This window comes from Cannabis sativa, chromosome 2, assembly GCF_029168945.1.
Source record: "Cannabis sativa cultivar Pink pepper isolate KNU-18-1 chromosome 2, ASM2916894v1, whole genome shotgun sequence".
Taxonomy (NCBI): Eukaryota; Viridiplantae; Streptophyta; class Magnoliopsida; order Rosales; family Cannabaceae; genus Cannabis; species Cannabis sativa.
The window spans coordinates 90,405,914-90,476,197 of NC_083602.1; the positions used below are offsets into that span (position 1 = coordinate 90,405,914).

At 29.7% G+C, this 70,284-nt stretch overlaps 5 protein-coding genes and 2 long non-coding RNA genes across 8 annotated transcripts in view; 4 read left to right on the forward strand and 3 right to left on the reverse strand.

Moving 5' to 3' along the window:
- Nucleotides 1–19,756: 19,756 nt before the first annotated feature.
- LOC115718599 (alpha carbonic anhydrase 7) lies at nt 19,757–22,944 on the reverse strand. Its single transcript, XM_030647409.2, has 6 exons — nt 22,748–22,944; nt 22,047–22,264; nt 21,222–21,434; nt 20,966–21,136; nt 20,786–20,839; nt 19,757–20,080 (listed from the first exon to the last, which is right to left on the reverse strand). Exons 1-6 carry the CDS (start codon nt 22,836–22,838, stop codon nt 19,988–19,990), a joined length of 840 nt encoding a protein of 279 aa, XP_030503269.2. The 5' UTR covers nt 22,839–22,944; the 3' UTR covers nt 19,757–19,987.
- Nucleotides 22,945–33,206: 10,262 nt separating this feature from the next.
- LOC133034584 (uncharacterized) lies at nt 33,207–34,516 on the reverse strand. The gene is made up of 4 exons (XM_061109696.1): nt 34,512–34,516; nt 34,344–34,425; nt 33,665–34,189; nt 33,207–33,572 (listed from the first exon to the last, which is right to left on the reverse strand). Exons 1-4 carry the CDS (start codon nt 34,514–34,516, stop codon nt 33,207–33,209), a joined length of 978 nt encoding a protein of 325 aa, XP_060965679.1.
- A 194-nt stretch (nt 34,517–34,710) lies between these two features.
- On the forward strand, nt 34,711–37,796 carry LOC115719761 (small ribosomal subunit protein uS9m). The gene is made up of 4 exons (XM_030648945.2): nt 34,711–35,421; nt 36,238–36,678; nt 37,010–37,090; nt 37,462–37,796. Exons 1-4 carry the CDS (start codon nt 34,914–34,916, stop codon nt 37,551–37,553), a joined length of 1,122 nt encoding a protein of 373 aa, XP_030504805.1. The 5' UTR covers nt 34,711–34,913; the 3' UTR covers nt 37,554–37,796.
- Nucleotides 37,797–39,487: 1,691 nt separating this feature from the next.
- On the forward strand, nt 39,488–41,562 carry LOC115720528 (lysM domain receptor-like kinase 4). The gene has a single exon (XM_030649673.2). The coding sequence runs from the start codon at nt 39,590–39,592 to the stop codon at nt 41,468–41,470; it is 1,881 nt and encodes a 626-aa protein (XP_030505533.2). The 5' UTR covers nt 39,488–39,589; the 3' UTR covers nt 41,471–41,562.
- Nucleotides 41,563–46,097: 4,535 nt separating this feature from the next.
- On the forward strand, nt 46,098–47,678 carry LOC133035167 (uncharacterized). Its single transcript, XR_009686449.1, has 2 exons — nt 46,098–46,875; nt 47,504–47,678. It is a non-coding gene; the product is annotated as an uncharacterized LOC133035167 (long non-coding RNA).
- Nucleotides 47,679–59,563: 11,885 nt separating this feature from the next.
- On the forward strand, nt 59,564–60,510 carry LOC133035168 (uncharacterized). Its single transcript, XR_009686450.1, has 2 exons — nt 59,564–59,904; nt 60,008–60,510. It is a non-coding gene; the product is annotated as an uncharacterized LOC133035168 (long non-coding RNA).
- A 4,138-nt stretch (nt 60,511–64,648) lies between these two features.
- The window catches only part of LOC115720529 (BEL1-like homeodomain protein 9), a 7,569-nt gene continuing 1,933 nt past the window's right edge, over nt 64,649–70,284 (reverse strand). For both annotated transcript variants that reach the window (XM_061111006.1, XM_061111005.1), the window contains exons 3-5: nt 66,820–67,322; nt 66,667–66,727; nt 64,649–65,276 (exon numbers count right to left, since the gene is read on the reverse strand). In XM_061111006.1, the coding sequence (XP_060966989.1) occupies nt 64,809–65,276; nt 66,667–66,727; nt 66,820–67,322 (1,032 nt within the window). In that variant the 3' untranslated portion in view covers nt 64,649–64,808. The remainder of the gene's footprint in view (nt 65,277–66,666; nt 66,728–66,819; nt 67,323–70,284) is intronic.

Here is a 70,284-nt window from a genome sequence, read left to right on the forward strand (position 1 = left end):
AATAAACATCTTTAAGTGAATGAGAAAATCTCTCAACTACCTCGAGAAATATCTCAAATATATCAAGCATAAAATATTTATAATCATATCTTAAATTTAAATTTAAACTTAACCAATTTTTTTATAAATATTTATTTTAAACTCATATTTAAATAAATATATTTAACTAAATGAGAAAATATTTCAACCATTTAGAGAAAATATCTCAACTACTTAAAGAAAATATCTTAACACTTAGACGAAATATCTTAACCACTTTGAGAAAATATCTCAACCACTAAAAGAGGGAATATCTCAATTACTTTGAGAAAATATTTTAACCACTTTGAGAGAATATCTCAATGAAATATCTTAATTACTTTTAAAAATATCTCAACCACTAAGAGGGAATATCTTAACCACTTTGAGAGAATATCTGATAGGATATTTTTTGACTATTATTTAGGTTATTTTTAGAGTTAATTTTCTTATTTATAATCATTTTTTAATAGAATTATACTTGTTTTCTTTGATTTCAGATTTAAACACTTGAATGTATTAATTGGTCAAATTTTAGAATAATTTAATCTATAAAATAGAGAAAATTGTACAAAAAAATAAAGCTAAAACTTCAATCCTGAATTCGACTATGTTCATATTAGATTTTGGAAAAAGTCAAAACATAAAAGTTCTAGATATCTCTTTATCTTTCCGGAACATTTTAAATCATATAATTCTGTGCAATATCGAGAGAGTTATGGCCAAAATTCGATCAGTCGATATAGCAGAAAACTCACTTTCCATATAAAGGGGGGTCATGCCTATGCATTGAAATCTCATGTCGTGGCTCGCCGTTTCTAATCCTAAGCAGAATAAGTTTTTTTCAGCGTTTTTTATCATTTTTTTGGCTATAAAAGAAGTGGACTTCAATAGTTTTCAATAAACAATCAAGGAGGACGAAAATTGGAGATAAAAATCAATCGCGAAGGTTTTTTTAACGGGATTTTTAGCATTCTTTTCTTCTCTATCGACTTTTCTTTTCTAAAATTAATATGTGTGAATTTGCTACAATGAATCAGAGTAGCCAAACAGTTTTGTAGGGTTTGGATGGATATTGTTTGATATTAATTTGTGGTTTTCATATGATTTAATTTTCTCAATTTCTAGTTCTCTCTCTCAGCCCTCCTCCTCCTCCTCCTTCTTCTTCTTCTTCTTCTGCTTCTTCTTCTTCTTCTTCTTCTTCTTCTTCTTCTTCTTCTTCTTCTTCTTCTTCTTCTTCTTCTTCTTCTTCTTCTTCTTCTCTGCTAAAAAAAAAAAGAGAGAATTGTTAGCACTAAAGTGTACACAAAGATTCTAAAAGAAAAACGAGTTTCAAAGAAAGGTTCTTCACAGAGTCCCACTCCCACACCAAAGCCAGAGTTGCCTCCATTTCACACCAATTACAAGAATCCAAAACACAACACATCCACTGTTGGAATTACTGGTTATGCTTATGAGGATATCTACGAATGGTTTGTTGCTGGTTTGGATGATCATAATCTCTTTCCACCTTCGGTTGATCTCCAACCTCTTTCTGTAGAATCCGCATTTGGAAATGTCGTACAACGTCTAGCTTTATTCAACAACACTGATTCATATGAAAAATGTTAGTTTCTTTGTTCTTTTTTTCTCTTTTTTGATCAAGAAAGTTCTTTATTATTCACAAACACAATACAAACAAGCCTCAAACGACCAAGACAAAAACAAAATCTGGTTTTCTTTTTTCTTTTTGATTTTCCAAAAAGATCTGCATAAATTTCTTGTACTTAATTCCTTAAATTTTTGATAGTAAATGTTGGATATTTATATCTGTCTTTCTTCATTATTTACTTGTAATAAACAGAAAGTAACAACAGACTAACAAAAAGCTTCAATAGAATACCGTGGGAGTACATAGCAGAAAATGTTTTACCAGACATTATTTCTTCATTTAAATGATAATGGGAACCAACCAAGAATTTGAGGATTTGAACAAAATAATGTTTTGGTTTTTGTGAGATTAGAGAGAAGAGTGAGAATGTGAAAATGAAAAAACGAGGGAACGTTAGAGAGAGAAAGATCAAAGAGAAAACTCAATTTCATTTCATATTTTTGTTTGAAATGACCAAATTGCCTCTGAGGACTGGTATCCAGTTGGCAGCTGACGTGTACTATTGCTATTTTTTGTTCTATTTATTTTTTATTTAATTTAGGGGAAAAAATTAACTTTGCTGAAAATGGAAAAGTTTTATATAATTGAAAGAATTTTAATGTAATAATAATAATTAGTTTGGTAAGTCTTTTTGGGAAATGATGAAATCCTATGAATATATTGAATAATTTTAACTTAATAAGTGGATTTTTTTTATTGATAATGTTAAGTGTAATTTTGATCATGTATTTTTAGTTTTTGTTTTCTTTTTATTTTTTTGGTTTTGATATGGTTAGTTTTTAGTTTTAGTGATGTTTTTATTAGGATGATTTTTAAGAGTTAAAATATACATTTTTTATTATTAATTGAAATAATTTTAATTTGTATTGATGTTTTGATAGAATTATTTGGATTTATTTTTTTATTTGAAAATATTTTATTCTAATTTTATTTATTTTTTTTTATGGGAGAAAATTAAGGAGATTTAAAACTAAACTAGTTGGATGTATTTTGAATAAAAAAAATGTTTTACATTTAAAGAAAATATTTCAACAACTTTGAGAGAATATCTCAACCACATAGTGAAAATATCTCAACTACTTTGAGAGAATACATCAATTAATTTGCGAAAAATATCTCCACCACTTACAAAAAATATCTTAACCATTTTGAGATAATATCTCAACTACTTTGAAAAAATATTTCTAAATTAGTTTTTGATTTTTATTTCAAATTTAATATTTAAATAAATATCTTTAAGTGAATGAGAAAATCTCTCAACTACCTCGAGAAATATCTCAAATATATCAAGCATAAAATATTTATAATCATATCTTAAATTTAAATTTAAACTTAACCAATATTTTTATAAATATTTATTTTAAACTCATATTTAAATAATTATATTTAACTAAATGAGAAAATATTTCAACCATTTAGAGAAAATACCTCAACTACTTATAAAAAATATCTTAACACTTAGACAAAATATCTTAACCACTTTGAGAAAATATCTCAACTATTAAAAGAGGGAATATCTCAATTACTTTGAGAAAATATTTTAATCACTTTGAGAGAATATCTCAATGAAATATCTTAATTACTTTTAAAAATATCTCAACCACTAAGAGGGAATATCTTAACCACTTTGAGAGAATATCTGTTAGGATATTTTTAGACTATTATTTAGGTTATTTTTAGAGTTAATTTTCTTATTTATTATCATTTTTTAATAGAATTATACTTGTTTTCTTTGATTTCAGATTTCAACACTTGAATGTACAAATTGGTCAAATTTTAGAAAAATTTAATTTATAAAATAGAGAAAATTGTACAAAAAATAAAACTAAAACTTCAAGCCCGAATTCGACTATGTTCATATTAGATTTTGGAAAAAGTCAAAATTCGATCATTTGATATAGCTGAAAACTCACTTTCCAAATAAAGGGGGGTCATGCCTAGGCATTGAAATCAAATGTCGTGGCTCGCCCCTTCGAATCCTAAGCAGAATAAGTTTTTTTCAGCGTTCTTTATTATTTTTTTGGCTATAAAAGAAGTGGACTTCAATAGTTTTCAATAAGCAATCAAGGAGGACGAAAATTGGAGATAAAAATCAATCGCGAAGGTTTTTTTAAAGGGATTTTTAGCATTCTTTTCTTCTCTATCCACTTTTCTTTTCTAAAATTAATATGTGTGAATTTGCCACAATGAATAAGAGTAGCCAAACAGTTCTTTAGGGTCTAGATGGAGATTGTTTGATATTGATTTGTGGTTTTCATATGATTTAATTTTCTCAATTTCTAGTTCTCTCTCTCAGCCCTACCCGCCGCCCCTTCTTCTTCTTCTTCTTCTTCTTCTTCTTCTTCTTCTTCTTCTTCTTCTTCTTCTTCTTCTTCTCTGCTAAAAAAAAACGAGAATTGTTAGCACTAAAGTGTACACAAAGATCCTAAAAGAAAAACGAGTTTCAAAGAAAGGTTCTTCGCAGAGTCCCACTCCCACACCAAAGCCAGAGTTGCCTCCATTTCACACCAACTACAAGAATCCAAAACACAACTCATCCGCTGTTGGAATTACTGGTTATGCTTATGAGGATATCTACGAATGGTTTGTTGCTGGTTTGGATGATCATAATCTCTTTCGACCTTCGGTTGATCTCCAACCTCTTTCTGTAGAATCTGCCTTTGGAAATGTCGTACAGCATCTAGCTTTATTCAACAACACTGATTCAGATGAAAAACGTTAGTTTCTTTGTTCTTTTTTTTTTTTCCTTTTTGATCAAGAAAGTTCTTTATTATTCACAAACACAATACAAACAAGCCTCAAACGACCAAGACAAAAACAAAATCTGGTTTTCTTTTCCCTTTCTGATTTTCCAAACAGATCTGCATAAATTTCTTGTACTTAATTCCTTAAATTTTGGTAGTAAATGTGGGATATTTATATCTGTCTTTCTTCATTATTTATTTGTAATAAACAAAAAGTAGCAACAGACTAACAAAAAGCTTCAATAGAGGACCGTGGGAGTACATAGCAGAAAATGTTTTACCAGACATTATTTCTTCCTTTAAATGAGAATGGGAACCAACCAAGAATTTGAGGATTTGAACAAAATAATGTTTTGGTTTTTGTGAGCTTAGAAAGAAGAGTGAGAAAGTGAAAATGAAAAAACGAGGGAACGTTAGAGAGAGAAAGATCAAAGAGAAAACTCCACTTCATTTCATATTTTTGTTTGAAATGACCAAAATACCTCTCGGACTGGTATCCCGCTGGCAGCCGACGTGTACTATTGCTATTTTTTGTTATATTTATTTTTTTATTTAATTTAGAGGAAAAAAATTAATTTTGCTGAAAATGGAAAAAATTTATTTAATTGAAAGAATTTTATTGTAATAATAATAATTGGTTTGGTAAATCTTTTTGGGAAAAGATGAAATCCTATGAATATATTGAATAATTTTAACTGAATAAGTGGATTTTTTTTATTGATAATGTTAAGTGTAATTTTGATCATGTATTTTTAGTTTTTTTTTTTTTTGGGTTTTTATATGGTTAGTTTTTAGTTTTGGTGATATTTTTATTATGATGATTTTTAAGAGTTAAAATATACATTTTTTATTATTAATTGAAATCATTTGAATTTGTATTGATGTTTTGATAGAATTATTTGGATTTATATTTTTATTTTAAAATATTTTATTCTAATTTTATTTATTTTGTTTGATGGGAGAAAATTAAGGAGATTTAAAACTAAATTATTTAGATGTATTTTGAATAAAAAAAATTTTACATTTAGAGAAAATATTTCAACAAATTTGAGAGAATATCTCAACCACATAGTGAAAATATCTCAACTACTTTGAGAGAATATCTTAATTAATTAGGGAAAAATATCTCAACCACTTACAAAAAATATCTTAACCATTTTGAGATAATATCTCAACTTCTTTGAAAAAATATTTCTAAATTAGTTTCTTATTTTTATTTCAAATTTTATATTTACATAAACATCTTTAAGTGAATGAGAAAATCTCTCAACTACCTCGAGAAATATCTCAAATATATCAAGCATAAAATATTTATAATCATATCTTAAATTTAAATTTAAACTTAACAAATTTTTTTATAATTATTTATTTTAAACTCATATTTAAATAAATATCTTTAACTAAATGAGAAAATATTTCAACCATTTAGAGAAAGTATCTCAACTACTTATAGAAAATATCTTAACACTTATACAAAATATCTTAACCACTTTGAGAAAATATCTCAACCACTAAAAGAGGGAATATCTCAATTACTTTGAGAAAATATTTTAACCACTTTGAGAGAATATCTCAATGAAATATCTTAATTACTTTTAAAAATATCTCAACCACTAAGAGAAAATATCTTAACCACTTTGAGAGAATATCTGTTAGGATATTTTTAGACTATTATTTAGGTAATTTTTAGAGTTTATTTTCTTATTTATTATCATTTTTTAATAGAATTATACTTGTTTTCTTTGATTTCAGATTTCAACACTTGAATGTATAAATTGGTCAAACTTTAGAAAAATTTAATCTATAAAATAGAGAAAATTGTACAAAAAAATAAAGCTAAAACTTCAAGCCTGAATTTGACTATGTTCATATTAGATTTTGGAAAAAGTCAAAACATTAAAGTTCTAGATCTCTCTTTATCTTTCTGAAACATCTTAAATCATATAATTCTGTGCAATATCGAGAGAGTTATGGCAAAAATTCGATCAGTCGATATAGCCGAAAACTCACTTTCCATATAAAGGGCGGTCATGCCTAGGCATTGAAATCTCATGTCGTGGCTCGCCCCTTCTAATCCTAAGCAGAATAAGTTTTTTTCAGCGTTTTTTATCATTTTTTTGGCTATAAAAGAAGTGGACTTCAATAGTTTTCAATAAGCAATCAAGGAGGACGAAAATTAGAGATAAAAATCAATCCCGAAGGTTTTTTTAACGGGATTTTTAGCATTCTTTTCTTCTCTATCGACTTTTCTTTTCTAAAATTAATATGTGTGCATTTGCTACAATGAATAAGAGTAGCCAAACAGTTCTTTAGGGTCTGGACGGAGATTGTTTGATATTGATTTGTGGTTTTCATATGATTTAATTTTCTCAATTTCTAGTTCTCTCTCTCAGCCCTACCCGCCGCCCCTTCCTCCTCCTTCTCTTCTTCTTCTTCTTCTTCTTCTTCTTCTTCTTCTTCTTCTTCTTCTTCTTCTTCTTCTTCTTCTCTGCTAAAAAAAACGAGAATTGTTAGCACTAAAGTGTACACAAAGATCCTAAAAGAAAAACGAGTTTCAAAGAAAGGTTCTTCACAGAGTCCCATTCCCACGCCAAAGCCAGAGTTGCCTCCATTTCACACCAACTACAAAAAGCCGAAACACAACTCATCCACTGCTGGAATTACTGGTTATGCTTATGAGGATATCTACGATTGGTTTGTTTGTGGTTTGGATGAGCATAATCTCTTTCCACCTTCGGCTGATCTCCAACCTCTTTCTGTAGAATCCGCCTTTGGAAATGTCGTACAACGTCTAGCTTTATTCAACAACACTGATTCAGATGAAAAACGTTAGTTTCTTTGTTCTTTTTTTTCTTTTTTGATCAAGAAAGTTCTTTATTATTCACAAACACAATACAAACAAGCCTCAAACGACCAAGACGAAACCAAAATCTGGTTTTCTTTTTTCTTTTTGATTTTCCAAACAGATCTGCATAAATTTCTTGTACGTAATTCCTTAAATTTTTGGTAGTAAATGTGGGATATTTATATCTGTCTTTCTTCATTATTTATTTGTAATAAACAAAAAGTAGCAACAGACTAACAAAAAGCTTCAATAGAGGACCGTGGGAGTACATAGCAGAAAATGTTTTACCAGACATTATTTCTTCATTTAAATGAGAATGGGAACCAACCAAGAATTTGAGGATTTGAACAAAATAATGTTTTGGTTTTTGTGAACTTAGAAAGAAGAGTGAGAAAGTGAAAATGAAAAAACGAGGGAACGTTAGACAGAGAAAGATCAAAGAGAAAACTCCACTTCATTTCATATTTTTGTTTGAAATGACCAAATAGCCTCTCGGGACTGGTATCCAGCTGGCAGCTGACGTGTACTATTGCTATTTTTTGTCATATTTATTTTTTATTTAATTTAGGAGAAAAAAATTAATTTTGCTGAAAATGGAAACAATTTATTTAATTGAAAGAATTTTAATGTAATAATAATAATTGGTTTGGTAAATCTTTTTGGGAAAAGAAGAAATCCTATGAATATATTGAATAATTTTAACTTAATAAGTGGATTTTTTTTATTGATAATGTTAAGTGTAATTTTGATCATGTATTTTTAGTTATTTTTTTATTTGGGGGGGGGGTTTGATATGGTGAGTTATGGTGATATTTTTAGTAGGGTGATTTTTAAGAGTTAAAATATACATTTTTTATTATTAATTTAAGTAATTTCAATTTGTATTGATGTTTAGATAGATTTATTTGGATTTATATTTTTATTTGAAAATATTTTATTCTAATTTTATTTATTTTGTTTGATGGGAGAAAATTAAGGAGATTTAAAACTAGATTAATTGGATGTATTTTGAATAAAAAAATGTTTTACATTAACATTTGGAGAAAATATGTCAACAACTTTGAGAGAATATCTCAACCATATAGTGAAAATATCTCAACTACTTTGAGAGAATATCTCAATTAATTTGCGAAAAATATCTCAACCACTTACAAAAAATATCTTAACCATTTTGAGTTAATATCTCAACTACTTTGAAAAAATATTTCTTTTCTTCTCTATCCACTTTTCTTTTCTAAAATTAATATGTGTGAATTTGCTACAATGAATAAGAGTAGCCAAACAGTTCTTTAGGGTTTGGATGGAGATTGTTTGATATTGATTTGTGGTTTTCATATGATTTATTTTTCTCAATTTCTAGTTCTCTCTCTCAGCCCTACCCGTTGCCCCTTCCTCCTCCTCCTCCTCCTCCTCCTCCTCCTCCTCCTCCTCCTCCTCCTCCTCCTCCTTCTTCTTCTTCTTCTTCTTCTTCTTCTTCTTCTTCTTCTTCTTCTTCTTCTTCTTCTTCTTCTTCTCTGCTAAAAACAAACGAGAATTGTTAGCACTAAAGTGTACACAAAGATCCTAAAAGAAAAATGAGTTTCAAAGAAAGATTCTTCACAGAGTCCCATTCCCACACCAAAGCCAGGGTTGCCTCCATTTCACACCAACTACAAGAATCCAAAACACAACTCATCCTCTGCTGGAATTACTTGTTATGCTTATGAGGATATGTACGAAAGGTCTGTTTCTGGTTTGGATGATCATAATCTCTTTCCACCTTCGGTTGATCTCCAACCTCAATCTGTAGAATCCGCCTTTGGAAATGTCGTACATCGTCTAGCTTTATTCAACAACTCTGATTCAGATGAAAAACGTTAGTTTCTTTGTTCTTTTTTTTTCTTTTTTGATCAAGAAAGTTTTTTATTATTCACAAACACAATACAAACAAGCCTCAAACGACCAAGACAAAAACAAAATCTGGTTTTCTTTTTTCTTTTCGATTTTTAAATTTCTTGTACTTAATTCCTTAAATTTTTGGTTAGTAAATGTGGGATATTTATATCTGTCTTTCTTCATTATTTATTTGTAATAAACAAAAAGTAGCAACAGACTAACAAAAAGCTTCAATAGAAGACCGTGGGAGTACATAGCAGAAAATGTTTTACCAGACATTATTTCTTCATTTAAATGAGAATGGGAACCAACCAAGAATTTGAGGATTTGAACAAAATAATGTTTTGGTTTTTGTGAGCTTAGAAAGAAGAGTGAGAAAGTGAAAATGAAAAAACGAGGGAACGTTAGAGAGAGAAAGATCAAAGAGAAAACTCCATTTCATTTCATAGTTTTGTTTGAAATGACCAAATTGCCTCTCGGGACTGGTATCCAGCTGGCAGCTGACGTGTACTATTGCTATTTTTTGTTATATATATTTTTTATTTAATTTAGGGGTAAAAATTAACTTTGCTGAAAATGGAAAAAATTTATTTAATTGAAAGAATTTTAATGTAATAATAATAATTGGTTTTGTAAATCTTTTTGGGAAAAGATGAAATCCTATGAATATATTGAATAATTTTAACTTAATAAGTGGATTTTTTTTATTGATAATGTTAAGTGTAATTTTGATCATGTATTTTTAGTTTTTTTGGTTTTGATATGGTTAGTTTTTAGTTTTGGTAATATTTTTATTAGGATGATTTTTAAGAGTTGAAAAATACATTTTTTATTATTAATTGAAATAATTTGAATTTGTATTGATGTTTTGATAGAATTATTTGGATTTATATTTTTATTTGAAAATATTTTATTCTAATTTTATTTATTTTGTTTGATGGGAGAAAATTAAGGAGATTTAAAACTAAATTAATTGGATGTATTTTGAATAAAAAAATGTTTTACATTTAGAGAAAATATTTCAACAACTTTGAGAGAATATCTCAACCACATAGTGAAAATATCTCAACTACTTTGAGAGAATATCTCAATTAATTTGCGAAAAATATCTCAACCACTTACAAAAAATATCTTTACCATTTTGAGATAATATCTCAACTAATTTGAAAAAATATTTCTAAATTAGTTTATGATTTTTATTTCAAATTTAATATTTAAATAAACATCTTTAAGTGAATGAGAAAATCTCTCAACTACCTCGAGAAATATCTCAAATATATCAAGCATAAAATATTTATAATCATATCTTAAATTTAAATTTAAACTTAACCAATTTTTTTTATAAATATTTATTTTAAACTCATATTTAAATAAATATCTTTAACTAAATGAGTAAATATTTCAACCATTTAGAGAAAATATCTCAACTACTTATAGAAAATATCTTAACACTTAGACGAAATATCTTAACCACTTTGAGAAAATATCTCAACCACTAAAAGAGGGAATATCTCAATTACTTTGAGAAAATATATTAACCATTTTGAGAGAATATCTCAATGAAATATCTTAATTACTTTTAAAAATATCTCAATCACTAAGAGGAAATATCTTAACCACTTTGAGAGAATATCTGTTAGGATATTTTTAGACTATTATTTAGGTTATTTTTAGAGTTAATTTTCTTATTTATTATCATTTTTTAATAGAATTATACTTGTTTTCTTTGATTTCAGATTTCAACACTTGAATGTGTAAATTGGTCAAATTTTAGAAAAATTTAATCTATAAAATAGAGAAAATTGTACAAAAAAATAAAGCTAAAACTTTAAGCCTCAATTCGACTATGTTCATATTAGATTTTGAAAAAAGTCAAAACATAAAAGTTCTAGATCTCTCTTTATCTTTTCGAAACATCTTAAATCATATAATTCTCTGCAATATCGAGAGAGTTATGGCCAAAATTCGATCAGTCGATATAGCAGAAAACTCACTTTCCATATAAAGGGGGGTCATGCCTAGGCATTGAAATCTCATGTCGTGGCTCGCCCCTTCTAATCCTAAGCAGAATAAGTTTTTTTCAGCGTTTTTTATCATTTTTTTTGCTATAGAAGAAGTGGACTTCAATAGTTTTCAATCAGCAATAAAGGAGGACGAAAATTGGAGATAAAAATCAATCGCGAAGGTTTTTTTAACGGGATATTTAGCATTCTTTTCTTCTCTATCCACTTTTATTTTCTAAAATTAATATGTGTGAATTTGCTACAATGAATAAGAGTAGCCAAACAGTTCTTTAGGGTCTAGATGGAGATTGTTTGATATTGATTTGTGGTTTTCATATGATTTAATTTTCTCAATTTCTAGTTCTCTCTCTCAGGCCTACCCGCCGCCTCTTCTTCTTCTTCTTCTTCTTCTTCTTCTTCTTCTTCTTCTTCTTCTTCTTCTTCTTCTTCTTCTTCTTCTTCTTCTTCTTCTTCTTCTTCTTCTTCTTCTTCTTCTTCTTCTCTGCTAAAAAAAACGAAAATTGTTAGCACTAAAGTGTACACAAAGATCCTAAAAGAAAAACGAGTTTCAAAGAAAGGTTCTTCGTAGAATCCCACTCCCACACCAAAGCCAGAGTTGCCTCCATTTCACACCAACTACAAGAATCCAAAACACAACTCATCCGCTGTTGGAATTACTGGTTATGCTTATGAGGATATCTACCAATGGTTTGTTGCTGGTTTGGATGATCATAATCTCTTTGCACCTTTGGTTGATCTCCAACCTCTTTCAGTAGAATTCGCCTTTGGAAATGTCGTACAACGTCTAGCTTTATTCAACAACACCGATTCAGATGAAAAACGTTAGTGAGGTTGATCCCACGAGGATTGTTGTTAAGTACGTTAAAATTAAATTTTAACTTCTACTTGGCTAAATAAAATTTGAGAGAAAATTAAAACTAGGAAACAATTAAAACAGTGAAAGTAAGAAGCATGTAAATTAACAAAGGAATTAGCAATGAATAAAAGTTAGGGCTTTCAATTCCAATTGCATCTATTGATTATGGTTTAATATGATTATCTTCCTATTACCAATTTCTATGCAATAGCAGGTTTACTAAAGTAATTTATAGTCTTCTCAGATATATAAATCACAATTACATACTAATTTTCTACTCTTGTGATAAATTAAACATTTAATAGGCATTAAACACAGAAACCCTATAAGCTATATAAACCATGTAGGTACTCTCGTCCTATATCGAAATTTAGTTCTATTTCACTATAGCATAATTGATACTCACTTCTAAGATCTCGCATCAAAATCATAAACAGTTAATTGGTGATCAGACAATTAAAAGTAATTAAGTATGAATGAAATAAAATACATCAAAATTGGAAATTAAATCATATTAAAACCACAAATCAATATCAAGCAATCTCCATTTAAACCCTGAATAACTGTTTAGCTATTCTTATTCATTGTAGCAAATTCACACATATTAATTTTAGAAAAGATAAGAGAATAAAGAAGAAAAGAATGTTGAATACCCCGTTGAAAAAACCTTCGGGATTGATTTTTATCTCCAATTTTCGTCTTCTTTAATTGCTTCTTGAAAACTATTGAAGTTCACTTATTTTATAGCCAAAAAATGATAAAAAAAAAGATAAAAAATGCTGAAAAAACCTATTCTGCTTAGGATTAGAAGGGGCCGGCCGCGGCATGAGATTTTCATGCCTAGGCATGACCCCCTTTTATTTGGGCAGTGAGTTTTCTACTTTGTCGACTGATCGTATTTTGGCCATAACTCTTTCGATATTGCTCAGAATTGAACGATTGAAGATGTTCCAAAAAGATAAAGGAGAGATATAGAACTTTTATGTTTTGACTTTTTCCAAAATTTAATCAAAACATAGTCTGAAGTTTCAACTTTATTATTTTACACAATTTTCTCTATTTTATAGATTATCTTTTTTTTAAAAAAAAAAAAAAATTGACCAATTTATACATTCAAGTGTTGAAACTTGAAATTAAAGAAAACAAACATAATTCTATTCAAAAAATGATAATAAAGATTAAAATTAACTCTAAAAATAACATAAATAATAGGTTAAAAATATCCTAACAATATCTCAATGGAATATCTTAACCATTTTTAGAAAATATCTCAACTACTTTGAAAAAATAATTTCTTAATCAATTACAAATATTTATTTCAAATTTAATATTTAAATAAAACTGAATGAGAGAATCTAATCATATCTTCAATTGAAATTAAAACTTAACCGATTTTTTATAAATATTTATTTCAAACTCATATTTAAATAAATATCTTTAACAAAATGAGAAAATATCTACTTTTTAGAGCAAATATATCAACCATTTAGAGTGAATATCTCCAACTACTTAGAGTGAATATCTCAACCACTTAGAGTGAACATCTCAACTACTTTGAGAGAATATCTCATCCACTTAAAGAAAATATCTTAACCACTTTGAGAAATTATCTCAACCATTTTAAAAGAATATCTCAGCTACTTAAAAAAATAAATATTTCTTAATCATGTACAAATACGTATTTCAAATTTAATATTTAACTAAATATCTTTAACTGAATTAGAAAATCTCTCAACTAGCTCTAGAAATATCTCAACTATTTTAGTAAAATATATAAAGCATAAAAATATTTATAATAATATCTTAAATTTAAATTTAAAGTTAACCAATTTTTGTATAAATATTTATTTCAAACTCATATTTAAATTAAAATGTTTAACTAAAAAAGGAAATATCTCAACCGCTTAGAAAAAATATCTCAACTACTTATACAAAATATCTCAGCCACTTAGAGGGAATTTTCGAACCACTTTAAAAGAATATTTCAACCACTTAGAGGAAATATCTCAACCACTTTGAGAGAATATATCAACCACTTAGAGCATCTCTAATGAAAAATGCTTGATGAGGTGGAAAGCTTAGGTGGAAGAATAAGAGAATGCTACACTATTGGAGATAAAAGAGTCATTTGCGGCATAACCTACTTAAGTGGTCAGGTTTTTGCAACTAACTCCCAATTCTAAAATTTTGGCAGTAAAACCTCCTAAACCCAAGTTCTGTTAGCACTTAGCCCTTTCCATCCATTTTTAGTTGTTAACTGCCATGGTGGAATGTCCGCGTGTACACGTGGCACAATTTTATTGGTCCACGTAAATAAATATTTAAAAAATAAAAAAATAATTATTTTAAAAATAAAAATTTTCCTTTTTCTTTAAAAATTACACAAAAAAAACAATTTAAAAAAATAACAATAAAAAAAACCCTAATTCCATCTTTATCTTTCTAGTTCTCTCTCTCAACCCTACCCGCCGCCCCCTCCTCCTCCTCCTCCTCCTACTTCTTCTTCTTTTTCTCTGCTAAAAAAAATGAGAATTGTTAGCACTAAATTGTACACAAAGATCCTAAAAGAAAAACGAGTTTCAAAGAAAGGTTCTTCACAGAGTCCCACTCCCACACCAAAGCCAGAGTTGCCTCCATTTCACACCAACTACAAAAATCCAAAACACAACTCATCCGCTGCTGGAATTACTGGTTATGCTTATGAGGATATATACGAATGGTTTGTTGCTGGTTTGGATGATCATAATCTCTTTCGACCTTCGGTTGATCTCCAACCTCTTTCTGTAGAATCTGCCTTTGGAAATGTCGTACAGCATCTAGCTTTATTCAACAACACCGATTCAGATGAAAAATATTAGTGAGGTTGATCCCACAAGGATTGTTGTTAAGTACGTTAAAATTAAATTTTAACTTCTACTTTGCTAAATAAAATTTGAGAGAAAATTAAAACTAGGAAACAATTAAAACAGTGAAAGTAAGAAGCATGTAAATTAACAAAGGAATTAGCAATGAATAAAAGTTAGGGCTTTCAATTCCAATTGCATCTATTTATTATGGTTTAATATGATTATCTTCCTATTACCAATTTCTATGCAATAGCAGGTTTACTAATGTTGGGATTATTTTACCAAGATCTTGATTTACTACCAAGTATGTTTGATTAACATCCTAATATAAATTCTAAAACAATGAAAATAAACACATATAAAGTTTAGAAAACCTTACAGTGGGTGCAGCGGAATATTATGACTCTTTCCATTCAGATCTCTAGCCATTGATTCCTTTCTGTAGCAGACTAAGTAGAGTACAATCAATATCTGAATCTGAATCTTCTTTTCTCCTTCTTTGATGCAGATTTTCCATAGTCTTACATACTATGATTGAGGTACCACTTGATGTGTGTGGGCACTACTCATTCACTCAAAAGAATTCGAAATTTAGAGAGAGAGAGAGAGAGAGAGAGAGAGAGAGAGAGAGAGAGAGAGAGAGAGAGAGAGAAGTGTGGCTTTTCTGAAAGAAACCAATGTTCAAAGTTGTGTGTTTCCTGAAGCCAACACTTTCTATTTATAGAATACCCTCTAGGTTTAGGTTAGAATTGTATGGTATTAAAATAATGAAAACTATAAATGGTAATTTCTTGTGCATATGGCCGGCCATACAAAAGGGAATTGGGCCTCACTTTGCAATTTTACCATTTTGTTATTTTTTATTCCTGTTTTCTCAAAAATGTCAATTTTCCAATTTAACCTTTTAAATGCCAATTCTAATTATTTAATAACTTAAAAATAATTATTAAACAATATTGTCATTTAATATATTTATTAATTAGACATATAAAGTCTCTTAATTAATAAATAAACCTAGAATCTCTTTTCTTTACAATTTCGCCCTTGCTTAGTAAAAATTCATAAAGTAGACATAGTCTAGCTTTAGAATTATAATTGATTAATTAAAATCAATTAACTGAGTCTTACAAGCAGTATGGTCTCAACTAGTATGGGGACCATGGGTCTATATAACCGAGCTTCTAATAAGTTGAATCGAATTTACCAAGTAAATTCCTTAACTTATTAATACCTCATTGAATCCACACTTAGAACTTGGAATTGCACTCTCAGTCATATAGAACGCGCTATATGTTCCATGATATAGACACGTCATTAGTTATCCATTGTTATAATCCTAATGTGATCAATGACCCTCTAATAGATGATCTACATTGAAAAGGCACTACTGTTACCGCTACACCTTCAATGTATTTAATCCTTAAAACACTTAGTTCCGTATAAATGATATTTCAGCAAAGTGAAATGAGATCTCCACCATTTATTTCTGTTCAGCCAAGCTCGAAGGATATCATCGTTTCACTTCTAAGTTCCTATAGAAGTTATAGATTCCATATTTATGGTAGCGCTCCCACTCAATTATACTATCATGTTCCCAAAATGTACGTATCACCCTGACCCAAAAGTAGGCTTAACTAACAAATCAAAGAACATGTATAGTACTCTTGAGATCGAACCTACCCATATCAGGATTAAGGTCATTTGATCTAGGATCAACAAGTGATATTGAATTGAATAGATATTACGGTAAGTTTTAATATATCTAATCAAAGTTCAATATCGGTCCCTTTCGATGTATACTCCATACATCCGATACTGGTAAACTTTGTCAATGTCCTGGAAAGGACATAACACTTTTCCAAAGTGTAAGAATACCTATCGCTGATTATACCATGTCAGTCTAAACCTAGTGTTCTGACAAATCAGGGAATAAACTTTTGAACATATAATTAAGATTATATTCCACTGTGCTGACAACACTATAATCTTTAACAAACTCATATGTTCTGGACTTAAAAAGAATTCATACATTATATATACATATAATCATAAAATAAATCATGTGAACCATGCAACATAAAATATTATTTCTGATCTTTATTAATAAGTAAATCTGATTATATTGAAATGAGTTTTATTTAGGGCACAAAACTCAACAAACTCCCACTTGCACTAATATAAAACAAAATGTGCATTTCAAATAATCATTAACACCTTGATATACAAATCAAGTGTAGTAGTAGTAAACTCCTCGTAATAGGATCTAACAGGTTGAATTAACAACAACCTTTTCTCCACCATTACTTTCCCTTAATCACAAAATCCTTGATATTGTGAAATTCCTCTCTATATGTCTACTCTTTTGGGATACTGGATTCTATACCTTTGGCAACTAGGTCATTCAGGAAATAACACTAGTAGTTAAGACAAGTTGGAACGGTGCCACAATTGTATAGAACTTTCCTTAGACTGAATAAGTACCTTTCCTGCAACTTTAACATTCAGTCTCTTTCTGGTAGACTAAGAGACTTCAGATAGGTTTTTACACTTCTCCAAAATCACTACTCCACCCCCAGAGTAATCACCATCTTATCAGCAGACTTTCTAGCACTTAGCACTTTCCATCAATTTTTGGTTGTTAACTGTCATGGTGGAATTTTCACGTGTACACGTGGCACAATTTTATTGGTCCACGTAAATAAATATTTAAAAAATAAAAAAATTAATTATTTTAAAAATAAAAAGTAAAAATTTCCTTTTTCTTTAATTTTTTTTTTTTAAAAAAAACAATTTTAAAAAAATAAAATTAAAAAAAAAAAACGTAATTCCATCTTTATTTTTCTAGTTCTCTCTCTCAGCCCTACCCGCCGCCCCCTCCTCCTCCTCCAAAACGAGAATTGTTAGCACTAAATTGTACACAAAGATCCTAAAAGAAAAACGAATTTCAAAGAAAGTTTCTTCACGGAGTCCCACTCCCACACCAAAGCCAAAGTTGCCTCCCTTTCACACCAACTACAAAAATCCAAAACACAACTCATCCGCTGCTGGAATTACTGGTTATGCTTATGAGGATATCTACGAATGGTTTGTTGCTGGTTTGGATGAGCATAATCTATTTCCACCTTCGGTTGATCTCCAACCTCTTTCTGTAGAATCCGCCTTTGGAAATGTCGTACAGCGTCTAGCTTTATTCAACAACACTGATTCAGATGAAAAACGTTAGTTTCTTTGTTCTTTTTTTTTTCTTTTTTGATCAAGAAAGTTCTTTATTATTCACAAACACAATACAAACAAGCCTCAAACGACCAAGACAAAAACGAAATCTGGTTTTCTTTTTTCTTTTTGATTTTCCAAACAGATGTTGCTTTTCTAATAGTAATTGTAAAATTTAAGCAGAACATTAGAAATCTGCATAAATTTCTTGTACTTAATTCCTTAAATTTTTGGTAGTAAATGTTAGATATTTATATCTATCTTTCTTCATTATTTATTTGTAATAAACAGAATGTAGCAACAGACTAACAAAAAACTTCAATAGAGGACTGTGGGAGTACATAGCAGAAAATGTTTTATCAGACATTATTTCTTCGTTTAAAAATTTTAGGAACAAAATGGAGGAGTCTGATCAGAACCATGTAAAATTTACTCCATTGATAATCCTTAGGATCTTTGTGTACAATTTAGTGCTAACAATTCTTGTTTTTTTTTAGCAGAGAAGAAGAAGAAGAAGAAGAAGAAGAAGAAGAAGAAGAAGAAGAAGAAGAAGAAGAAGAAGAAGAAGAAGAAGAAGAAGAAGAAGAAGAAGAAGGGGGCGGCAGGTAGGGCTGAGAGAGAGAAAGAACTAGAAAGATAAAGATGGAATTAGGCTTTTATTTTAATTTTTATTTTTTTAAATTATTTTTTTAATTTTTAAAGAAAAGAAAATTTTTTATATTTTATTTTTTATTTTTAAAATAATTAATTTTTTTATTTTTTAAATATTTATTTATGTGGAACAATAAAATTGTGCCACGTGTACACTGTGTACACGTGGACATTCCACCATGGCAGTTAACAGCCAAAAATGGATGGAAAGGGCTAAGTGCTAACAGAACTTGGGTTTAGGAGGTTTTACCACCAAAATTTTACAATTGGGGGTTAGTTGTAAAAACCTGACCACTTAAGGAGGTTATGCCGCAAATTACTCGAGATAAAATAATGTTATTCTTGAAATTTGTATTGATGCCACACAATGTCATTCATGCTTTGTTTTTTTTAAATAAAAAATTAAAAGTGTAATATATATGTAATAGTTTAATAAGGAAAAAGAATTATATATATTATAATGTGTGAGATCATAATTATAGTATTTTTAAAATGTGTTATACCATTGGAATATTTTTAGAAATAAAGGTGTAAAAAATGATGTGGAAGAAAGATAGAATAAAATAATATATTTTTAGATGATGTGGAGATATATAGCACCTTTAAAAAATATTACCATTGTAGATACTCCTAGAGATAAGATCTCGACCACTTTGAGAGAATATCTCAGCCAATTTGAAAGCCTATCTCAACCACTTAAAAAGGAACATCTCAACCACTTTGAGAGAACATCTCAACTATTTTAAAAAAAAAATATTTCTTCATTAGTTACATATATTTATTTCAAATTCAATATTAAATAAATATTTTGAACTGAATGAGAGAATCTTTCATCTACCTCGATACTATAATTTAATAAATATTTTTAAGGTAAAGTTAATTTAGAATTTAAAATGATAAATAATTTTAAATGCATATATAAATCAAAGCTTGAGTGTACATAATAAAAAAAAATAAAATTAAATCATTTATTACAAAGTAGTAGATGAAAGTAAACATAACTACATATATTAAAATTAAAAAGAAGAGTAAATGAAACAACAACACTTCATGATATACCATGAGATTAATAATAAAACATATATATATATATTGTCTATTACAAGTATAATTTCATGTGACAAAACTTATAATTATATAATAAGGTTGAACAATACATGCATGTCCATCACTTTTTTATTTGACATTTATAGATATAGATATAGATATAAATATATATTGGTGAAGAATTAAAAAATAAAAATGGTGATAATAATTAATGAATTTAGTTGCGCCTATATATGAAGTCCTCATTGGTATATAAGTCCAATGGGCGCCCATGAGTATGTTGTATTGGCCTAGCATTAGTATCCGAACCCTGCCAAAATTATAACCATAATTACAATATTAATTATATATATATATATTACAAAATCAAAATAAAAAAATTGAACAAAAATAAAAAATTAAAAAATGGTATATAAAGTAATCCTTTATTTTTCTTAATAAATAATAGAATTATAATCAATTAAAGTAATAATCTACCATCCAATCAGGATATCGAGATACTATCGAAATTAAAATTAGAAAGAAGACAAGTGAAATAATCAACACATAAGATATGGTTAGAATTTATTATTTTGCACTTTAATTTTAATTGAAAGACAATTAAATTAAGAAATATTAAAGAATATTTTAAGATGTCAAACACGTAAGTAAATAAATAAATAATATAAAAAACTGCTAACTAATTATAAAATGTTATATCAGTAGGGTGTTATATACTTTACAGTGTTAAATATCCTTTTTATTTTTTTTAATAATAACCTAAGTTCGAATTAAAAAATACTTTTACTTTTGTTATATTTCTAATGATTTATAATTTTATATAAGAAGAAAAAACCAAGAGGATTTGTTTAGCTAAAAACCCAACAAAACCCCATGTTTATAAACCACTTTGATGCAAATTTAAAATAGTCTTACTAATTAATTAAGGTTTAATAATACACATAACATGAGAGTTTAGTATTGAGTTAAAAAATTATAAATTAATATGAGTCTTAATTATTAATTAATAACTTACATCATTGACAGCAACATGGAGCAAGCTTACTTGTCCTCTTGCAACAGTCCTTACCTGAATTAACAATTTTAATGATATTATCATAAATAAATAATTAAGAAAGTATGTGAAAAATTAATTAAAACAACTATAATAATTAAATTAAAACTAATTAATTAAGAACTAAGTATTACTAATTACCTCTCTTACAACGAGCCAAATAACATTTTGAGTGCAAGGAGGAACAGTGAGCGAACCAACGTATTTATAATAACGACGGCTCCCAAATTTGATTAGGGTTGGATCAACTCTCCCAACAAATCTTTCTTGATATGTTCGATTCGAAACCGCATGCATCAAATGACCCTCCATCTAAAAAAAATAGGTTAAATAATTAAATTAATAATATTTGAGCGTATATCTAACGTTACTCTTAATATTTTTATTATCAACTTACTGATGTTAAAAATGAATCAGCAGCTCCGATCTGATACATAATTCCAATAACTGCGAGTTGTCCAGTTAGGCTTTGGTGAACCAAGTGAAGCTCGAGATCATATCTTCTTCCATTTATAGTGTGTTCGGAGGGTGAGTGCCAATGAATTTGTTGCAAGAAATATTGAGTTCTATTTAGTTCTACAAATCCAGCTGTGTTTGAAGTCCATTTCAACTGCACCCACACAACAACAATAATAATAATAATAAAGTCACTTTGAATCTTTTGATCATGATGCTTAACATTTATAATAAAGAGTTCCTTTATTAGAATTTAAGAGACATAATAATGGAAAGTTTGACTACTTATGTGTTACATATAAATACAATATAAGGTTAGAAAATGACATATATAGCTTGCCTAATATATCTACATCACTTTCTTTTACTTTCCTTGTCAATTATATATGGTATTATATTTTATTTTTTAAAAAAAAAAATTGAATAAATTTTTGTGTCAAAAATAAAATTCAATTAATTGCATTTGCATGACACATGCAACTAGTAACTATTTTGAATGTTTTTGAGCACTATATAAATTATCTTATATCTATAATATACACTTTTTTGACTAAGAAAAATTTAATCGTATTTTTTAAACTAGTATTTAAAATTTGAGCCCGAGTGAATTTTAGGAGCGAGCCTAAGCTGTCTTAGCCGCCAACTCTATATTTAAAGACCAACTAATCAACAAATTAGGCGGACTAAGACAGATTAGACTTGCGCTTAGAATTTAGTGAGACTAAAAACTCAATTGAGGCGGATTTTTAAATTGATAGTAACTGACCATCATATCATGACCTCTGTTTCGAAGGGTGGCATTGGAAGGTGTGTAACGAGTCTTAAGCCTGCCAAGAGAAGTGACAAGCCTAACTCTTTGGTCCAAAAGCTCAATTGGAGATTGCATTGTGCCATTGTTGCACATTCTCCACTCTGGTCGAATCATTCCCCATCTTGTTGGTCCTCTCACGCTCCATGATTCATAAGCAAACTCCCTTGTATCCTCTATTCATATCAAATATTTACATTACTTCTAATTACATCATTAGTACAAGCAGGCCGGCCCTGACTTTTAGTGGGCCATAGAAAAAAAAATTATTTTGGACCCTTATTTAGGAAAAAATATGGTATTTTTCAAAATCAGTAAAAAAATTGGTATAATTTTAAAAGGTAAATATTTTTTTTGGGCCCCTGGGATAGGTAGGCCCTAGGCACAGGCCTACCCCGCCTATGCCCAGGACCGAGCCTGAGTACAAGCAGGGCTGACTCTAAAATTTAATAGATCATAGTAAAAAAAAATATTTTTACTTTTATTTCGAAAAAATATAATATTTTTAAAATTAATAAAATAATTATAATTTAAATCTTGGAATTAAGTAGACCTTAAGTAGAGATGTAATATGAAATCATACTAATGACGATATAATATGTTAAAAGACATTAAATCACTATTAGCGTCTTTTAACATTTCTCAAAGATTTAACTTACCGACTTCCTGAGAAGTAGTTGGAGTTGTAGTGAAATAAAAGAATAAGAAGCAAAACAAGACTACTTTGCTCATAACAATCTTATTCTCCATTTCTAAAGCTTCAAGCAAATTAAGGTTGATGGAGGTGATGATCTATGAACAAAAGAGAGAGTTTGTGTTTTTGTTTTGATGGTTGGGTTTAATTAGTATGTTTGGCTGTTCATTTATATAGAGGTATATATATAGGTATAGAAAATGACACGTAAGCTTGATAATGACATGGAATTGTATTGATGAGCCACTTGGCGATTTTCATTAGTACATATGGTCCTATTATATTAGATCACAAATCTTAATCAAAAATAATAATAATTCTTCATTTCTTTTTTATAAAAAATGGAATGATTTGGATTTTGGAAATTTCCCACACAGTTTCTATACTTCTGTTCATATTTTGTGTATATGATTATTATTTTTATTAGTTTGTCCATTTAGAGTAATGAAGGTACAATACTCTTGTATTGTATAAGTAATTATGGGAAATTTGAGGCACACATTTTAGTTTATTTTCTTACTCTTAAAATTATGGTGTAATTATTTTGGTGGTAAAAATATTTCATTTTATGTATAGTTAATATTATACCACGTGAATGAAATGTAAAAGTATTGAGTTATGTATAAAAACATAGGTTACTTAATTTATTACTAATTATTTTTGAGATGGAATTTCGTGATACTTGTCATAGTATCAGAGTTTCATTTCGATCCATACACCTATCTAGATAGTTAGCCAACACTATGAGATAGGAATAAAGTGATTCAAGATTAGTGAGTAAAAATAACCAATTAAAAATATGTTTTTATATATATATATCATTTTTAAAATTTTCCCATAAAATAGCTATTTTTAAAAAAATTATATTTTTACACAAATTTTGTATAAAAATTCATAAAATTTGTAATTTTCTTATAATATTGTAATTAAATGACTACAAGAATTTTTAAAAATTTAACAAATTTGCCAAAAAATAAAATATACATAATTAGAATTTTAGTACCACAAAGTAATTTACATAACTATTTAAGTTTCAAATATCTTTATAAGTTTATAACATTCGAATTACATTATTGAAAGAAAAATTTTACATAATTTTGAGCAAAATTTATAAAAAAGATTACAAAAATATTTTAATATGTAATTTTTTTTTATATATATTTTTACCTAGATTATCACAACTAGCTCATTGTAATTTATTAATTATATATGTAGAAATAAATAATAAATTATAATATAATAATAATAATAATTATAATAAACGAAATTGTTAGTGAAAAAGAAAAGAACAAATTAAGACATGTCGACGTGAACAAGAAGAATCATAATAACCACAAGAATTTCACCAAGTATAAATTTTAATTAATTAACCTCATATAATTAATGCAAAAAAAAACATATGTAAGAGACATTAATTAATTTATTTCTTGTTATTAATTATGTATGTATACAACTCGTACACGAAAACAATAATAAAAGAGAATAGAATAATTAATGAAAAGAGAGGAAATTAGTCAAAAGACATTAAAAAGAGAATGTATATAATAATAAAAATGCATTTAAAGGATTGTTGAAAATGATGTGTTGCTATATATGCATCCAATTAATTACAAATTTTCATGCAAGGTTAAAGTCTTTTGAAAAAAATAGCTAATATTTATATATAATAGACAAGATGTATTATATTCTTAGGTTAAAGTACCAAATTATATCCCTTGAATTTTACAGATGGTTTAAATTTTTTTTAAATTATTGAGATTATTGAATTTAAAGATTTCTGTATGATTTTATATTCAATTTTACTAACGTAATGATTATGTACCAATTATAGTGCCCTCTAAATTTTGATATGTACATCAAATCGTGCCTCCCGAATTATGAACCAAATCGTGTCTATGACTTGAACTTTCATCCACGTTAAACTTTCATTAGTAAAATTAGACGAAATTTTTTAAATTTAATAATTTGAGAGGACATGATCAGTGAGATTCAAATAATGAATCTGGGCCGAACGAAAGTCTATTTTTCACCAATTTTTTTAATATACAATAATATTTAATTCGTTTTTTAAGCTTGTATATAAATTAGTATAATTATACAAGTAAATTTTTTGTGCCTCTTTTTACCACAAAATAAATTTTACTATTGTTCATTTTTCTGAACTTTAATTACCATAAAATAATTAAGTAATTGAAATGAGCTCTCAATAATAGTGAGTTTGGGTTTTATTTTTTATCTTTAATTTTATTATTGGGCTTATTATAGTAAATAAGTATTTTTTTAATAGCTAAAATTTAATTATCTTAACTTTATTTATATAACTTATATATATATTAAAATAAAAATTCTAAAAGCTTAGAGGGTAATGTAGTGGCCACTCCACAAACAATAAAATATTCTACTTTTGAGTATGATTTAGTACATATTAAAATTCAAAATTAAAAATATTAATTATCAACCCTTATTCATTATTAATAAACACATCAATTTCTTTTATTGATTTATTAATTTTTGTTGTTGAGAAAATATATCAAAATATTATTATTTGAAGCAAATTTCTTCCATTTTGATACGGACTTGTAGATATCAGAATGACCATTCAAACGTACGGAGCCAAAAATCATTAATTATTAATTATACCCTATTTGTATATATATATATATAAATTCTTTTTTAAAAAAATTCACCATTAATTATTATTATTATTTGAAGAGGACAACATTAATTTATTTGGTCCATGTATATATATCACAATTTAATTTAGCGTGTCTATTAATTATTTACTTTCCAAATTAATATGTATATATATAATCAGATCTCTTAAAGTAGTAATAAATAATGATAATAATAATAATAATAATAATAATCAGATGAACTCTGATCATCAAAAAATTTATAATTAATAATTAATCAGATTAAATATAGTTGGCTGTTTAGTTGGATTCTGTACACTTCTTTTCTATCTCCTCTGTCTCATTTCTAATTTCCACAAATTTTTTAAATTTTTATTAAGTAAAAATAATAAAACTAAAAGCTAATTTTTGAACAGATTTAATCTTCATTAAGTAGAGCAATTGCTTAACATAACAAACAATAAATTAGCCGAAAGAAAATCTTTCATAACCACACGATCAACTAACCATCGAGAATTTTTGACAACATATATACAATTCAATTCGCAAATCGCTTGAGAAAAATTAAAAAAACATTAACTTAAACGCAAAACATATAAAAATTGTGCTTCAGATAGCTTCTATCACCACAAAATTATTCGTTTCAATCACAGTAAACATAAAATAATAGAGTTTCAACGTAACTTCTCTCTCTTTGATACTCATAGCTAATTAGGCTAAGAAAAAAATCATACTTTAATTACATCAAACTCAAATATTAAAATACTAACTGATTATATATTAAAAAGAATTTTTGAAAATATATATAAGTATATTATATATTAATATATGTTGAAATCAAACTTAGTCAATGCAAGTTCAATATAGTAACAAATATTGAGATTAAGGGTGTGTTTGGAAGTAACTGTGTAATTACTAGGTAGGGTAATTATTAGGGTAGTAATTACACAGCTTAGTAATTACACTATATTTTAAATGCAAGGTGTGTTTGGATATGAGGTGGTAATTACATATGAATTTCTAATATCTTGTTTGGCAAAATAGTTAGTAATTACATAGGAAAATAATATTTTTTTAATAGCTAATGTTTAATATGAAAAGTTTTTAGTAATTACACAGTGTAATTATATTCAATTCTCATGGGGGCCATGAGAATTGGAGAGTGTAATTGGAACCGCTCAATTACTTCCAATTACACAGTTACAGTGTAATTACATGGTCAGACAAACATGCCAAATTGTGTAATTACCTCCAATTACACACAAATCTAATTACATTGTGAATTTCCAAACGCACCCTAAGTAAAACTTTATACTAATTAGTTACATTCAAATTTTCTTTTAATAAATTATTAAAAAAAATATTCTTTTAATAATTTAAAAATAGAGTATTTACTGACAAGATTAGACGAAAATTATACTCAAAATTCTAGCTTGAGCTACCTTCCTAACTTCTAAGCTCAATTTACTAGGAGAGACATAAGCCAAATCAAATATACATCTATTTCTGCTTTTCCATATAAATGGCAGCAACAAAAACTGTATTTATTATACGATTTTGGAAGTCAAGAGGACCCCGTAAGCACCATTGACGGACGTTAAAGATATCTTTCAGTCACTTCACATATCCCATCCATCTGCCAATTTCAGCAAAAGGCTTTCTTGGAGTAAACACAATTAATGAAGAGGTGATTATGTGTTTCCATATCAGAATTGCACACTGGGCAAAGATCCGAGGAGAGGCTCATGAATTTGCATAAAAGATCACGAGTAAGGAGTTGATGATTGTAAACCTGCCATAAGATGAATCTATGTTTTGGAATAATAAGTTTATTCCAATTAACTCCACTATACTTCGCATCATGAGCTTCAATAAGCGAGTTACATAAACGTATAGCATAAAATTTACCTCCCTTTTCAGCTTGAAACAAGGATGTCTCGTTAATACTCATTCGAAGTTTCAAGAGTTTTTTGAAGTACCAACTCATTGTTAGAGATTTTATAACAATGGAAGAAAATCAAGATATTACAACTCTATTGTAAAATAATACAAGGACTAAAATAAGAGATTGATTAAATATATGTTACAATACATATATATATACACTATATATATTACATATATATATATATATGAAAGGTAGAAGAAGAAAAGACTACACAATATTATATAACACACATATATATAATATGAAGAAATATATATATATATATACTCACTCACAACCTTGAGTGTAGATTAGTGGGGATCACCATGACTTGAACAATGTATTACACATTTGTCCAAAAGCTTATTTCCCCCTATCTCTAAGCACTAAGGGAACTCTCTAGGAAATAGCTTTGGGAATTATCAAGCCTTTTAGGGTTTTCTAGCAATGTGCTTTCTTGATAGAAAACTTGACATCTCTTACTCCCAAATGAGCACCATAGACCTCCTTTATATAGTGTTTAGGATATCACCATTTGAAATTCAAACTCATAACCCCTATAGATGTTATGGACTCAAATGTAACTCTTACACACACCATAACTCCTATAGCATTAAGAATTTCAAATAAAGGTGTGTAACATCTTTTACACTCTTAATGTTGGTGATAATGGTGGAGGTTACTCATAGTAACAACTCCCCAAATGTTACAAAAAGATGACAACTAATATAGTCATATGTTACATATTATAAGTTTATTACACATATTTAATCTATATATTATATTATTATAAATAATATAACAATCCCCCACTAGATTAAATATTATCTCTTTAGTAATAAACTTGTAACATTTGTAACATTTATTTAATCAATCAAAAATATTATATCAAAATATAACATTCCCCCACTTTGATTGACTAAATACACACTTTTAAGAAGTCTTGCTTAGGTGCATTAGGTAAAATGTCTTTCGACTTGAATTTTACCTTAGTGTAGTTACCACAAAGTTTGATGAAATTTTGGTTGCCGTAGCATTGAACCATTATTCCTTTAATACAAACCGGTGATAACACACACACCCTCGCTAATGCTCACTTGAGACCGCATGTCTCGCTCTTGCAGATTAATGGCCATGTGCAAAATTCCAATTCATGGACTCTCTAGAGAAGACTCCCAATTCTCATAAGAGGCGGCACCACCTCTAGCCCATATAGGTGGAGTTTTAGTGTCTCACCACTCTTTAGACACTTCTTAAGCTTAAGTGAGTTTTCTTAAGCTTAAGCTCCATTAAAAAACCTTTCGGTTTTAACCCTCAATTTTCACCACATGTACTCATTCATAGATGAGACAATTGAGTACCATATTCACTCTATTGACTTGTTATTACCTATTGAACTTAAGACTAGATGTTTACTAGTGTTAAGATAGGTTACCATCAATGAGCAAAACACTAAGGGAGTTTAGGTCCCATCCCTCGAAAATTCATGTTTTAATCTTGTACGGAGATTAAGCGATTTGTTATAACCTCTCACTATTGATTCCATGTGAATCATGCATGCCAAAATATAGTGTTCACTTTGCGACCACTTTTCTCCTTAAGTACTTAAGCTTTGAAAATTCAATCATAAAAGATTAATTTTCACACAACTCAAATTCTCAATAATTTCGATACCAAACATATCAAAATTAAACACTAATTTAGACACCAAACATGTCTAAATTATACTTTATTTTAAGACACCAAGCATGTCTTAAACTTTTTACATTGGAGTATCACCCCCACACTTTCACATTTCACTATCAAGATAATATCTTGATTTTAAAATATAGAAGACCACTTTGTCTCTATAACTCTTTTAATTAATTTCCTTCTTGAAATTATTTTCACTTAACTTTGACACCAAAATATGTCAAAATTTTACATATACACATAGCCAAATTTGATTTAGAATTTGAATTCAAAATCAAATAAATTAATCAATAACGTCTCAACACATTTTGATTAAATTTGTGGCTCACCCCCACATTTTTACCATAAAGTGTATATAAAATATCACTTTTGTGTATTTTCCTCTTCAAATGACTCTTTAAGGCCACTTTAAAAATACCATTTGACATTTTTAGTTTTCTCAACAAAACTAAAATATCAAACTCACATTACTACTCATAAAATAATGTGATTATTTTTACTCATAATTTTAAGGTTATCTCCTTATTGAGATTAGCCCAAAATTATACCAAAGTTAACAAAATTCTCATCAATTTTGTTCACAACTTTGATCATTTAAGATTCAAAATTGCTTCTCCAATTTTGTTATCTTTTCACTATTTTTGAATCCACATTGATTCATTTACTTTTGAGTCCAAAATTGCTCTTCCAATTTATGGCTCATTTCACAAGTTTGGGTTCACTTTTAATCCATTTATTCTTGCTTATGACAATGCAAGTCCAATAAAAGTGTAACTCTCATAGTCCACTTTTTCTTATCTCAAATATGAGATGATTATCTCTTATAACCCAATAAAAGATGTAACTTCTCAAAAGCCATCTTTTATTATCTCATAAAGTGAGATGTTCACTACCAAATTGAAAAAGAATTTAAAATATTCTTTATTCACAAAATAGATGATAATAATTCTCACAATAATAATAAACACTATTTTATTACTATCAACATTATTATCATGCTATGTAACTCATATGTTAATATAATATGTATGTTACTAATCAATATCTCATATGTAACATACACATAATATCAATATTAAATTCACAATATATATGTTACATATCTCATATGTATATAATATATATACTATAATATACATATATATCATATACACATAATATATATTAATTACACAACTATATATGTTACATACCTCACACATATATAACATATATACACTTTAATACACATTCATGATATATATTATATATAATATATGTATTATATATGCATGTCTCATATAAATACATAGAAATAATTATTTCTACATATTTAATCTCACTAATATATATTATATCACATACTCTACATATATATAATATATATTACTCATATATACATGTTATATATTATATATCTCATATATATACATATAATAACATAATATAAAATTCAAATATCATATATATAATATGATATAAACACATGATCACATATATATGCCACATATATATATCAAATATATTACTATCATATAAAATAGTAAATCACATTATATTCACCATCATGCTCACCCATGAATGACTTTCACATTAAATCTCTTATCATTGTATTCTCACAATCTTGATTTATCATCTCTTCCATTGAAAAGGGATAAGCTTTTGATTGTTAGAGATTTTATAACAATGGAAGAAAATCAAGATATTACAACTCTATTGTAAAATAATACAAGGACTAAAATAAGAGATTGATTAAATATATGTTACAATACATATATATATACACTATATATATTACATATATATATGAAAGGTAGAAGAAGAAAAGACTACACAATATTATATAACACACATATATATAATATGAAGAAATATATATATATACTCACTCACAACCTTGAGTGTAGATTAGTGGGGATCACCATGACTTGAACAATGTATTACACCTTTGTCCAAAAGCTTATTTCCCCCTATCTCTAAGCACTAAGGGAACTCTCTAGGAAATAGCTTTGGGAATTATCAAGCCTTTTAGGGTTTTCTAGCAATGTGCTTTCTTGATAGAAAACTTGACATCTCTTACTCCCAAATGAGCACCATAGACCTCCTTTATATAGTGTTTAGGATATCACCATTTGAAATTCAAACTCATAACCCCTATAGATGTTATGGACTCAAATGTAACTCTTACACACACCATAACTCCTATAGCATTAAGAATTTCAAATAAAGGTGTGTAACATCTTTTACACTCTTAATGTTGGTGATAATGGTGGAGGTTACTCATAGTAACAACTCCCCAAATGTTACAAAAAGATGACAACTAATATAGTCATATGTTACATATTATAAGTTTATTACACATATTTAATCTATATATTATATTATTATAAATAATATAACACTCATGTCTTGTTTGATGGGTAGGCTCCATAAACATTGTTCCTTTAGATAAATTGAATTTATCCACTTCACCCAAAGATTTTCTGCTTGCTAGCAATGCCCCAAAGGAACTTGTCCATCAATGCTTTATTCCACTTTTTACCATCTCGAAAACCAACTACCCCAAACTTTTTGAGCAGACAAACCTTCTCCAAGGAAGTAAGATGGAGCTTGCTCTGGTTCCCTGCAGTCCCCCATAAAAATTCCTTACAGCTCCTATCAATGGCTGTTGTTATTTTATTTGGAAGAGTAAAGATACTCATCCAAAAGTTTCTAACTCCGAGGAGAACCGAGTGAATCAATTGGACGCGTCCAGCAAATGAGCAGTTCCTACTAGCCCAACAGTTTAGATTCTTATTTATCTTGTACAGGATCACTCCACAATCTTTAGTCTTCCATTTTGTTGGTCAGAGCTTAACCCCTAGTATTTGAGAGGGAATGAGCCTTCGTCTATTTTTGACTAAGTCCAGCATCTGAGCTTTAGTTCCATCTTTTACTCCACCAAAGTAATTATGGGTCTTTGATTTATTCGCAAAGAGATTTGTTGCCTGTCAAAAGCTCAAAAATGTATCATTTAAGTGACTAATCGATTTGAGATTCTTCTTGCAAAATATGATAAGATCATCTGCAAAACACAGGTTAGTAAGCTTAAGATGTTTGCATAAGGGGTGAAACTCGAACCCCTTTTTCCCTGTGAACTGGGCATGAGTCTGGTCAGGTACTCTATGATCAACACAAAGATGAGAGGGGACATAGGATCCCCTTGTCGGAGATCTTTCTCACCTTTGAACTTACCTTGAATCCTACCATTCATAAGAAGGTTGTAACTAGTTCTGTAGCATCCCCGCTTCAAGCTTCCATTGGGCCCTTACACCCACAGAATGAATGGCTCTTATACACGAGTACGTCACTCTGACTGCTTCATGGACTAACGACTGACCCTACAGACCAACACAAGTATTTCAAGCGTGCTTTGTCCTCACTCACACGCTTCCTAGGAAAACTTCCCAAGAGGTCACCCATCCTGAAATTACTCCAGGTCAAGCACGCTTAACCATGGAGTTCTTTTGTGATGGGCTACCAAAAAAGAAGATGCACCTTGTTGATATAGGTAGTACCAATCAATCCACTTAAGCCCTCTTTAACTGTGTAGTCTCATACCTACACAGTCTCAGAATCATCCCACTTGACCTTCCCCAGGCGGTGTGGGATTGCACAGCTTACCCGGTATATCCCCTTACAGATCACGAGACTACTGACTTTCACAATCACTCCCTTACGAGGTCCGACGTCCTCGTCGATCACACTTTCGGCTAGGTCAAGACTTTGATACCATTTGTAACGTCCCCGTTTCAAGCCTCCATTGGGCCCTTACACCCAGAAATGAATGGCTCTTATACACGAGTACGTCACCTTGTCTGCTTCATGGACTGATGACTGAACCTACAGACCAACACGAGTGTTTCTAGCGTATTTTGTCCTCACTTGCACGCTTCCTGGAAAAAATTCCTAGGAGATCACCCATCCTAAAATTACTCCAGGTCAAGCACGCTTAACCATGGAGTTCTTTTGTGATGGGCTACCAAAAAAGAAGATGCACCTTGTTGATATAGGTAGTACCAATCAATTCATTTAAGCTCTCTTCAACTGTGTAGTCTCATACCTACACAGTCTCAGAATCATCCCACTTGACCTTCCCTAGGCAGTGTGGGATTGCACAACTTACCCGGTATATCCCTTTACGGATCACGGGACTATTGACTGTCACAGGTTCCCTTCAAACAAGTCATTATCCAACTGATGAAACGAGAGGGAAAACAAAAGAGCTTCAACAAATCTTCAACAAACAACCAGTCAACCGTATCATAGGCCTTGCTTAGGTCAATCTTCATAATGCATCTCGCCGAAATGTTTTTCCTCGAGTAACCTTTAAGGAGATCTTGAAAAATCATAATGTTATGTGCAAGAAGTCTGTTTTTCACAAAAGCCCCTTGGTTGCTTTGGACAAGAGAAGCGAGCACTTCCGAAAGCCTTGTACAAATAATTTTTGAAATGCATTTGTATATTGTATTACAGCAGGCAATTGGCCTATAATCACTAGCTGACTTCGGGTTGGCCACCTTTAGAATTAAAGAAATCACTGTTCCATTCAAGCTCTTAGGCATTCTTCCATTTTGAAAGAAATAAAAAACAACCTTAGATATATCATCACCAATATCCCTCCAAAGATCTTTAAAAAAATTCGACCCAATCCATCCAAACCAGGGCTTTTAGAGGAGTGAATGCTAAAGATAGCTTTCTTCACATCACTCTTACTAAAAGGCCTGATGAGATTCACTTGCTGCATCAAATTGAGACAAGTACCCTGTTTTATACTCTCTTTATCTATTCTGCTGGTAGCCAAACTTCTGCTACCCATGAATTGCTTAAAATGAGATATAAAATGATTCCTCACCTTGTCAAAATCATCTTCAATAGTGTTACCTTTAGTAAAGGTAGTTATTCTGTTTTCGAGCTTCCTTTTCCTCATGGCAACATGGAAGAAACTTGAATTTTCGTCACAAAACTTGACCCAAATTATCTTACTCTGCTGAATGACAAAACTGGAGTAATTCTTCTGCAACTGTTGAAGCTGCTGCAACTGGTCTGAGGCAGCCTGCTGAAGGTTTACATCAGTTGGATTCGAGGCAGCTTCTCCTTGAATTCTACTGTAATTCTCCTTAGCTTCACGGTATTTCTATCACCCACCTCATACCTGCTGATTTTTTTTAACCCCTGTATAACACGAGAAAGATGCTGTATTATTCCATCTAATCCTTTCCTCGTTGTTGGAATACTCCAGGTGCTTAACACACAATGCTTGAAATTAGGAATATTAGCCCAATAGTTACAAAATCTAAAGACTTTATATCCCACATTGTTGTGTTCATGGCTACGGATAATACAGTAGCTATGATCCGAAGCATTATCCCACTTGAAATAAGCATCAGTTTTAGGAAAAACATCCAGCCAATTTCTAACAAAGATCCTATCAAGTTTAGAAAAATAAGTTCACCAACCTCATGCTTGTTTGAACACGTAAAATAGACTCCCGAACAATTTTATTCCCCGACTTGGCCCATGGCTAGCCAATTTTGAGCATCCTCTATGTCTTTGGTTGAATTTTTCTTCCCCCGTTTCTGCCTTGCTACGAGAACATGGCATTAAAGTCACCTAATATGACCCAAGGCAAGTTCGGTTGACCAATGCTACCTACCTTCTCCCACAGATCCAAAACAACTTTTTTGTTGTATTCTAAAACAAGTGACCTTTTTTTTCTCGACCTTTTTGTTGTATCATCCCTAATAAAAATAAAAAACGACATCAGGGTTTGGAAAACGACATCGTTTTTGGCATAATTTGGCAAGGGTTTTAGAATCCCAGACCAGAATTTGGGGCTTGGCTTTCTCAGATTCACCACCATGCTTTCCCGTCTTCTCCCTAAACCCTCTCATCTTCGAACCCTAACCCTAATTTCCTCAAACTTCACTTCTCATCTCAAACCTCAAATCTCATCATCTCCATCCAATTCCAAAACCCCAACTTTCATTTCCACTCCCAGATTCTTCTCTTCCTCATCCTCCAATCGCAACAACAATGGCGGGGATCAATCCGAGACCAATGTCTGGAAGCTTTCTCAGGAAACTGAAGGAAAGTTCGACCCTTTGTTTGAAGATAATTCTAAGACCGTCGGAATTGAACCCGGAGAGGCTGATTCGTGGTTGAAAACCGGGGACGGTGAGTGGGAAACTGCGGAAGGGTATAAGCCGTGGAGCTTAGAGGAAGAGGAGAAAACCGATTTGTTTGATACTGGGGATTATGTGAGTAGTGTTGGTGAAGCTGAGATTGAGGTTAGTAATGAGAAGGATAGAGATGAAGAGTTGCAGATGCTTCAAGAAGAGGAACAACAACTCTCTGTTATAATCAAAGGTATTGCCATTGAATTTTCTTTAAACCAGGATATTTGTGTTGAATATTGTAATTTTTCTCCAAATTTATGAACTTTCTATGAAAATGTACTTTATTTGGCTTATTGGACTTGTTAGTATAGTAAATTAATGGAAACAAAACCTTACAAATACAAACAAGCATGTTGTAAGTTTTTGTTGAGAATTCTGTGTTTGGAATTCAGTTTCTAACTTCATAAGAATATGGGTTATGATTAATTATACCAATAAAACTTTGCATTTTCTTAAGGCTGCGTTTGGTTGGGAGTAAGGAAATGGAATGGAATAGAAATCAATCAGTTTTCATTCTATTCCATTGTTTGATTACATTTTAAAGTTTTCGAATGTCATTTGGAATGACTTTTTAACCATTTTGGTATTCCATTTTGAAATGTAAAGAAAGATCATTCCTATGCAGGATAATGTTTTTTAATACATTTTAAATTTTATTCAATTCAATTCTATTCCTATTTTTGTGTTTTCATTCCTCCCAACTGGTGGCACTTGGTTGGAGGGAATGAAAACATTGGAATAGGAAAGAGAATGGAATAAAATCAAAATTAAAATATCTTACCTCAGATGGTCTTTCTTTCGATCTCAAAATGGAATAGTCATTCCACCAAAATGATGGAAAAATCATTCCAATACTTTAAAATGCAACCGAAGAAAAGAATGAAATAAAAATTGTTTCTTTTCCATTCTATTTCATTAACTCCAACCAAACGCCACCTCAATTTCCTTATGTAAGTCTTACTAGTTATCATTAGATTGTATACTGATTCAATATGCTTATTTACAGGTCCAAATCGTGCTTTTGGTGATCTTATTGCTGCATCTGGGATCACCGATGACATGCTTGACAGTTTGATTGCTCTAAAGGATTTGGAAGGAGTTGAGGGATTGCCCCCTTTAAGTGAACTAGAAGATTTGAGATATGAGAAAACTACAAGGAAATCTTCAAGAGCAGAAATAGAGCGTCAGAAGCAGGAGGAAGCTGCTAAAGCTAGAGTCAGGCAAGTAGATGACAAAGGAAGGTCTTATGGTACAGGAAGAAGGAAATGTAGTGTTGCCCGTGTTTGGATTGAACCTGGTGATGGTAAATTCCTTGTTAATGAAAAAGAATTTGATGTCTATTTTCCAATGCTCGATCATCGTGCTGCCCTCCTTCGGCCTTTCTCTGAGACAAAAACTTTGGGGCTTTGGGATGTTACTTGTACTGTCAAAGGAGGTGGTACAACAGGTTGGTCTAATTCTGCTCTGGTTTCACATGCTTGATTACTTTATCATGTTAGCAATAGAAATGTGATTTTAGTTTAAAGAAATGAGAGCTGAGCCGCACAATTAGGAAGCACAAAATTAAATCTTATATCCTTATTTGTCATGGTTTGAGCACTATATACCTTCTTAGCTTTGAAGGGTAAGTTCTTTGGTTTTTTCTTTTGTATGTGGTGCTGTCACGGATTATAATTTAATTTCTGACTATGCTGATGGTACGAGTTCTCAGATGTCCATTCATTAGTTTGATTGCACTATTTTCTAATCATAGGAAAATCTATAATGTTTGATGACAGGCCAAGTTGGAGCTGTTCTTTTGGGGATCAGTAGGGCGCTGCAAAACTGGGAACCAGATTTGCGCCCTCCGCTAAGAGATGGTACATTTCATTTTCCCTTATATGATATGCATGCTGTAGTATGGGCCATGGCCTAGAAAATGGGTACTGACTACTGAAGAGGTTTTGAGTGGAATATGGGATTGTTTGAGGATTGTTGATTTCTAGTGTTAAGGATATGCAATTTGATTTTAGGTATCTTTTCGTTATGGACACAAAAAAAGGCATCTCTAGTATTTGCATCTAAAAAAATTTCTGGGGTTCTTGATTAGAGATCACATCACAATAGCATTATCGAAATACAGTATCGATTAGTTGACCACATTTTTCTGCTCGGCTTTTCTTTTCTTTCCTTGATCCTTGTATTGCTTCTTTAAGGGTTTTTGGCTAAACTAGTTGGTTTGTATGAACAGCCGGTTTCTTGACGAGGGACCCTCGAATGGTGGAAAGGAAAAAACCAGGAAAGGCAAAAGCAAGAAAGAGCTACCAATGGGTCAAGCGTTGATCAGTCTTCACTTTCCAACATTTTTTGTTATTTTATTTTTTGTTATCCAAGTTTTGTATTATATGGTATTTCAGTTTAGCCTAGTTGCATCTCTGTTTTACCAAATGGAAATTTGAGGCTTTATGGTTTTTTATACCCATAATTAGAAAGATATGCCAAGTTTAATAATTATTGACAAATTAAGAAATAGACAATTGTCACTTCCAAACATTCTTGACTTAAAGCTTCACTAGTTAACTTCCACTCTTTGTTTCTTATTTTTATTTTCAAAATGGTATGGATCTCTTCAAGATGAAGATACAAAGTAATTGTATTTTTTTTTAACAGAAAATATTATTTAGAAAATTTTACTGTTCACCATCAAAAAGTGGTACACTAATACACCTTTTCATGTTTTTGACATCTAAATTTTAATTTTATTTTTTTGTATGATAGTTTATAATGTAGTTATTCAAGATAAAATACTATACGCTGAAAATAAAGTTTAAATAATTTGTTATGTGTACTTTTTTTTGTTTTGTATACTTGTTTAAACTTTACTTTTTATATTGTAAAATATTTTTAATTTCTTGGAGTTTTATAAAATATTTTAAATAACTACAATTTATACTAAAAAATTAAAATTATAATTACTCAATATTATAAACACGATGAAAATGCATGAATACACTTATTTTTGGGAATGTACTGTAAAAGTATTGGGTAATTTTACAATGCACCCCTTTAAAAGGGATAAAGGGATGTACTGATGCACCCTCTACTTGTTTCGGTATCTAGAAAAAATTTTCAGTCTATTTTTTTTTTCATATTCATGTACGTTATAGCTATTTAAGATATCCTACAAAATTTTGAGAAATTCGGAATAATTTACAATATAGATAAACGCAAATGTTCGAAAAATTACATTTTACGCGCGTATAAAATAAAATAGTCAACTTATTTGTACAAACCATAGCTACTTGAACATAATTTTCAGCGTGTTAAACTTATCTGAATTTCTTAAAATTTTGCAAGATGTCTTAAATAAATATAATTTACATGACCATGAGAAAAAATTTGATTAAAAAATTATTTCGGATACTAAAACAGATAGAGATGTATCGGTGTATCCCTTTTGAAGAGGTGCATTGTAGAATTTTCCAAAAGTATTAACCTCTTAATTTATTTTTTGATTCAATCCAAACATAATTCAAAGTTCAAACAAGCCTAATTAAATTAATATATATTTTTAGAAAATTCTACCATTCACCCCTTTAAAAGAGATGCACCGATGCACTTTTATCTATTTTGGTATTCGAAATAATTTTTTAGTCAAATTTTTTCTTATGGTCACATATATTATATTATAGTTATTTAAAATATCTTGTAAAATTTTAAGAAATTCTATTAAAAATTTAACACGGCAAAAATAGGGTTCAAACATTGTATTGTACGAGTGACTATTTTATTTTATACACGTGTGAAATTGACTGTTTGAACACTACTTTTTATATTTTAAATTATTCTAAATTTTTCAAAATATAACGTACACGAATATGAAAAAAAATTAAATTAAAAATTTCTTCTAAATTCCGAAACAGATAAAAGATGCATCAATACATCTTTTTAAAGGAATACATCATAGAACAGGCAAGTAAAGGTCATACTTTTATATATATAAATATTTTAAATAATATATTGAAACTGGTTCCAAATTGCAAAAGAACAGGCAAGTAAAGGTCAAGTTTTTTTGTTTTTATTTTGCTTTGAATATATATTTGATTCCAATTGCCATTAGCATCTCAGCCGGCTCCTTATGTTGTTTTATGATTTTAATTATCACACACTATAAATCTTTTGAATATTATACTTATTCATACTTTTTTCACCTGTTGACTTTTTCTCAACTCCATAATATTTTTATTATTTAAAAAATTAAATTAAGAGCTGTTAATCAAAGGCAATCATTTAACCAATAAAAAATGATTATTTTCTCACCTTTAAATTCTAAGTAACTCTTCTTATTTTCAAGTTGTGTTTTTTCTAATCAAACAGCCATGAAATACTACTATTATTATTACCACTACTTTGTTATTGTTTTGATCATAAGAGTCAACTTAATCTATGGTCAACAATATTATGACCCAAATGATTGTTCTTCAAATGTAACCAATCAAGGTACAAGATATACATGTAATCATTTATCTCAAGATTCATGCAAAACATTTCTTGTGTATAGAGCTAACCAAAAATTTCAGGCAATTTCAACAATCTCAGCTTTGTTTAATCTCAACACTAATGATTTACTTCACTTAAACAATCTCACATCTTCATTTGAGTCACTCAAAACAGGTAGAGATGTTCTTATTCCCATAAATTGTTCTTGTTTGGGTCAATTTTTTCAGTCAAATTTTAGCTACACACCTCTTCAAAACACATCACTAATAGAAATTGCTTGTGGGGTTTTTAATGGGTTAGTGAAAAGGATTACTCTTTACTTAGAAAATCCATTTGGAACAAGAAATTATGTCAAAGCTGGTTCAAATATTCACTTGCCATTAAATTGTGCTTGTCCTGATAATTTGACTAGTCTTAAGGGAATAAAGTATTTGGTAACATACCCTTTAATTGAAGGTGATAAAACAAGTGATTTGATTAGGAAATTTGGTGTTTCACTTAATGATTTATCTGAAATTAATCATTTGGGAAATGGAGAGCCAACTATTTTTACAAGTACAACTATTTTAGTTCCTTTAAGAGTTGATTCAATCATAAATTTAAGTATCCCAAGTTTCACACATGGACCATCCCCACCTCCTAATTTTCTTCCAATTTCAAAAAAACCAATGAAAAGTTCAATACAAAGGAAGGTGTTGTTTATAGTTGGATGTGTTATTGGGATATTTCTACTACTTTTGTTATTGGTAACTTGTGCTATTTATTATATAAGAGCCTTTATGAAAATGAAGAAAGGGAATAATAACAACACCAAGTACCATTCCTTCACTACTCCAATCTCTTCTTCTACTTGTTTATCTCCTGATTTTCTTGTTGGGATAAAATTTTCTTTGTTAAGTTATAGTATGGAAGAGATTAAGAGGGCTACAAGGGATTTTTGTGAAGAGAATAAGGTTTGTTCTCAAGTCTACAAAGGTAACATGGATGATCATAATGTTAATGTGATTGTTAAGAAGATGAGATTTGAAGAAACTCGCCCTGTTATTGATCTACACTCGAAAATCAATCACATCAACATTGTTAAGTTACTTGGTGTTTGTTATGGAGAAAGTGATGATGATTTTTCATGGTGTTATGTTGTGTTTGAGTACCCTACAAAAGGGTGTTTAAGAGATTGTTTAACTAATCAAACAACTCCTCTTAAATGGCATCAAAGGACACAAATCGCCTTTGATATAGCTACCGGTCTTCATTACTTAAACTTTTGTACATTTCCTTCTTATGCTCATATGAATTTGCATAGTAGAAACATTTTTGTTACATCAAATTGTAGAGCAAAGCTTGGTGACATAGGTTCAACTCCTTTTGGTGCATCTTCTAAGGGAAATTATTGCAACAACCGAAGTGTTCGGGCCCCAGAGTACCTTCCACAGAGCTTGGAATCAGATAAGATTGACATATTTGCATTTGGGACTGTTCTTCTTGAGCTCATTTCAGGTAGAGAGTGTTGTGAGGAGAAATCATTTAGAGAATCCATTAGATTCTTGGGAGGTAGTGGAGATAGTAGTGATAATAGTGAAGGTGGTTGCTTTGAACAACTCAAGTGTTTCATGGATCCATCTCTTAAACATGATTATTCTCTTGCTGAAACTTTGTGTTTGGCTGTTTTAGCCAAGGCTTGTGTGGAAGATGACCCTTTACATAGGCCATCTATGGAGGATATCATCAAAGTTCTTGCAAGAATGGTGTATTCATTCTAGTAATGTAAAAAAAAGTTACTAGTAACTAGTTACTCATTCATCATTGTAACTTAATTAAACATATATGAATACATGTATATGATTTCAAGAAGTATCTTTACTTCCTTTCTTGCTTTCTAGTTTAGATTCTGCATAAATATAGTGTCTTCAAGTGAATTAGGGGTCAAAATTGAACATATCAAACTTTTTTGTCCAAATTTTTAGATTTGTTGTTGACTTTTTCATAATTTCAATTAGTGATCTTTATTATGAAGTATTAGTTCTACCAATTTATTTTTGTTTACTCCTAAGAGCAACTTCAACCATAAACACTATAATTATGTTGCTTTAACACAAAAAAATATAATTTTAGCTTCATTAGTTTTCAAATTCCAACCATCAACACTAGAAGTTACAAAAAAAAAAAAAAATTAATTAAACATAATATATATTTTTTTATATTATTATGTTCTTAAAAATGGTAAAAAAAAAATATAAATTTGAAAGATATATTTTTAGAAAAATTTATAGACTAAAAATTTGAAAAAAAATTACAAAAATACATCAATACGGAAAAAAATTCATTTTTACTAATTGAATTCTTTTATTTACAAAAATATATTTTCAATAAAAATAATAAACCGTTTTTTGGTTGTTTTATAGTTTATTTATAGTTATATTATAATTATTATGAGACTACTTTAATAGGTTTTTTTTTGTTGTTTTGTAGTTTATTTATGGTTGATTTATAGTTATCGCGGGGTTGATTTCTCTTTATTATTTTTATTATTTTTTATTGAGCAAAGTGTATATTTATAATTTTAAAATTTTATAAAAATATTTTTGTAATTAAAAATTTTAAGCCATAAAATTGTAAATAAAACACAAAATAAGTATATTTTTGAAAATTCTCCATATGAAGAAAAATGTAATTAATTAATAAATGAAAAGTGTTATAAATATTAATAATTATGTGGATGTCCAAATCTTTTATTTATTACCATTAATTGTAATCAACATTCCTCTTCTTCTTAGTTTCCCTTTTTCTTAGTTTCTTAATATCTCACTCTTGTATTTGTATAAATAGGGGTTCACCCCATTGGAATAAACAACTCAGAAATTCTCATTCACTTTCTCTTTCTCTCTTCATCTTCTTCTTCTTTCTTCTCATCTACTTTATATTATTCTATATTATTTTATAACACGTTATCAGCACGAGTCTCTGCCCAAGCTTCAAGCATGAGTCTCTGCCCAAGTCCCAATGTAAGTATTTTGTTAAAGTTCTTGAATTGTTTCAAAGTCACGATACACTAAATATATATTTATATATATACTTATCTGACTGAAACAATTTCAAGAAATCCTTTGTTTTCTTTTTTCTTTTTATCTATATATCTATATATTATATATGTATGTATATGTTTTTATATATTTATTATTGATTTCATATATATATATTATATTCTTATCATTCATAATATTTACAATATATGTGTGCCTATGATATGATAGAGAAAATCTATATAAATTATACATATATCCAGAAGATTATGTATCATCGATAAAATATTGCATATATCCTAAAGATTATGCATCATCGATAAAATACTGCATATATCCTAAAGATTATGCATCATCGATAAAATATTGCATATATCCTGAAGATTATGCATCATCGATAAAATATTGCATATATCCTGAAGATTATGCATCATCGATAAAATATTGCATATATCTTAAAGATTATGCATCATCGATAAAATATTGCATATATCCTGAAGATTATGCATCCTCGATAAAATATTGCATATATCCTGATGATTATGCGTCCTCAATAAAATCTTGCATATATCTTGAAGATTATGCAAACGTAATATTCATTATATAGTTGATGGATATATAATGAAAGAGATGAATACATATTTATATATATATTCTTGTATTCTTTGAGGACAATGAAAAGTAATCTAATATCGATATAGATTTTGACAAACATTTCCTGAAGTAAATGTTTTATATTTATAAAAAAAAAATGATTGTATTTATGTGAATACAACTAAAGAATCATTAAAAATGATTATTATTGATGCAATTTTATAGTGGGTTTTGAATATCCAAAAAGAATGTTAAGAAAATTGCATTGAAACATCAAAGTATAAGAATAACAATGAGCATGACTAATGTTATTTAAATACATGAGGCATGTATTTATTGTTTATCATTCCCTGCAGAGAATGATACGAATTGAAGTCAATTACTTTTAAAGATTCCTCGTATTAGTCATGTTATTATACATTGTTATTACTTGCAATGTTGCAAATTATTGAATCTGACATATATTAAAGATTAAATTTTGCATACATCTTGGAGACTATGCAAAAATTGCATTCATATATTCTTTGAAATATCGTAAAAGAAATTGTTGAATAATTTCTTATATTTTTATGGATGAACAAGTAATAAATTTTTAAGAAATTTATAATAATGTTCTACTTGTTCAACGTCATTCCCCGAAGTGAATGTAATGATTTTAAATAATCAATGGCATTGTTTGCTACTCAAATATTTCCAGAAGAAATTGGAAATAACCAAAAGATGAGATACCACACACAATCAAAGTGCATGAAATCTATATATCATGTGTGGAATTGAATAATAGTGGTCGCGTACCTGTAGTACGGACACACTTATAGTCAAGATAAAAGTATACTTGATTATTTAATAGAATGTGAATTGTACAAACTTATTGTACATTTAGAATATTTAAATATCATTACCTAAAGAGAATGAATAGGCATGAAATTCTATTTCAAAGAATATAGATTTCACATATATTGGTAATGTCAGAAGCAAATTAATATATACATATTTTATTATTTCTTGAAATCAATAGTTTCAAACTATTGTTGGTACATGATATGTAAATATATAGTTACTATATAATTCAGTTTGCATATTCCCAAAAGTGGATATATAATTTACTAATATTTGTTAGTGATCCAATATAATCAAAGTGATAAAGAATCACAAAATGATTAGTTGAAAAGCTTCCTGAAGAAGTCTTACAAACAATTGCTACTTTGAGTAGTAAAATGTCTTTGTATGTACCTAGATGTGTAACTTTTATCTAGTTATGAAAGTGATAATAAATAACTTATTATATGTACTTGTTGTACATTTAAATATATAATATATCAAGTCATGATAATTAGACTGATGAATAGTCTATTAATAAATTAGACGACTTGTTAAAAAGATATCAGGAAAAATGAATGATATGTTGTGGTTATATCTATTTGACCATTACAATAACATGATGAAGTTGTCATGTATCTTTTAAATTATACACATCATTGAATTGATGATAGTGATTCCTGAAGAGTGTATATGTTTTAGAGAATAATATAATTATATTATTCGTGTATATAAAAATGAAACTTGTAATGATTATGTTGTAATGAATTTACATTACATTTTGAAAGTTTCATTGAAATACAAATTATAGTGAACCTGAAGTTCATGAATTGAATTATTTTGACATGATCAATCATATGCAATAAATTGTCAAAGAATTTGACTAAATTTTGTTGAAGAACCAGAAGATTCTTCTCATTGTTATTTATAAGGCTCAAAAGAAGAATGTGCATATATATGCACATAGAAAATATTTAAATTATATTTTCTTAACAATCTTGAGCCATTGTTAGATTTTTATTGCATAGTTTCTTATCGATGTGATAAGATTATATAATCATGCATTTACAAAATATGTAAATTTATGTATTTCTAATTATACACGTATGACTCATTCTTAGAAATGAATTAAGTTCATAAGGATTGAACTTGAAACTGAAGTTTATTGAACCTAAAGTTCAATGTCATATAGTATATATGAGTTTAAACAAATATTGATTCATTGTGATATACTGAAATCCCTACAGGTATATTAATATTATTAGATATCACAATTTTTAAAAATTCTCTCGATCAGGGGGAGAGAAGCAGTTGGGATGATGATAATTTTTGAAAAATGATCCTTGCACAAAGTATATAAGAACAATATAGTTCAAAATGATATATACCAACTGCAAATCAATATTATTCAAAGTTGAGATAGAATGAGTTGAAAACGCCTGAAGCGTAAATGAACAATGTAGAAATTATTAATAAATGTTCATTTGATTTGCCCTGAAGTTGTTAAATCTAGAGGTACTCATGGAGATACATTAATGTTATAAAGTATTAAAATGATAACCGCGATGAAAACGGTACTCGAAAAGACTCCCAAGAGAAGTTAGACATAACACATTTGATCATAATTGAATCCCTGAAGTGATTCTATATAGGTACCTATAAATGATAAACATATTTGAAAATATGTAATTTAAAGAGATCTCTATAAGTTATGTCAATATGGGAGGAAATTATCATTTATTGAAATTTTTGTCGACAATAAATATTGAATGTTTGCATATGCAATAAACTAACATGATGTAATACCCGGTAAAAATATACATATATTTTAAATTTTATTTGTTATACAATTTGTGTGAGAATAAATATTCATTTATTTCTACTAATAGTGAATAGAGACTATTGCTTAGAATAGTATTGATAGATTTCTAACATAGTTGAAATTATAGTAAGTGTCAAGGTAAAATTATGGTGTTTTTACGAATTAGGATAATTACTCAATTAAAGCCCAATATGAAAGTCTATTAGAGTTTTATAGATTATTTAGTGGGTTTAATCTATTGTATGAAGTGCATTAAATAACATTATAATGGAATTAATGTTAAAAAAATTCGTAGGTTTTGATAAATTCGCAGGATTAAAAACTGTTTTACTAAAATGATCATATCTAGAGTTTTAGAGCTCCGATTGAGGTGATTCCAGTGGCGTTGGAAAGATAATTCAAAGATCTATAAATTTTGTAGAAATAGTTATATCATAATTCGGAATTTTTCTGGGTGAAAACTGAGCCTAAAGTTACGAAATAAAGGGCTTACTTTTAAAATTTAAAAATTTAGATATTTGTTGATTTAATAATATTTTAGCATTTTATTATATATTATTATTTTTAGTTAACCTAAACCTATCAGAATACGATATCTCATAATCTTTTTATCAAACCCTAAACTATCATAGTTTTATTTTTCCTCTCCAAACCAATTAGTCAAAGCCTCATTCTTCTTCATGTTTGCTCCTCTCAAACCTTCCACAATTCTTCTTATATTCTACCTTCATTCTTAAAGTTTTGGATTTATAATCAAGGCTTGCGGGCTTGAGACATCGAATAGAAATATGTGAAGAGGTAGTAGTGACGAGATAACAAGTCTTAAGCAGTGGGATTTGAGGATCTTGTCCTCAACAAGAAAATTTATTGAGGTGCTTGGAGTAGCAAGAAGGTGTTCTTAACAACTGAGGTAAGAAGAGTGGACATCTGTGCACAGGGTGTATGTTGAAACATACAACTGTATTATGGGTTTGTATTTACATGTTTTATGGTAGATTGTTGTTTTATGCTAATGTTATTAGTGTGTGATAGTGATAAGGCTTTTGACTGTTTGTGTGAGGATAGCACTTATAGGATAGGTTCTGCTGCTGGTGTGAGCATAGCACTGCAGGATATATTTTTGGCTGCTTGTATGGGTTTACTTGCAGGTCATCCTATCATGGGTGAGAACAACTTGTGATAAGGGATTGCCCTATTGGATGCCGAGTGTGAGAACAGCACAAGGCAGGGCAAGTTACACTTCATGTCTGATCAACATGAGTGGGAGTAGATTATCGTATGTGAGTACAATGTGCGATAAGATACTATGTGTTATATGTGTGAGTATAGCATGCTTTATAATTACACTGTGATATGATGTTGTATTGTATGTGAGAATAATGTGTGATATGACATGTTGTTATATGTATGCAAATATGGTATGAATTGATTTGATGTTGTGATATTGTTATACTTATGACTATGTTATCAAGTTGGGGGGGTTATGTCCTACATAGCTCTTCTTACTGGGCGTTAGCTCACGGGTACTCTGTGTGCAGGTAAAGATAAAACTAAGCAGTGAGGATGGCGAGCTCGAGGCGTGGATTACATGTTAGGGGATTGTCACGATGTTTTGGTTTAAAAATATTTCATTTAAGATTATGATTCAAATAGTTTTTGTAAAGCTTTATATTTTAAGGTTATGAATAAATAAATGTTTTGTTTTAAAAATAATGAGATCTCATGCTTAGTTATTTTTCATTAAAGAAGTCTTTTATTGTCTTTATCTTAAATGGTTTTAAACGGACTAGCTAGTGTGACGTCTCGGGAAATCGGGGCGTTACAATATGGTATCAGAGCAATACGGTCCTAAAGGATGTGGTTGACCCTAACATGTAAAGTTCATTGCCACAAGACGAGCTCGACTCACTGTACTGTAAGTTTTAATTAATCTGTTGAATTTTGGTTAAGGGTGAAATCTAATCATTAAGGTTATAATAGAAGAATAGATTGTGACAAATAAGAGTCTCCGTGATTCGTAAGGAAATTAGATAGTTTTGTATGTGTTTATCTGCATAAATTTAAATTCTTTATGTATTGAAATATGACTTATGATTTGTTTTTATGAATATGTATATAGTACTGAGAATGTGTGGTATGGACACAATATGAGTTTGTGAATTGATACATAGATTATGGTTGTATGACTTGTATATGTTGTATGTTGTATTTGTATGTTTCAGGTTGTGTGTTGTATGATGTATTTGTATGTTGCATTCATATATTGTGTGTTGTATGCTGCAAGTTGTATGCTAACGTCTCAGGTAAAGTGAGGGACCATGATGGGGTATGATACGGGGTAAGGCCGTTGAATGTAGAGATACCCTACCCTGCATTTTTCTGAGTCGTGTTTGAAATTATTATGGTGGGGTATGATACGGGATAAGGCCGTTGAATGTAGAGATACCCTACCCTACATTTGTCTGATTCGTGTATGACATTGTTATAGTGGGGTATGATACAGTGATGTTACTGTTGAATATAGAGATACCCTATCCTATAACAATGGTAGGGCTACATAGGCCCAGGTTATTATATGGGCAGATTAGGCCCAGGATATTGTAAGGCTAGGCTAGGCCCAGGTTATGTAAGAAATGGCTATGATATGCCAATATTATGGTAAAGACATGATATGATTGAAATAATTTTTATATGTTATTGCTATGATTGTGCTATGAGTATGATGTTAGGGTTGTGATCCCTACATATATGTAATGGTTTCATTTAGTACAAATAAATGGTATATGATTAAGCGAGTAAAGAAAAATATATATGAGAGTTGGATTAAGCGATTTTCGTTCTCGAGTTATTCTTAGAAAGAGTGATTTTGATAGTAAATTTTATTCCTATTTCATAAGTTGGATGGATTAGTAAATGTTTCTTTTATAGTGATATGCATGTAGCTCATTCCTGAGAGTATGTTAGCTTGTGTGTGCTTCTAAGCCTATATATTGGCTAGCTCGCATGTGTAAGAAGACCTTTAACGATCTTTAGCTTACATGTAGTTCATGTAATTTATAGAAGACATGTGGTCTGTTTGAATGACATCGGTTTGTTGATGATATATTGGATCGTTATGTGTAGGGCAACATTCTTAATAATTATGCTACGTAACTATAATAACGGAATTGTAGCTTTATGGAGGAAATTAAGTTAAAAAAAAAATTAACATTCAATGAAAGAATGGGAACAATTAAAGAGAAGTTTGCATAAGTTCTTCTACCCTACTCCTTGTTGTTTGTTATTTTTGTATTGTATAATGTGTTCTCAAGTGGCATATAAGGATGTTCATAAGAGAAGAGTTTTTTTATATAAAATTACGAGCATGTTATTGCAAAATTTATGTATTTAAAGCACGTATATGTAAGTATTGTGATGGAGTATGTTTGTTATTTAAGTAATATATAAAGGAATAACAATACTTAAATTAGACTGTATATGTTATATGTGTTGTAGTTTGACCAATAAGATAAAAGTTAAGTACATATTTGTTGGGTCCATAAGGTAGATAAGGAGGTCATGTAATAAGTGGTGACAAACATGAAGTCCCTCGTGTATTTGGTAGTTAAATTTCGAGGACGAAATTTCTTTAAGGAGGGTAGAATGTAATACCCGGTAAAAATATACATATATTTTAAATTTTATTTGTTATACAATTTGTGTGAGAATAAATATTCATTTATTTCTACTAATAGTGAATAGAGACTATTGCTTAGAATAGTATTGATAGATTTCTAACATAGTTGAAATTATAGTAAGTGTCAAGGTAAAATTATGGTGTTTTTACGAATTAGGATAATTACTCAATTAAAGCCCAATATGAAAGTCTATTAGAGTTTTATAGATTATTTAGTGGGTTTAATCTATTGTATGAAGTGCATTAAATAACATTATAATGGAATTAATGTTAAAAAAATTCGTAGGTTTTGATAAATTCGCAGGATTAAAAACTGTTTTACTAAAATGATCATATCTAGAGTTTTAGAGCTCCGATTGAGGTGATTCCAGTGGCGTTGGAAAGATAATTCAAAGATCTATAAATTTTGTAGAAATAGTTATATCATAATTCGGAATTTTTCTGGGTGAAAACTGAGCCTAAAGTTACGAAATAAAGGGCTTACTTTTAAAATTTAAAAATTTAGATATTTGTTGATTTAATAATATTTTAGCATTTTATTATATATTATTATTTTTAGTTAACCTAAACCTATCAGAATACGATATCTCATAATCTTTTTATCAAACCCTAAACTATCATAGTTTTATTTTTCCTCTCCAAACCAATTAGTCAAAGCCTCATTCTTCTTCATGTTTGCTCCTCTCAAACCTTCCACAATTCTTCTTATATTCTACCTTCATTCTTAAAGTTTTGGATTTATAATCAAGGCTTGCGGGCTTGAGACATCGAATAGAAATATGTGAAGAGGTAGTAGTGACGAGATAACAAGTCTTAAGCAAAGGGATTTGAGGATCTTGTCCTCAACAAGAAAATTTATTGAGGTGCTTGGAGTAGCAAGAAGGTGTTCTTAACAACTGAGGTAAGAAGAGTGGACATCTGTGCACAGGGTGTATGTTGAAACATACAACTGTATTATGGGTTTGTATTTACATGTTTTATGGTAGATTGTTGTTTTATGCTAATGTTATTAGTGTGTGATAGTGATAAGGCTTTTGACTGTTTGTGTGAGGATAGCACTTATAGGATAGGTTCTGCTGCTGGTGTGAGCATAGCACTGCAGGATATATTTTTGGCTGCTTGTATGGGTTTACTTGCAGGTCATCCTATCATGGGTGAGAACAACTTGTGATAAGGGATTGCCCTATTGGATGCCGAGTGTGAGAACAGCACAAGGCAGGGCAAGTTACACTTCATGTCTGATCAACATGAGTGGGAGTAGATTATCGTATGTGAGTACAATGTGCGATAAGATACTATGTGTTATATGTGTGAGTATAGCATGCTTTATAATTACACTGTGATATGATGTTGTATTGTATGTGAGAATAATGTGTGATATGACATGTTGTTATATGTATGCAAATATGGTATGAATTGATTTGATGTTGTGATATTGTTATACTTATGACTATGTTATCAAGTTGGGGGGGTTATGTCCTACATAGCTCTTCTTACTGGGCGTTAGCTCACGGGTACTCTGTGTGCAGGTAAAGATAAAACTAAGCAGTGAGGATGGCGAGCTCGAGGCGTGGATTACATGTTAGGGGATTGTCACGATGTTTTGGTTTAAAAATATTTCATTTAAGATTATGATTCAAATAGTTTTTGTAAAGCTTTATATTTTAAGGTTATGAATAAATAAATGTTTTGTTTTAAAAATAATGAGATCTCATGCTTAGTTATTTTTCATTAAAGAAGTCTTTTATTGTCTTTATCTTAAATGGTTTTAAACGGACTAGCTAGTGTGACGTCTCGGGAAATCGGGGCGTTACACATGAGATAGCAAGGATCGTGGTATTAGATTTGTCGAGAATCAACGACTTACATTTTGATTTTTGGCCAAAATATTATGACGCAATCCAGGCAAATTTACTCACATAAAGTGAAGTAAGACCTGTAGGGTGTGCAAATAAATATTTCTAATGAGAAATTTGCATATATATATTTGTACATAATGAATTGCTGTACAAAGTTTGCATAGACATGAGATTGATTGAAGTAAGGCTTAAATATTGAGAAAATATAATCATGATTTGATTATAGCCTGGAATATATTTTAAGAGGATTTATAAGCGTCACATAAATGTTGCAACAAAAGGTTATTTATTTGGAGCTCCTAATATAGTGAGAATTTGAAATAAGCCTTATCTAAAAATTCTAGAAGAATTTAATACATGTCTTAAGTGATATAAATTCAAAGTCGCGCGCACTATATGACAAATAAAGACATGTAAGTAAATTATTATTTGAGAAATACCTATGGTTGTCTATGCAATATAAATACGTAAATTATACGTAATGATAGACTCTTGAAGAGTTTTTGATTAATTGAAGAACAAACTTTTATTTCTTTTGTATTTCGAGAAATATTAATGTATAAAGTTTGTTCATTAGTATTGAAGTCCTGAAGTACTTCATATGTATCAAGAATTATAGATATATGATCATTTGATATGGAAATTAAGATCATAAAACAAGATGGAATAAATATATGGTCTTGGAGTACCATCATTGTCACAAATGAAAATTTGTAGTACCATTAATGTGTTATGTTCATATCTACTTGAAATTTTAAATTTTCGTATGAACAAAGTTGTGTACACACATGAATGATACAATTAGTTGGATAAAGACTAATGTTCCACGAACCCCTCATCTATAATTTAGAAGTCCATACATACTCTGGAAGAGTTATAGAAAATATATGATCAAAGATTGTATATGATGATATTTTAAAAGTGATAACAATAATCTTATGAGATCTATTATCACCAAAAGAATTATGGATCATATGTGCATGAGGGGGAGACATATTCATGTTGCACTCTTTTTCCCTTAGTTCAGGTTTTGTCCCAATGGGTTTTCCTGGCAAGGTTTTTAACGAGGCAACTTGCAAATAATTATGAATATGAAATATATATATTGTACTCTTTTTCCTAGCTCAGATTTTGTCCCACTGGGTTTTTCTGGCAAGGTTTTTAAAGAGGCAACTTTAAATCATGTTAACATACTTGCATTTTATGAAGCAAGTAGAGAATGTGTGGGAGTGAGATCATTGGCATAACATATTCGGGAAACATATGGATTGCACTCAATAAAAAAGTATCAACCCAAGCGATTCTCTATGGATAATACTGCTTGCATCGTTCAACTAAAAGGAGGTACATTGAAGGAGATAGAGTTAGAACACATTTCACGAAATTCTTCTTTATACGCTTCAAGAAAATGCATATTGGTGTTCAACATATTCAATCAAGTGTCAATCTTACAAACTTATTCACAATGTTATTACCAGCATCAACATTTGAGAAGACGGCAGACAAGATCGAAATTCGTCGATTAGAAGATCTCCACAAATGCCTAAATGAGGGGGACGGAGTTAGCTTACACTATACTCTTTTTCCTTTGATCAAGTTTTCAGCAAGATTTTTAATAAGGCAGTTATTATGGACATCCAAGGGGGAGTGTTATAAATATTAATAATTATGTGGATGTCCAAATCTTTTATTTATTACCATTAATTGTAATCAACATTCCTCTTCTTCTTAGTTTCCCTTTTTCTTAGTTTCTTAATATCTCACTCTTGTATTTGTATAAATAGGGGTTCACCCCATTGGAATAAACAACTCAGAAATTCTCATTCACTTTCTCTTTCTCTCTTCATCTTCTTCTTCTTTCTTCTCATCTACTTTATATTATTTTATATTATTTTATAACAAAAAGTAAATTTTAGTGTGATTAATAGTACCAATCAAATTTGGTGGGGTACTATAGACAATGCTATATATAAGATAGGTTTTAGGTTGGATTGGAATGCATTTAGGTGACGTTTGGTTGGAGGTAATGAAATAGAAATGAAACATTAATTTTTATTCTATTCTTTTATTTCTTTGCATTTTAAAGTATTGAAATATCATTCTAATGGAATGACTTTTTCACCATTTTAGTGGAATGACTATTCTATTTTGAAATGGAAGGAAAGACCATAACAATGCAAGATTTGAAAAAATTTAATAGTTTTTTTTTTTATCAATTTTTTTATACATTTTAAATTTTAATCCATTCCATTCCTATTCTAATTCCCATTCTTATTCTTATATTTTTATTCCTCTCAAGTCTCAACCAAACACCACCTAGTGCTCACTTTTAACAAAGTTAACATTTTAGAATTCCATTAGAGATGATCTAATAATATAACCTAATAAACTTATTTTGATAATATACATTTTTTTAGTGAGGTATAAGTTTTGAAATAGAAAGGGCCAAGGAATAAAAATTATGGCTTTGAGGACTTAAAAAATTATTTTGTTGTCAAGAAGAAATGCCAAGATAAACAAACAAGGCTTTTGCTTGTACTGTTTAGATAATTTGCATTTTGGCTTTTGCTTCATAAATACCAAATCGCTCAACATATTTATATATTTATATTTATAAAGTTAGTTAAATATTTTGTGCCTAATTATGTTTAAGCTTCCTGAAATTATGTTGGTATCAAAAAATTTAACTTGTATTTAATTACAACACTAGTTACAAATGACAGTTGGTAGAGAGAAAATTTTAACCAAGTTTATTGTCTTTTATTTTTCTACCTTTACTAAAAAATGAAAATAAAATATTAGTAAATTTTCAAGTAATGAAACATAATTTAGAGTTCTAGTGTTTTTTATACGGCTGTGTACAATAACATGATATATATGTTTTTTTTTTTTTACTATTTTGAATTTATTTAAAACAAAAATAATTTATTTAGCATTATTTTAAAATAATGGGAGAAATTAATTTTAGTATGTAGCAACTTTTAGAAATATTGTTGAGTAAAATCCACTTATAACCCGTCTTTTTTTACAACATATATCCACATCAGCAAAATACAAACAGAAATAAGCAAGTGGACTCGATCCTAGATAGCTTCGCCTCTAATGGATCAAGATTTAGTAGTTAGTTACAACTGAAATTGTAACTAACTCCTAAACCTTTGATCAACCGACTCTACAACAATATAAAAGCAGGAATCAAAGTAAACAACCTAAGATCTACAACAGAAAACAGATCAGAGCAGAGATAGAGAGAGAGAGAGAAGAAATAAACTCTAGATTGAGGCTTCTGCTCCAATATCCAGAGATGAGAAACCAGTTCTCATGGTGAGGAGCTCGAAGGAGGAAGTACATGCACAAGAAAACAAAGAAGAGAGTTAGATCGAGAATCAATCAAGTGAAAATAACAAAAACATAGAGTGTAAAAGAGAGAAATCGAGTTTACCTGATCGATTTCTGTGACAGGAAGCTCCAAACTTTGTAATCGACATTGTTGATAGTGGATATCAAGCTTCTATCTCTGAGATGAGCTTGACAGAGATGTAGCCCAGTTTTGGGTGAACTCTTAAACAAATTTCTGGTGTTTTCTCTCCTTATTTTTCGTTTTTCACTCGTTTAATCTAACTTGTGTTTGTGTGTGGGTGTGAATCTGGGTTTCTAGCTTGGATTCGAGCAAGTTCTTGAAGAGAACAAGAACTTGCTCTGCTAGGGTTTCAAGTTTGGGAGGCTGAGTGTTGTGTTTGAGTGGCTAGGGTTTCTAGACTCTTCGATCAGAGTCTTTAAACCAAAGGTTCAATACGACATCAAGTTTGGTGTCGTGGGGATTGAACGTTGCCGTTTTAGTCTAAGCTTTAAGTTAGACTAGGAAAGGTCTATTTTGACCTTGATACTGATATTAAAGTCTTTTGTTGGTGTAGGGCAAATAGGTAAAATCCTACAAATATTAATACTTTGCAATATCAACATCAACCATACAAAGCAACAAACAAATTATATTACAAAATTATTAATGGCAAACAAATCAAATATAATTGCAGATTTTTTTAATAAGTTATTAGCAATTGTGTCATGCTAACAAATAAATATTTGTTACCAAGTATTGTCTGGTGTAGTGGTAAAAATATTTTTATTTACATTTTTCTACAATTTATGAAATGAGAACTAGTGACTAAAAGTAAAATAGTTGTGACTAATTATAAATTATTATTCTTATGTTATGAATAAAATGTTCGTGGCTAAAAGTATTAGTCACAAAAATTACAATTTGTTGTGAGTGTTGTGACTAAAACTAAATTAGTGACAACTTGTGTCTAAATATTATGTTTTAGTCATAGATAATTTTTTGTTGTGATTAAAAATCACATTTAGTCACAAAAAAAGTTTAAGTCGTGACTAAAAAATTGTCACTAAAAATAACAGTTTTTTGTAGTAACTCTTAAAATACATATCAATAATCTAATTAAAGGAAAATGGGGTATTACATTCTTATAACTTAGCACATAATTCTCGAAATTGTTTGTACTATCAAAATAATAAAAACTAATCTGCACCGCGTGATTTCACTTTTTTTCAAACAAAAACAAAAATATTTGTTTTGGATATGAAAAATTGCAAAGTATAATTACAAGAGCGAATCTAGCTTGGACAAAAGCAAAGCCACTTTCCAAAATCAACCAATTATGATAGATATTTAAGGACTAAGATCATGATGATGATGATGATTTTAATTGATATTAACATTTAAATTTCCTTTATTTGTTATACAGCTAGACATATCATATTAATTAGTGGAAACTAGATTTTTAATTTTACTTGTTTCTTTTCAAAATATATCACACAAATTAACATATCTCTTCTCCACTACTCATGAATGATTATCAGATTTGACTAATAACAAATTATATCAAATTTTACCATGAAATTATTTTTGATTCTACCTAGATGCCCAAATATGTCCTCTATTTTGCATCTACTTGTGTTAGGGCTTATTTGGTCCATTTACTATAGTTTTAAGTTATATTGTGTGACTTTTATTTAGCTAATTTATTTTCTTAATAATGGTTGGTTTTCTACTACTACAAAATCATTTTTTTTTCATCGGTTTACAACTGACATAATCAAATATAGTGTCGATTCTTATAATCAATGCATATTCGATCACCATAAATTTGGAAGCAAATGCATTGGTTACGAACTAACGGAATTGAGCACATACATTAGTGTGTAATATAATTTCTTAGACTGAAGTCAGGCCATATGTGTCATACAAATGGTCTTTATACTGTCAATTACAATCTAACACATAAATTTTGATAGGAGGAAAATTTACATTTTCTTAGTGTCCGGTTAGTTGACGGAATTATTCTTTGCAACTAGGACCCACAAATGCAAAGGTCCACTTAATACACAATATTTTAATTTTAAATGACACATCACTTTGAAATTGACAAAATTGATATGAATCGGTGGACAACCGACACAATTGACATTTAATAGCATTAGTTGTACTCCGACGCAAAAGTCTATTTTTGGAGTAGTGTTCATTGACTGTTTGTTATGGCGAGGGAAGATGATGTTGACCCCTTTTGGGTAATTAGTGTCTCATCAAAAAGTTTGGCAAGGATCCTCAATTTATAAGATCAAGGGTCATTCCTGCATAACATTAAAATCAAATGTAAATTTAAATTAAAATGGGACATCATAAGATCAAATGTAAATTTAATTTAAATTTCGACACCACTCATAACTATACACACTGTATCATTTATTGGGCATTAGAATTAACATAATGGAATTGGAATGATAAGATAAGTGTCACATTGGGCTGCAAATAGATTTATTAAGTGGTAGAGTAGCTAATAAGTGATCATAATTAAAGTTTCAACACTAAGAAGAAAAACATTTCTCAATTAATGTGGCTCTTCAAAAATGAAGCCACTTGGTCATAAACAAACATATATTGATATTTATATTAAGAAAAATGTTACGGGACATCTTAAAATGTTAAATATTATAAGAGATGACATATCAATATCGGATCCTATACATTTTAATTTATTAAATAATATAGAAAAACATTAACCACCCACGAAGCGCCTACTAATATATATTTTTTTTTTTATTTTGTTACGAAATTTGTTGTATGTTTTTTATTTTCTTAAATTTTACATTACAATTCTTCTTTAATAAAATTTAAATTTTCTTATTTATCCATTTTTTTTTATAAATGCAAAGCTTCTAACCATTCTTTATCTTTCCTACTCAATTTCTTAACACTAGTCCAATCTATTACAAACATTGTAAATTATAGAATTAAAAGTAATATGAGCTATTGGTAATTTTTGACTCCAAAGCACATTATTTTTAGCCTGTCAAATGTAATAAATTGTGGTTGAAATAACACTCAAAAAAAACTCTTTGTTTACCTCTTGTAACTGTGCTATTTCGGGTCGAGTTTAAGACTTCAAAAAGCTTTGATTTTCGGGTGTTGATACCAACCCAACTACAGACTTACTGCAACATTACTTACTGGTGCTATAATAGCAGCTAAAAAAACAGATGAGGATGATCCTCCAAACCAGGGTCGGCCCAAGGCTAAGCCTAACTAGGTCTGTGCTTAGGGCTCACTCATTTTAGGGGTCCAAATATATTTTTTTTTTAGAAAAAATATACATATTTTTTAATAATTTTTTAAACTATCATTTATTCTTATCATAAGGGCTTAACTTTTATTTTCTTAGGCATATTTTAACTTAGGACCGACCCTATTCCAAACTATTCCTATTTTCCTGTGACAGTCAGTAGTCCTGTGATCTGTAAGGGGAAATACCGGGTAAGCTGTGCAATCCCACATCGCCTGGGGAAGGTGAAGTGAAATGATTCTGAGACTGTGTAGGTATGGGACTACACAGTTGGAGAGAGCTTAAATGGATTGATTGGTACTACCTATATCAACAAGGTGCATCTTGTTTTTCGGTAGCCCATCACGAAAGAACTCCACAGTTAAGCGAGCTTGACTTGGGAGTAATTTCAGGATGGGTGACCTCCTGGGAAGTTTTCCCAGGAAGCGTGCGAGTGAGGACAAAGCATGCTGGAAACACTCGTGTTGGTCTGTAGGGTCAGTCATCAATCCAAGAAGCATCCAGAGTGGCGTACCCGTGTATAAGAGCCATTAGTCCGTGGGTGTAAGGGCCCAATGGAGGCTTGAAGCGGGGACTTCACAAATGGTATCAGAGCCTTGACCCAGCCGGAAGTGTGGTCGACGAGGACGTCGGACCCCGTAAGGGGGGGTGATTGTGACAGTCAGTAGTCCCGTGATCTGTAAGGGGAAATACCGGGTAAGCTGTGCAATCCCACATCGCCTGGGGAAGGTCAAGTGGGATGATTCTGAGACTGTGTAGGTATGGGACTACACAGTTGGAGAGAGCTTAAATGGATTGATTGGTACTACCTATATCAACAAGGTGCATCTTGTTTTTCGGTAGCCCATCACGAAAGAACTCCACAGTTAAGCGAGCTTGACTTGGGAGTAATTTCAGGATGGGTGACCTCCTGGGAAGTTTTCCCAGGAAGCGTGCGAGTGAGGACAAAGCATGCTGGAAACACTCGTGTTGGTCTGTAGGGTCAGTCATCAATCCAAGAAGCATCCAGAGTGGCGTACCCGTGTATAAGAGCCATTAGTCCGTGGGTGTAAGGGCCCAATGGAGACTTGAAGCGGAGACGTTACATTTCCACACATTAAAGTACAATCCAGTGAAATAGCATAACCAAACTAGCAAAGCCTATCACAAGTAGATAACTATTTTTCAAGGTTAGCCGACTTATAAATTTGTAGAGTTTGCAACTATTACTTTAAAAAAATTACCTTTTAATCATAATTTTAGTAAAGAAAAAAAATTATTCGTGACTAAAAAAATATTTAGATACAAATTGTTATTTTAGTCAAAAAAAAAATAATAAAAATGATAAATACTTTTAATCTTTTAATACCTTTAGTGATTACACCAAAATATTGATGTAATTATATATATTTACAAATTTTATTAAAATTAAAAGTAATTTTTTAATTTTTGTGTGAGTTGACACTAAAGATAATAATGCAAATGCAAGAGGGGACAGACATTGCATTGTGCTTATTGACTTTTGTCCAAATGAAACTGTTATAAATGAGACAAAAATTAATAACTTATTATTTAATATTTTTTAGATTATAAGCTGCATTATTAATAATTAATTAATAAAAAAATTATGAAATGGAGAAAGCACTTTCATATTTGGTGGAAAGTGAGACCCAACCCACATAACACTAATTATTGTATCTAAATTAACTTGCTTAATAATCATCTATATAAATGACTCAATAACATTTCTTCCTCCTATAAACCAACTAATAAGTCTCATATAACAAGTAAGTTTTACTAAACATTATCACTAGTAACCATCTTTTCTTTTAATTACTTTCACTTTTTTTTTTTTAATTTCAAGTTCTAATTCATATATATATTTTTAAGGTTTGAAAAGCAGCTATAGTTAGACTGTAAAAATGAAAGGGACAACGATTGTTGTGTTAGTACTAGTGGTGCTGATTGGATCGAGCTCGGGTATGAATGTGAAAACTTGGGGTCTGGGGACGGAGATGATGAAGGAAGATTTTCGAAAATTGGGAGAAATCGTTAAAAGTATTGATGACAAAGTTGAAGTTGGGTACCCAGGAAGTAGTGTCAATAACCATCACTACATTCCTAGGCAAGATTTCAATAACCATGGTGGTGATGATGGTGGTAAAAAATAAATATATAGATATATATAGATCATAATTCATAAATATATATTGAATCCCTTATAGTTATATATATAGTTGTGTAATACATAAAGTTTGTTCCTCTCTGGCTAGGTGAAAAAGAATATTGTTGTTCATAATGAACTAGAGTGTTTGTTAATCTATATTATATCATATAGGAATATTGAGTGTATGAATTAATAATAAAATTTACATGTTGTATTGTCTTGTATACATGTGGATGATCTTATATTGTTAAATTTATATAATTATAAAATATTAGAAATTTATGTAGTGAATTTGGAAAGTTATTTTAGGATACTTTCTATTTGTTTTGATATTTATTTTATTTATGATTATATATGTTGTAGCTATTTAAGATTTAAATAGTTACTTACTATATGTATAAAAAAATATTCCAGTTGTGTGTACAACAAAATATGTAAATTTTATTTTTTGTATTATAAATTATTTGAATTTTTTTTAAAATTTACGGGTAATTCTAAATAAGTATAACGTACATGACTATGAAAATAAATTAGGGGCTTTTTCATTTTCACACTTTAAAACAATTTTTTTTTTTTGTATTTTTACGAAATTCTACATAGAAACTCCTATTGAAACTAGCGTTGCAACCTAAATTGCAACAAAAAATCGTATAGAAACTTATATTGCAACTAACACTGCAACCAGTTTAGAAACCCAAACTGTAAAGTTGAAGAAAAAAAGTTAAAAAAAATAGTATATAAGGTAATTCCCCACTAAATTAAACTAAAAAGCTCTTATATATGTTGAAAAAGATAAGGGCCGAGTCTACCAAAACACTCTTTTAAGGGCAATGCTAAAATTTAGAGGAGGCTCGATACTGCCACATGATTTTTCATTTCTTGTGTTCCTACAATATAAAAAAAAATTACATAATCGGTTAAATAAAAAAATACAATTGAAAAAACTAACAAAAAAATAGTTACAGAAAAATTATACATACTTTTTTTGTTCATTAATCGATCCATGCAATGTACTCTTGGTACCCAGTGGAGTTAATACTAATAATCTCTTTCACAAAATGAAATGATTTTCCTATGATCAACTTCTACATTAATTGTCATTTTAATTCACCTTCTTTTGTTTATCTTTTGGTTATGAAGAACCAAAATCATTAATATGTAGCTGAGAAAGATTATCACCTATTAAAACCAACATCATTTTTCATCCATTTTTGAACATTATTCATGGGTAACATATATACCTTCATAATTATTGTTGTCAACCATATTCAAAAAGATCATTGATCAACATCAATATTATCATATGAAAACTTGTATACCCCTCTTGTTTATCTTTGAAAACTCCAGCAAAAACCTTTTGAACAAAAAAAAAACATAATAAATACTAGACTAACAAAAATAATAAATCACTTTCTCAAAACAGACAATTGCAACTCACTTGACCCATCATCAAAATCAAATACTACATTTTTATGCAAGACCTAAACAAAAAACAAACATAATAAGATTTGATACAAAAACAGCATAAGCATATAACTATTAATAAGACACATAATCATAACAGAAAAAAAAAAAAAAACACTACAAATTAGATATAAGGAAAAAAAAATAAAAAAACCATTAAATATTCGATTTCTAAATAATAACCACACCTAAAAATATAATAATAATAAAAAAGTTTAATCGATTATAAACAAAATAAGTAAAATCATAACAAAATAGAAATATACCTTCGGTGAAGATGAGTCCGGAGAATGTGACAGTCAGTAGTCCCGTGATCCGTAAGGGGAAACACCGGGTAAGCTGTGCAATCCCACACCGCCTGGGGAAGGTCAAGTGGGATGATTCTGAGACTGTGTAGGTATGGGACTACACAGTTAAAGAGAGCTTAAATGGATTGATTGGTACTACCTATATCAACAAGGTGCATCTTGTTTTTCGGTAGCCCATCTCGAAAGAACTCCACAGTTAAGCGTGCTTGGCCTGGAGCAATTTCAAGGATGGGTGACCTCCTGGGAAGTTTTCCCAGGATGCGTGTGAGTGAGGACAAAGCACGCTGGAAACACTCGTGTTGGTCTGTAGGGCCAGTCATCAATCCAGGAAGCAGCCAGACTAGCGTACTCGTGTATAAGAGCCATTAGTCCGTGGGTGTAAGGGCCCAATGGAGGCTTGAAGCGGGGACGTTACAAATGGTATCAGAGCCTTGACCCAGCCGGAAGTGTGGTCGACGAGGACGTCGGACCCCGTAAGGGGGGGTGATTGTGACAGTCAGTAGTCCCGTGATCCGTAAGGGGAAATACCGGTAGCTCGTGCAATCCCACACCGCCCGGGGAAGGTCAAGTGGGATGATTCCCGAGACCGTGTAGGTATGGGACTACACGCTTAAAGAGAGCTTAAATGGATTGATTGGTACTACCTATATCAACAAGGTGCATCTTGTTTTTTCTGCAGCCCATCACGAAAGAACTCCACAGTTAAGCGAGCTTGACTTGGGAGTAATTTCAGGATGGGTGACCTCCTGGGAAGTTTTCCCAGGAAGCGTGCGAGTGAGGACAAAGCACGCTGGAAACACTCGTGTTGGTCTGTAGGGTCAGTCATCAATCCAGGAAGCAGCCAGAGTGACGTACTCGTGTATAAGAGCCATTCATTCTGTGGGTGTAAGGACCCAATGGAGGCTTGAAGCGGGGACGTTACAGAGAATAACCAACATTCTCATCAAAAGAGTCAACAACCTTTTTAATCACATCATCGACCACTGTGGATCCACGTCCCTTGCTCTTTAACAACTCAATCACTTCATCAAACATACACATAGAATGACGGACCCATGATTTAAATAGTTACTTACCATAAGTATTGTCAGTCCTATTACTTAGGCTAAAAAGAATCTAATACAACCATATAAAGAAAGTGAAAAGATAATCTTGGAATTTATAAGAATAAACTTTATCTTTTTACTTTTTCAATCTTGTAAAAGATGTTTCACCATCCATAAATGCCAAGTTAATATAATGGAATATTCTATCCCACAAAAGTTTGCCAAAAGCTATATTTCTCAATTCAGATAATTCCCCATCAATAAATCCAAACAACTCACTATCTACCTATTTCTCATTTTCTTAACCATACAAATAATGTTAACAAATAATCTATATAGCCATCTTAACAACATCTACATCATCGTTAAAATCACCTAAAAAAAATCTTCCCCTAATCTCATCTTATTCTACCTTAATATTTAAATTAGAGAACATTTTCCTGAATGAAATTTGTTGCTTGAATTCATCCAAATTAGAGCTACCGTCCAAACTCAATCCAGTTATTAAGACAAACTCTTACAGTCCAAAACGAATCAAACCCTATTATTTTTTACCAAGTTGTGTTAAATAGGGAATAGAATTCCAACATCTTTTTTAGTAGCATGCATGGATATTATATATTGGGTACCACGTCCGTACTATCTTGAGAAGAACTTGCTCTGCTAGGGTTTCGAGGGTTTGATTTCTGTGTTTGAGTGTGTTGTATTTGATTCTTAGGGTTTCTAGATTTTTCTTGAAAGGTCTCTTTGGCTGTGGGTTAAAGACACAAAGATTTGTGGTTGTATTGGTCAAAGTGGTGCCGTTTTGGTCTAAATTCACTTGGATTGAGAAAAGGTCGAAATTGACCTTGCAAACCGATCATTGTTGTTTTGTTGGTGTAGGGTTAAAGAAGTAAAATTCCTACAATTTTATTATCATTTTCTTAAAAAAAAGAAGGAAATAATGAAAAAGATAATTGGTATTTGAGATGTTATTTACAAAACTATAGCATAAAAAAGCTCATAAAAATGTAAGCAAAAAAAAAAAAAAAAAACTCATACATTATTATCATTATTTAATTATGCTATAAAAAAAAAAGTAAACTCTTAAATTCTTACCATATCTCTTGTAATTTTTACTTTTTTTTTTTTTTAAAACTCAATGGCATAGTGAGTCTTAAGCACAAGCCTAACCTGTCTTAAACCAAAATCGACTCTGTACATTTCCTTTAATTCTATTAACACACAAGTAACAATAGTAGAACCTTTCCTTCCCAATAAGTATCATTCCTAACTCATCCAAACATTATAAATGGTAGCCACCTTTGCAAAAGTGTGCCTTGTGAATCTACTCACTTTCTTCTTCAAATCCACTTTTGCAATGGAAGAATGTTAGGTTTTCATACCAAACATAATCTTCCTCGACTCATCAAAACATCTCTAGCTGAAAGTACATCTTCTCAAAGTAAACATCTCTAGTTTAAAGCTAGCCTCTCTAATACTACTATATAACCATAAAATAAATCAATGTTTCGAAAACACAAACCTAGTTCAAAAAATTCCAATATAGATGACAAAATAATTTTATTTGGTCGCACAAAACAGCTTAATTTAAAGAGTAAAAAATAATTATGATTATTAATTATAATAATTAGTAGCTATCTAGCTAGCATAATTGTAGTTCTACTACTATACATTGAGATTATGTAATAATAGTTTGGTTGGGTTTATTGTGGAGCATTATGACTACTCCAAACTTGAAGCTCAGTTCGATGGTATGGCACAAACCCCACAAGTGTTTGAACTTGATCATCATCATCATGATCATGACCGTCCAATCTCGACCTCTTTTCTTGATGATGATGATGACTACCTTGAGATATTTGGTCTCTATTAAGGTATGGTAGTGATGTTGAGTAGGATGTTCCACTACAATATTCCAATTCCTTATTAATCAAATGACCAACAACCTTGGTTGAATTCTGCTCATCATTATGATCATCATCATGATCATTATGGTTTTTAATAATATTACTAATTGTATGATGATGGTGATGATCATGATGATCATGATCTGTAGTTGTAGTATTAGAAGTAGTATTATTAGTCAATGTGCCTTTGGTTTCAAGGGTGTGGATTTCTTCAACCATAGGCTTCCAAACTCTAACTCGAGCATTAATGAACCAGTTTGATACCTAATAATCATTAAAAACAACATGTCATTCATTCATCAATATATATAATAATAATTTTCATTCGAGATGAAGATGATCCTATATATTAAACATGTTGCAAGAGATGCATATATGTAATTGAAAAATTTTATCTTTTAAAATGGATATACCGATGCATTCTAATATGTTTTGGTATTTAAGAGAATTTTTTTGCGTAAACTTTTTTTTTTTATAGTCGTCTATATTGTAGTTATTTAATACATTTTACAAAATTTTAAAAAGTTGAAAATATTTAACACTCAAAAAATATAGTTCAAACATTCTATTTTACACCTGTAAATTAAAATATTCATGCGTGCAATAGACTAATTGAAACTTGTTTTCGACATGTTAAATTTTTTAAAATTTTGTAAAATGTATGTCTTTAATAATTACAACATAAATAATTGTAAAAAAATTAAACTAATTTTTTTTAATACCGAAATATATAAAAATGCATCAATGCATTATTTTTAAAAAATGTACTGCATTCTATTGTTTTGAACGAACTTATTAATTAATAAATCTTGTGATTTTTATTAAAAAATATTGTATTTGATATAATTAAATTTATCAATGAAAAAAATATGTCAAACAATACAAGATATGACACATCATTATAGTGCATTCTAATATTTGTTTTTCACATATTTGACACCTTAAAATTCTTGCAACATAGAACAAAACACATACACATCACTAAAACTTTATCATGAGCTTAATGGTTAGTAGTTACAAGTGTAATATAAATTCTATAAATCACTCACTAATAATGTGGAACAAATTAAACACACAAATTTTCTTTTATTGATATATTTAGTCACATCAAATAACAGACACATGTTTTATAGTATTTCAAAAATGCATTAGTAGTGCTTAACACTCTTTTCGGTATCATATTATTATTAGTGTAATTAATACTATAAGAAATGTCACTTTTGCCAGTACATTTTTGTATTGATAAAAGTTAGTATTGCGTTGGTAAAATAGAATTTACTTGTGCTGTGTTGGTAAAATGGGATTGGCAAATCAATGTAAGTATTAGAACTTTTGCCAGCATCAAATGAAAAGCGCTGGCAAAGATGACTTTTTCCAGCACGTAAATGCGATGGTAAAAGTTAGATTTTAGCCACTGCAAATGTACGCTGGTAAAATTTTGACTTCATTGCCAGCGCAATTTATGAAATACACTGGTAAAAGTAACTTTTACCAGCGCAATAACGAACTGTACTGGTAAAAGTGACATTTTTTGTAATGTAAGTGTTAGATCCTATAAACATATGGACACTACTAGTATCCAATGCTCTAAGTTTTATTAGGATGAGTAAACTAAAAAAAGAAAATAGACAAAGAAGAATAAAGAGTAGCCCACCTGGTTTCGTGTTAGACCCGTTTGATTAGCCAACATGTGCTTGTCTGTGTCAGTAGGGTACCTTAAAAAAACACAAAAACATAACTTACTATATATATCATGTCATATATATATATATATATTTCGAAAGAAAATAAGATATATATTACATACGGGTGAAGAAAATGGTCAAAGAGCCAGGCTCTTAAAACAGCCACAGAACGTTCTGGTAGGCCTCTTTGGGGCCTCCAAACTGGTTGTTGTTGTTGTTGTTGTTCTTGTTGGAAACTCATCATCAACTTATTTGGCCCACTATTACTATTACTACTTGACTTGTTGTTATTATTATTATTATTATTCATGTGCTTTTGGAAACTTATTTCATGATAATCCATGTTGATGCTATTATTATATTTTAGCCTTTGATGATGATTATCTTTACTATTATTGTTACTTGTAGGTGATGATGATGATGACAATATTATTTCTTCTCCCAAGGCTCTCCTTGTGTGTTTTAATTGATCCGAAATCGCCATTTTAAGACACCGAAAATGTTGAGACATGGCTTCTAGGGCTAACGACACGTATGGCGTTGATGAACTGAGGCCGGCGACCGATTCGAATGAGGATACCACCATGTCCATTTGTTGACAGTATTGCTTGTACCTTTTGCTAACCTTAATTGAACAACAAAAACATCATAATTATCATCACAAAGAGTTATAAAATAAATACTTATATATTATGATGTTATATTGTAGAGCATTTCTATTGTGTGTAGCAACTTATAAATCAGTAGCAATATTTTATAATAGTTATTAAGATAAATAATATGTGACCTGATACTTAATTACTCTGATAACGATATAATAGTTTTAGTATTTTTCTATATTGTATGTACTAGCTAGCTAGACCAATCAAAAGTGGCTAATCATGCACATTCAATATTCATATCTTTTTTCTTTTTTTGGAAGAAAAAGATGATGAGGTTTTAGCCTTGTTAAGATTTTGGATTATATTTTCTCGTGTTTGAATTGAATCAATAAATTAAGAACTCTATTTTTTGGAAAAATTACTTTTTCCATACTATGTTCCCTAGATGAATTTTTAGTTAGTAATTGGCATGATTATGTTTGATGTATATAATAGAATTTACTATATAGAGTGAAAGTAGAAGGAGCATGTATAACATATTGTTTTTGTTCTAATATCAAATCTTACACATTTTGATTAATAATAATTATATTGGAAATTAACTGGGAATTTGTATAGTGTTAGACATTAAGATCTCAAATAACAATACTCTTCATATAGTCTTATTAGGCAATACTCAAAAAGAGTAGCACAAATTAAAGCAGGTGACTCTAGATCAAAGTTTAGGTGTGTAATTCAAAAAATTTAATATATAAAAACGTTTCAATAATAATAATAAAAAGTGTACTAATATATATAAGAGGACCACATTGGTTTTACTAGGGCATAAATGTTGGTGATTAATTATGGAAGAATAGTTGAAAGAAAAATCTAAAACTAGTGTCTTTTCATCAATCAACAAGGATTTAATCTGGCCATTAGTCCAAAAGTGGAAAAGAAAAAATTATTGATTATAAAAGGGTCCTAGCTAGCTAGCAATTTAGCAAATATAAGTGGTGAGCACTGTTAATTAAAAGCCTAATCATGTGTCCCTACTAATACTATATATATAGGTAATAAAGGCTATATTTTTTTTCCTTTAAATTATTGTTTTTGACATGAGAAGAATATAATTTGATATGATTTATTAGTGGATGTCAATAACAAAAAAATAAAAAGGAAAAAAAATGGTAGGGGACCATACATATTTTTGTGATTGAAGTTTCATGAATCATGCTTCAACCAAGTCATTCAAGTTTCATATATCATCAATATATATAAATATATTAGATATGTGTCAGAGAATATTAAATGGATCTCAGGGTACGTTACCATTTTTTAACCCTAATTACTCTTAGATCAACCCCAGTTCAGATCAAATAAGTCCCCCATTTAACGACTATCGTACATTACAAAATACATTCCATGAAAGTACATCACGGGACAAAATCGTATCCCATACATTATATATCAACTTTAATTTAACTAATTATAATATATATATATATATGTACAGTTAAGAAATTACAAGGATACATTGTTCCAATTGCCTAGCTATGTAGTGAGATTAATTAATCAAAACCAGAGTAATAACCAATTTTGAACAAATTGTTATTGGTTTCATGATTATTAATAATGAGTGATTTAATGACCTAAATATGTTTTTGTAACTCATGTACACAAAAACCCTAATTAGTTTACTAGGGATCCGAAAACACAATATTAAGAATGAATCAAATTTTTCTCAGCGTTTGATTGGAAAAATTAAAAACATAGAAATATGAACAGAAATAGAAATAAATGGTAATTCATTAAAAAAATTGATAACAAATTATTGAAATATTTCTCTTTTTGTATTAGAACTCTGATTACTTCTATTTCAAAGTAAACAAAAAAATATTGCATAATAACATTTTAATACTTTAAAATATAACCAAAAATAAAAATTATTTCTTTTCAATATTTCATTCCATTTCATTATTTCTAACCATACTCACCTAATATATCACAATATCTACAATCACGGCGGTTCAGAAATACCTTTTTAATATTTAAAAATTCAGTATATAACATGGTGTGTATATATATACATATAATTTTTCTTGTATTCTAATGTAATTATATATATATATATCATACTCTATATATATTCACGTTGAAATATCTTTTATATATATTACAGGTAACAACATATTAGGAATTACAGGGTTATGATACTAGAATAAAAAACATATGTCACAATTAAAAAATGAATATATTTCTTCCTTTGAAAATTAATTAAAATCTGTGTTAATTATTTAGAATATTTTCAGAAAAATGAGCCAACAACTCATTAAGAAAAAATCTAGAGGATCAGCTATGAGTACTAAGTTCATATTGATAAAATATTAATCCTAACTAAATTATTACATCATTAATGATAATTACGTACGTACGTAAACGTAATACTATGTTTCACTAATTAATACTAATTAGTGACCTTTTCTTTTTTGATAAATTAAAATTTTCACTTCTTAGTTCCACCACTTAAAATATGACATATATATTTACAAGGAAATATATGTATTTATTTAATTATATAAATAGTTTATATTTATGACAAAAAAACAGGTCATCTAAAAATGAGCCCTATACATAATTTGGTTTATACAAACTCCCTAGTCTTTTCACACTTTTGGTAACTTAAATCAACAATATTTAATATCGATTTTCCTTTCCATTTATTTTTTTCCTTTAATAATTTATTTCCATTTTTTTCATTGATTGAGACTAAATAATCAGCCTAAATAAATATATATACACCATTAATTAGAATCCACCTACTATTAATATATATAATTAATAAAGAGAATCTCTCCTATTCCTATACATATATATAGGTCTATCAATATATAGCACAATAATCAATGCAAACAAAAATTATAGCCATATATTGCAGAAACTATAGCTACTACCACATGTTTCAACAGTAGTTTCAAAAGATACACACTCAGAATTAATTATTAA

Coding starts and splice junctions, on each gene's coding strand:
- LOC115718599 (XM_030647409.2), bottom strand. CDS start 22,838: ATGGAGAATAAGATTGTTATGAGCAAAGTAGTCTTGTTTTGCTTCTTA. Junction 21,435..22,046: donor ACAGAGGTCATGATATGATG/GTCAGTTACTAT, acceptor GTGTGGGTGCAG/TTGAAATGGACTTCAAACAC. Junction 20,081..20,785: donor TCCATGTTGCTGTCAATGAT/GTAAGTTATTAA, acceptor TAATTTTGGCAG/GGTTCGGATACTAATGCTAG.
- LOC133034584 (XM_061109696.1), bottom strand. Junction 34,190..34,343: donor ATATAAAGTCTTTAGATTTT/GTAACTATTGGG, acceptor GGTGGGTGATAG/AAATACCGTGAAGCTAAGGA. Junction 33,573..33,664: donor AGATCTTTGGAGGGATATTG/GTGATGATATAT, acceptor TTAATTCTAAAG/GTGGCCAACCCGAAGTCAGC.
- LOC115719761 (XM_030648945.2), top strand. CDS start 34,914: ATGCTTTCCCGTCTTCTCCCTAAACCCTCTCATCTTCGAACCCTAACC. Junction 35,422..36,237: donor ACTCTCTGTTATAATCAAAG/GTATTGCCATTG, acceptor GCTTATTTACAG/GTCCAAATCGTGCTTTTGGT. Junction 36,679..37,009: donor CAAAGGAGGTGGTACAACAG/GTTGGTCTAATT, acceptor GTTTGATGACAG/GCCAAGTTGGAGCTGTTCTT.
- LOC115720528 (XM_030649673.2), top strand. CDS start 39,590: ATGAAATACTACTATTATTATTACCACTACTTTGTTATTGTTTTGATC.